Source organism: Maylandia zebra, linkage group LG9, assembly GCF_041146795.1.
Source record: "Maylandia zebra isolate NMK-2024a linkage group LG9, Mzebra_GT3a, whole genome shotgun sequence".
NCBI lineage: Eukaryota > Metazoa > Chordata > Actinopteri > Cichliformes > Cichlidae > Maylandia > Maylandia zebra.
In genome coordinates, this window is record NC_135175.1 from 13,685,708 (window position 1) to 13,746,655 (window position 60,948).

At 39.4% G+C, this 60,948-nt stretch overlaps 1 protein-coding gene across 4 annotated transcripts; it reads right to left on the bottom strand.

Annotated features, from left to right (window-relative positions):
* Positions 1–39,369: 39,369 nt before the first annotated feature.
* On the bottom strand, positions 39,370–60,625 carry rnpc3 (RNA-binding region (RNP1, RRM) containing 3). Of its 4 annotated transcripts, XM_076888052.1 has the most exons (17): positions 60,428–60,625; positions 59,845–59,889; positions 59,609–59,759; positions 59,462–59,509; positions 59,259–59,368; positions 59,031–59,120; positions 55,643–55,754; positions 54,931–54,999; positions 52,822–52,964; positions 51,799–51,924; positions 51,268–51,413; positions 46,929–47,126; positions 44,822–44,916; positions 44,103–44,161; positions 42,010–42,142; positions 39,843–39,920; positions 39,370–39,697 (listed from the first exon to the last, which is right to left on the bottom strand). In XM_076888052.1, exons 3-16 carry the CDS (start codon positions 59,753–59,755, stop codon positions 39,852–39,854), a joined length of 1,545 nt encoding a protein of 514 aa, XP_076744167.1. In that variant the 5' UTR covers positions 59,756–59,759; positions 59,845–59,889; positions 60,428–60,625; the 3' UTR covers positions 39,370–39,697; positions 39,843–39,851. The 4 variants fall into 4 exon arrangements, with proteins under 4 accessions (XP_076744167.1, XP_076744168.1, XP_004569574.1 ...); XM_076888053.1 differs by lacking the exon at positions 59,845–59,889; XM_004569517.6 differs by having other exon boundaries at positions 39,370–39,433; positions 59,845–60,625.
* Between the last annotated feature and the right edge of the window lie 323 nt (positions 60,626–60,948).

The window sequence follows — 60,948 nt, forward strand, 5'->3', positions numbered from 1 at the left end:
TACATATAGTAACTTGTTTCACCATTGAATGCAAATTAAAGTCTAAAGGTTTTATGAAATGTGTGACTGAATAATACATTTCAGGCAAAAACAGGAATTCTACAGATTTACAAGTGAATTCTCGGTTCTAGGTGTGCGAGCTAATCCTGCAGAAACAGACTGAGAAAACAGCCAGGGTCATGAATCTGAGCCTCACAGAGCAGGTGGACCAAAACACACCTATACACTGACCAGAATCAAACAGTAGCAGCAAACCTTGAAAATGTGATGGCATATGGACATTAACTTCATCAGGTATTCAATTTAATTCAATTTTATTTATATAGCACCAAGTTACAACAACAATTGCCTTAAGGTATTTTATGTCATAAGGTAAAGACCCCATAGAGAGAAAACCTCAGCAATTAGACAAATCCCTATCTACAAGCACTTGGTGACAGTGGGAAGGAAAAACTCCCTTTTAACAGAAAGAAGCCTCCAGCAGAACAGATGGTTGCCAGTGAGAGGCAACTATCTGTGATGGATGAGAGGAGGGAGACAGAACAAAAGGAAGAGAGCCAGAGTTAGCCATCATGGCACGCACCTAGCAGCCTAGACTTACTGCAGCATAACTAAGAGAGGGTTCAGCATCATTTGAACCAACCTTCAGCCTTATCAAAAAGGAAAATGATAAGCCTAGACTGAAAAGCAGGGATAGTGTCTGTCTACCAAATTCAAACTGCTAGCTGGTTCCTCAGAAGCAGGTTCTGGAAGCTGAAGGCTCTGCTTCCTACTCTACTTTTACAAACTCTAGAAACCACAAGCCTGCAGAAGCCTGCAGTCTGAGAGCAAAGTGCGCTATTAGAGTGATTTGCTACTATGAGGTCTTTAAGATAAGATGGGGCCTGATTATTCAAGACTTTTTATTTGAGGAGAAGGATTTTAAATTTGGTTTTGGATTTAACAGGAAGCTAGTGAAGAGATGCTAATAAGGAAAAATATTCTCTCTTTTCTAGTCCTCATCAGCCCTCTCACTGCAGCATTTTGGATTAACTGAAGGGTTTTCAAGGAGCTTTTAGAACAACCTGATAATAATAAATGACAATTTTCCAGTCTAGAAGCAATAAATGCATCAACCAGTTTTTCAGAGTGACTCTGAGACAGGATACCAGTTTTAGAGAAATGCAAGAAAGCAGTCCTATATTTTTTTATGCACGTTGAAGAACCTGCCCTGGTTAAAAGGACGTTAAGATACCTTGGGCATAAGGAGAACAGAAATACATGTTTTTCAGTACACATGCACTTGTGTCTTGACTTAAAGGTGGTATAGAGATGTTGGTTCATTTTATACCTTGCTCTCAAAATCAATGCCCTCTGCCTCCTTCTGTTTTTATCTTGTGGGGCTGAATAATGATGTTGAGCACACTTTTGACTTTGACAATGATGAGACGCATTATCATTTCTTGTAGGATGCACAGTCTTCATATAGTGGAATATAATTTTGCCAATCAGAGTAAAGTTTCTGTAGCAATGCATTTTCAGTCATCTCTATTATCGGATTAATTCACTGAATATCTCACAGTCTCATGTGGTGCTGTGAGAATATTAATCTATGTCCTGTTACTTAAATAAACAGAGAGGAAATGAATTCATAACAGACACACTGTCCAATTTATAATATCCAGTTCAGCTTTTTTGTATTTTTGTGGATATTTTTAATTCATTTTAACACTTTAAATTCTGTACATTTGTTAAGAAAAGTGTTTGTAGAGTTCATGTATTATTATAGTTCTCCTCACAGATCCAGGAACCTCGACTCTTCTAGCCAAAGGTGTCATTGACTTTCCAGTCCCTCCAGCATTACCTCAAAACAAGCTTTTGCAGAATACCACGCTAACCAGCCACTCTAAACGCAGGCTATGCTACTCATTACAGTACTGTGGACTTGTGCTGTGCATTGCATACCTGCATCGCCATTACCTTTGAGCATTGCTAGCCACAGAATTAATTAAATTCTAATATAGCCTTGTCTGGGGAAAGCAGCGGTCTGAGGGGTTGTTAAAAGCAAATCAAGACAGGAGTGCCTTCCTGGATCTGAGAAAATGACTCTTAAATGTAAGGCGCAATTAAGTGGGAGAGCAGTGTTACCTGGCATACAGGGTCTGCAGGGAAATCTTCAGTTAAGCTACACTTTTCTCTTTCATTCTATCAGCACCGTCTTTCACTGAACTCATAGTTCAGTGTTTGACACAGTAGTGACAGGCAGTTGTTCAGGTGAGATTTTCAGAGAGATTGCTTGTGAGTAAAGATACTGATGCTATTATGCAATACAAAAAACAGTAACTACTTTAGCACTCTGCCAGGTCGCAGTTTTATTTCATAAATTTTATTTTGATTCTGCATTTTTGGTCAAACATTTTACCGTAGGGGGTTTCACGACATTTAGGATAGAGTCAGTTTATCACAAGCCTTATCCTTTTTCTGTGGTATTTCATGAAAACTGATTTTATGCAGTCCTGGCTCAGCAATCAGATCTTCATCTGTAAATTCTAAACAAAAACTACTTCCTACTTTACTACTTCTTTGGTTCAAGAACATGTTTTCAAGGAAAGACAGACACTAGAGGACAATTAAATTTATGTATATCTGTAAAAGTGCATGGCAAATTTATACTGTACTTTTAATTAAGTTTACACTCCTAAATAGTATTCAATTAGCACCTGATTTCCTTAGACACCAGGTGATTATGCAGTCAATATTAGATCACCATTCGGTATGTGGCCGTCATTCATCCATCCATTTTAAAGAGAAAGGATATACTGGACAGATCCACCGCAGGGCTTGCATGGAAGAAATAAAATTCACACCTAAACCCAATGTAGAATCACCAGTTAACCTAACAAGCATGACTTTGTGTGGGAGGAAGCCAGTGGACCCTGGGAGAACCCATGACAACAGAAGGAGGTAGACTATACAGATGGCCAACCCACTATCATGGCAAAGCGTGTAATGGACATGCTAGTCCACTGTGTGAATGTCACGCTTTGCCTTTACTAAGCATGAAATGGATACACCTACAGGAGTTGCAGTACCAGTAAGGGAAGATAATATATGCAAAGCAAACAAGTCACTACTGACCAAGAAGGGTATGAAATACATTCCAAGCTCCTTCTATGCCTGGTACGATAACGCTAGGTGGCTGATATGTAAATGTTTCTTTAAGTGTTTGTTTTCATGATGGGTTGAAATAAAATATCTCCTGCTGCTAGTACTGCAGCTTACTGCAACGTATTGCAACTTCTGCATGTGTGTCCATTTCACGCTTTGGAGAGGCAAAGCGTGACATCTGCGCTTTGCCATGTTATTGAGACTGGTGTGGTATTTTCATGGTCAGTGGTTAATTGAGTTCACTTTATCTTCTTTTACAACTTTTCTTAAAATCTTATATTTTAAGTGACATTGATGCATAAAAACTCCAAAGGACTTACGAGTAGTTAAGCATACAATAAATGCCTAATATTACGCTGCAGACTATCGAAACTTCTTTAGTAATGAATAAGAACCAGTAAGTGGATCAATAAACAATATTAATTAGATTTTAGTCTTCTGCCTCCTTGTGCCATACTATACTAAATATTTTGTTTTGTATTTTGCTATGGGTTAAGGTTTTCACTGACATGAAATAGCTCTCAACTTGCTTAAACTACAGATTTTAATTTATAAATGTAACACCAACAAGCACAATATTTGTTGCACCAAATGTTTTTGGTATTTTATCACCTTTTTCTGTTATAAACACGCTACCTAATCCAAATCTGCCTAGAATAAGCATGTAGTGTGGGAAACAACATTGCCCTCATGCTAGCGACAAACCCCAAAAGGTCCATCCTATGACTATAACTGCTCTGTGCTGTCGATAAGTCATCATGGTTGATAATATGAAAAGCAGACACCCTGGACATCAGGTCATCAGTCCACTGCATGCCTACCGTGAGAGATGGAAAACTTCTGTTCACATTCAGATCTATAGCAAGTTTATCAGCAGTAGAAAGTACATGTATCTGGACTGTGCACTTACAGAGTTAGGATTGAAACTGCACATAGACAGGCCCAGTCAACCAGCCTCTACAAACCAGAAGCTTCATATTAACCACTCTATGGTACCACCATGCTCTAAAGAATTAAATCTAAATGAGCAATTTTCAAATAATAATTATAAATGGAAAAACCCAGAATCATAAAAATACTACTGAACGTGTAAATTTACCAGTCCAGAATGATTAACCTCATAATGACATGTCTTTACTTCCAATTAAGTATTAGAACCTGCCATTTTCAGATGATTCACAAGGATTAATATAAATTGGAGAGGCATCTATTATAATGAAAGGTAATACCACTTTCTTAATTTCTCAAAGAGGCAGGTGTCTTGAAATTAAAGCATCAAAAGCTAACCTGCTGGACCTCGTGTCATATGTAGAGATTTCATTCTTGAGTCAAAGACCTTCACTCAAACTATCGGAGCAAGTAAAGGCTACAGCCCAGTTGATCCATACAGAGGAGGAAATGGACTCATCAAAGCCCTCCGAACTCTTTGAAGATATTGTGTTCGGCCCATCCCAATCCCTTGCAAGATAAAGCGCTGACGACAAGATAAAAAGAAATAGTTTCCACAACCCCCACTCCGCAGTGAAAACAGTAGCAGTGGGTGTAGGCGCTATGTAGTGACAGAGGTATTCAGACTGAACAAACTAACAATATTTGATGTGATATATTTAAAAAGAATAATCAGAACAGATAATTCTTGACTATAATGTGTAACTATAGAGTGATTAGTACTGGTAGGTTTGATGGAAAGTGGAAAATTTGTGCAGCCTTCTTTAAGGATTATTGTGCAGAAAATGTCAAGAATTTAAATTTCACATTATGTCTCATGTTGAGGTGTTGAATACTTTGGCATTCACAAAGTTAACAAGGTTTTATAATCGTTTACCCCTATTGCTTCAGCCACTTGTATACCTACCTTCTATACCAACCTACATATTAAAATGACTGAAATCTCAGCTTGGATACTTTTGTCTCAGCCTGATCTATACTCAGATAATTCACTGATTATTTATTGCTTACAACATGAGGCACACCAAACATGCCCTCATCATGACTAGGCAGGGAGCTTAATATATTTTTCTGTTGCAATTTTTCCTATATGTCTAAAGAGGGGTGGGGGAATCTTTAGAATCAGGATCCATCCATGATGATGAGGAAAGAGTGATAAATAGCAAGCCATATATAGATGACGAATTAATTTCCCAGGGAAAAACAGCTTTTTGAATATTTAATGGGACAGACTTTCATTTCTCTGATGCAGAGAAAGAGGAGTTGCCTTCTTTCTTCAAGAAAAGTTTCGATATAGTTTAGTTAATCAATCTATCATCCTTGTAATGTGCATTCTATAGATCTAATAACTGAAATACAAACAGAGTGTGAGGAACCACAATGTTTTGGGGGGCGGGGGGTTAGGTAGTATGTCTGCATGTCCCTCAAGTAGATTCTTCATTTTGCAGGTTCTGTGGCAATTGCTGCGATGTGTGGCAAAACATCAAAAGTAAACAGGTGTTTATAAATCTGCTGCCTCTTGGCTCAGTGCCTAATTTCCATAAAATGATGCATTAACATTTTCACTGAATATTCAGCCCTTTCTACAAACACCCACTTGTTAGTCATTCAAATTAAATTATAAAAAATGCAAAATGGTGAGGCATCCAAGAGACAGTGCAGTGTCCTACACATATGCAGCATATGGTTTTGGGAATACCCCTCATTCCTGTGGTTGATTGATTGGCGCACTGTTGCCATCCTGGTGTCAATCAAACGTTTGCTCCATTGAATGAGACCACCAGCCTCAAAGCAACTGAAAATATAAATATTCTTAGCAGGCACGTGCTTTTTGGACATTTCTTTGCATTTGTATTGTACTGACTACCAGATTGCATGTGAATGTCACTATAACCGTGAACTACAAACCATTTCTTGTTGCTCCATTGCTAATTTTTACTGCAACACTGGCGACAACAGTTTCAAACAGTAAATTATGATCTTAGTCAAGATTTCTCTTTGTAATGTTGGTAGTATATTACAAAATATTGATACCCATGAACATATCAGATGAAAGATGCAATGAAAAGTGTTTTGCATGTTACCAAACAGTAATACATGCATAATGTGGCCTGTTAGAGGCCTCAAAGCTGAAGGCTCTTTCTCTCATTCTACTTGTAAATACTCTAGGAACCACAAGTAAGCCTGCAGTCTGAGACCAAAGAGCTCTAACGGGGTGATATGGTACTATAAGGTTATTAAGATGGGGCCTGATTATTCAAGACCTTGTATGTGAGAAGCAGGACTTTAAATTCTATTCTGGATTTGACAGGGAGCCAATGAAGAGAAGCCAGTATTGCAGAAATAAGCTCTCTCTGTCTAGTCCCTGTCAGTACTCTTCCTGCATCATTTTAGATCAGCTGAATGCTACACAGGTCCCATGATGATACAGTGCCACATTACTGCAACCCTATGTAGCCTTGTCACAATCCAGCACAACTGAAAGTTACAATAAAGGACAATTGGCATGCAAGGTCTTCTCTCATCTCCTGCCATGTTTTCTTGGTTGAACACACTGTGCATTTCACCTGGTGGGCAACAGCTGGAGGGCTGTTTGATTAAAAAAAAAAAAACCTCCCCGCTTACCAGCCCATCCTTTTGTGCTCACAGCACATGCAGGTGGAGAACATCTGAGCCACAGACTTGCTTTTATTATACAGCATGACATAACCTGTTAATGCTCACTCCCCAGTCATTCTGGAAAAATTAAAGTCACATCATATTTCACATTTTCTCTGTGTGAAATAAGATGACGGTGGAATATAAACTACGGTTTCATAAATAACGCCGAGGCCCACAAATGTGTGTGTTTCTCTGTGATTAATCGTCACTCAAGAGGCATTTATCATTATCAAAAGTAGGATTTATTGCGCCCATGGCAGCATGCAGAAACAAAACTTTAAAACGGAAGACGGTTTCTAAATGGTTAGTTTGCTATAAAAAATAAACAATATAGGTACTATACGAATAAAGGTATTTTCAGCGGATTCTTTCTCAAGGACTTTAGCATCATGCTTGTGATGCATCAAGGCCTATTTTTTTTGCCAAAAAGAGGCTATGGAACATAAAAAAAAGCTCAGCCCAACCATTCAGACACCTATTCTCTGTGTTCCAGGACACCAATTCCTTTCTTATACAGTTACATTAAAAAATGCTTTTGTAATCTTCTCAGATAACAGTGTATCGACACAAATACACCATACGTACATCTTTTTGTTCTGGAATATTTAAACTGTTGGAAAATAATGACTCGTGAATAAGCCACACAAATTTAGCCTCTCATTAATTGAAAGTAGACTGCTTGTTCAACTTGGCTGCATCACTCATCAAAGTCTTGGCTGTCTGCTTTCTGGCTGCGAATGAAAGTTGTTCATGTCTACAAATCTGAAAAGGCAAAATAACATGTAGCTCTTAAACCGAGGGTTGATAGGTCTTTAATGTCTCAAAGAGGCAGCACAATGGCATTGTTTTACAGTTCTATAAAAAAAAAGCAGGCTTTGAAATGTGCATTTTCGTTGTAGTCTGCTGCTCTGCCCCCTCGTGATGACAATGTCTGTATTTTTTTTGCTCTGCCTTTAGGTTCGGCTTTACTTATGACTTGCCAGCAGAAAAAAAAAATAGAACATTTGGATGGAAAAGTACTGTTGCCTTGAATGGTTAACATGGGAATTGCTGTGAGAGTTGTAAAGACAAATGTTATCCATCACATTGATTAAATTCCTCTTAGCTAGTGTCCTTGGCCAAGTAAGTTTGTGCGAGCGGCTGTGGTGCTAACAGCAGTCCCATGGAGAGTTAGTGGATTAATTAGAATTGTACCAAATGGCTGGTCCTGAAGTCAATCTGCTTCCAGTTATATCACTTGTCACATTTCTTCCTGTAATTGTGATGTTTTGCGACTAATGTAAAGTACATATTTGTGAACATTGTGGCGTGCTGCGCTTTCTATATTTAGGTGAATAGAATGTATGGGAAATATACCAATGGGAAATACATTGGTATATGTAAAACACATTTTGTTTTTAAATTGAAAATGAGTGCTGAAAATATCACAGAAAGATTGCTACTGGAAACTACTCTTTGGTGGTATGCAATCAGCGGCTGTGAATTCATCTTTTTCATACAGTATTCTCGAGAAAAGTTCAAAGAAAAGATTTCCTTCAAACGATTAGTCGTCTCTGGGTGTGCCAGCTGTGCACTAGTATTCTAAAGGCACATCTTATCGTAACCCCAATCTCCATCTTAAGTGCCCCTGGGTTATGTTCATATTGAATTAGCTCACTTCAAAGCCATTCCACATAACAAGCCTTTTAAGATTAAATGCACGTTTAATTCTCTGATTACAAACTATTTACTACATTGAGACACTCTTTCCTAGATAAAAATGATATCAGTCCTACAGTTTATAACTGCATTGATAACATGAACAATTTTTAAACAAAACTCACAATGCCTGCAAATCAAAGAACAAATTTTCAGTCAAATACACCATGTTTCACAGATTTAAAGCAAACACATAGTTTTGTATTCAGGACTGTGTGTAATGTACTTTACTTTAAACATCTCTGTGAAGTCAAATACAAGACAGGACACAAAGAAAGGATCAACATCAAAGAAGACACCAGCACTTGCTTCCACCCTCATTTTGATTCATTACTGTAACAAGGAATGACTTATAGAAAAACGTGGCTAAAAGCCCTTCTCAAAAGGCTAATGCCATTAACTGCTTACAAGAAACAAATGTAGATAGATACTAACATGAACGTCAGTGTCATCTTCAGTGGCTGGATCCCTTAGCTATTTAATCAGTAGTTTGATATAAGCCTTGAAAATCTGTCAGAGTTGGTTATACTATGAGTCACTTGGACAGTCAGCATCAGTTGTTGCAGGCATTCACTGAGATTGATTCATTTTAAAGGAGGATTGGGCTCCACCAGTCACCTAATCTTGATAGATGTGACCGATTTAGGAAAGCTGAAGAAAAGGGCCCAGACAGATTAAAATGGATGATTATTTTCATGATACAGCCTTTACTGCAGACTAGCAATTGAGGCACCTACAAACATATATTTTGAGAAAACTTACTTTGTATTTGCCACAAAATGCCCCGTCTCCTTTAGCTATTCTCCTCCCCTTTGTCATTAAGCTGCCAATCAGAGTTAGGGAGAGGCTTGGGATCCAATCAATCAAGCTGATTGGGAGTGTCAGGAAGTAGCTGCTCTAAGCAGCCAGAGGTTGTGCCTGTTGCAAACATCATTTACCGACACAGCATGTTTAGGCAGCATAATAATTAGGACAATGTCCTTGCTCATCTCCCCTCTTAAGCTCAGACCAAATGTAACTCAAACTGTTAAAAGAACAGACTATGCTGTTACTAAATGTGTTAAATAATTAAAGATACTGTGCTTTGATATTTTTATTAGAGCGCAAACTGAAGAGAAGTCTGGATCAGAAAATATTATTTTGGAGATTACATGCTGTGAACAGCATATGACCAAGGTTGTACATCATTGTGTTTCATTGCTTTTCCAAGTTCTTTATCAATACCCCAAAATACACAGCTATTTTCTAATTGGTGAGACTTTCTCTGCAAAAATATATCAAACTGCTCGTGCATAAGATGAATTTCTGGCTTCAATTAAACCCTTTCAAGATCACGCTTTAGTGGATGGACCAACAAACAAACTGTGTGTTTCAAATAAGCCTTCACAAACATCCTCAGGCAAAATTTAAAGATAGTATGTGTCACAACACAAAATAAATTTCCATATAAAATTTTACAATAAAGCACGCCAGCCATTACTAATAATGATTAGGATTGCCGTGAAGCTGTATGAATAAAAGATAGCTGACCACCTTAAATCTCAAGCAACACTTAATGTCAGGTCAATGTACACAAACTTTGTTTTTTATATAATGTAAAAAAAAGAATTAGGTAGTGGATTAGAAAGTAGTCCAATCCAACTACTCAGTATATTACTCAGTATAAGTCAGTATATTAAATTCAATAACAATCCAAAACTAAAATCTGTTTTACTGTAGTCCCAAGACCCAATTTGTCAATTACAGCCTTAGACCAACCAACTGGATCAGGAACAAAAACTAAATATTTAGACCAATAAAATACATATTTGATCAGAATATTTGATCAGCTGACTATAATTTAATTTTTGGTGATGCACATACATTTTACAAAATACACAATCAATGGGCTTATTCTTAACAATCTTTAAAGGAGTGGCTCTTTGCTCCTCTGAAGCTGAGTCCTTTGGTTGGGTAAATTAATGTTATTAAGCACAGGTTATACTGTTTATTTACAGAAAGCGTCAGTTCATTATCCATAACTATTTATACTTTTAGTGTTGCAGAAGGGCTAGAACCATCCCACCAATACGGAGAGCTCCCGCTGTCTCTTGCTCCTCTGTTTAGAATGAGTATATATCCATCCATTCTCTTCTGCTCATCCTTAAGCATGAGAAATAAGTTTGGTTTGAAAATCAGTCAGATAATATATTTATACGTGGATTTATTTATTTACTTATTTTAGATAAACTATCTAGAAACTTACCCACTAACATTCAAAATTGTGATTGCTGCCAAGTGGCAGCACCTCAATGTCTGTGGAGTTGATGTAGCAATGTGTCCAAGAGTCAATGATGCCATTTCTATGTGACACAACCACACAAAAGTCAGAGATGTCATTTGTATGTGACACAAACACATCTGTAAATGAAACAAACCTTGACACAACAGAGGACGTACCTGCTGCTCGGTCTACGGCTTTTTTTCAGGGGCCATGGTTTTGTTTTTTGTAGCCATTTTCCTCGATGCCAGGTTTCAAAAATGTTTAATTTTTGTGAAGGAGTTGCTCTCATGACTCGTCAAGTGACACCACTGACTGGCCAATCAGTGCCATGCAGTCTGCTGACGCCACGTTTTCAGATTGACTCAGATTGCTTGGAACCCCAGTGGAGTACTAAACAGTACCTGGTACCTGGTACTACCAGTTAATGGAAAACTAAGCAAAGCTGTGCTGAGTAGCTACTTGTGGAAAAGGCCTATCATTTTAAATACCACAGCCTACTTGAGTATTGTATGCATCCTTTTATAGTCTACCCATCTGATGGATACTTCCAGCAGGACACCATGCCATGTCAAAAAGCAAAAAAAACATCTCAAATTATTTCTTGAGCACAACAGTGAGTTCAGTTTACTTAAATTGCTGCATGATGATATAATGTCAGTATGGACAAAAATCTCACAGAAATGTTCCCAACTGTTATTGGCTAGAGGTATTATATTTTTATAATAATTAAGGCAGTTCTGAAGTCCTAGCTGTGGACCATCCCGGCTACCATAGTCACCTTGACACTGTCACGGACCGGCTCTGGGGACTCGGGGTCCGTGAGCAGTGGGGACTATGACGTTATTATTATTATTATTATTATTATTATTATTATTATCATCATCATTTGGTGTGTTGTCTGCACTGCCTCTGTTCACATCTGTATGTAGGCATGTGTGTGTGTTGCCTCTTTTCTGTGGCCAAGTTACAGGCACCTTCAGCCCTGGGGGCGTGGCCTGGCTTGAGGACTGGCCACACCCGAAGTCCTTGCCACACACCTGCTCCTCATCTGGGCTCGTCGGGGGAGCTATTTAGAAGAGCGATGGAGCTTCCACCGATGCTGGATTATTGCGTTTGACTTCACGTCAGTCTTATAGCATAGTCAGAAAGTCTGTGAGTGTATGCTTGCCGGGATAAGGTGTGTTAAAGGCTGCCTCTATTGTTTTCCCTCATGAGGAATGTGGGACGAGACGGTGAGCACGGGGAGTGCAGACACACTGGAGCAGAGGAGACACTGGAGCAGAGAGCACTACACTGGGACTTTTGGGAAGAAGACACGACACGGGAGTCTGGGACACTAGGGGATTTATTGTTGCTTGCTTTCACCACCTTGTAAATAAACGCACTGCTTATACACAGAGCACCGTGCCTGGATCCTCCTTTCCCCACCTCCCCACGGTCTGCCAGCCAGACCGTGACAGACAGGTCGCCATTCTCTCGCAGAGGTGCACTCACATTCACACGCATTGGCAATTTAGAATCATCAATTAAAGTTGCATGCCTTTTGACTGTATAAGGAAGCCAGAATCCCAGGAAGAACCCACGCAAACAGAGTGAAAACATGCAAACTCCACACAGAAAGGTTATTGGCAAATTTCACTTCACACCAGCCTTGGCATTGCTATGGGGGTTGCAGTTATCCTGTTATTGTACAATCTGCTCTTGAAATATCTATGTCTTTGAACAACTAGTATAGAATGCACAGAAATTAATGTACAGAGATTAACCAAACACAAATCCAAAAAATAGCTTTATAAAAATAACATCAGGATTAGCTTTGTTTTTAAACGCTGTGTCACCTGGCACTACAGGCTGAGGTCTCCTCTTATGCAGGTTAGGTTAGGGACTTGATAGTTTCATAATTTTAGAGCAGGTACTTCCAAAAATAATATCAAACTTATGAACAGAGCTTACAGCAAAAAATGGGCTTGCATGGATTACCACAGTGGCCAGCTTCAGTAGAGAATAAGACCCGAGCCCCAAAGCCATCTCTCCATCACTCCCCCCTCCCATCTCTGCTGAACCAGTGCTGTCTGTCTCCCTGAGCTGTCAATAGAGCTGATGGCCCTTTTAGACACTTATCAATATTTAACCAGCCTCCCCCATTGACTCAGCAATTACTGCCTAATTGATCCGGGATTGATTATCATTTGCACCATAACAGCAGTGCTAGTCAGAGGCAAGAGATGATAAAAATCCTTAGTGTAAAATTAATTAACCTTTTTATGCAACCAGTGTGTGTGTGTGTGTGTGTGTCTGTGTGTGCATGCGTGTGTGTAAAGAATGAAAAGGGACTGTACTATATGAAGGTGGGTGCAAACTTCCATAGCTTATCTCAGCTGCTTCCAGTGAGACATCCTCTTGTTGACAACAATGAAAAGATGGCTGCAGATATGTTTTCTCCCTCAGGCTTTCTTCACAACACTGAAGCAGAAATCCAAATTTAATGACAAAATCTTGTTAGCTTATTAAAAGAGAAATCCTGCTGTCACTGTGTAATAGAACGTCATAAGGCTTGAGCATTGTACAACAAAAGAAGTTCAGAGATATTTAACCAGAAACTACTAATTTCTTTGGTAACTTAAAGCTTCTTTTCCTATACAGATTCAACTGAAAAGGTTAAGATGTTGTGGTGTTTTTGGTCGACTAGTACAAGCCCAAACAGTATTGTTTTTAGTGCTTATGCTGTTGGCAAAGTGATGTACTTAATCACAGTGAGAAAAGTATAAATAGGGTTGGCAGATATCGTTTATTTGCTAAAACAAAAAGAGGGGTGGGGGGGGGGCTTCCACTATAAATCCACTTTTGTGGCTATAAATGAGATATTGTTATTGTGAAATTAAAACGACAGGATAGGATGCTTGGATCAGATATTTTCTTATGGTACTCTAGGTATATAAAGGTTTTAAGACAGATCACGTTAGCCTGCTGCTAGGTGACTGCCAAGGAACCTTATTGGGTCTAACATATTTCATGCATAACCTCAGTTTTGTAGATAGCAATTTGATGTTTTTGTTTCAAACTAAAAAACAGTAATGCAACACTGTGCGTTGCTAAAAACTGGTCATTTCAGCCTATTACTAGGTTGTTGCTAGGCAATGTGACAACTATATGTGACAATTATATCTGCTATAGATAAGAACCTTTAATGCCTAAGATTAACTCCTGGTGGTGTATGAGTTGGAAGTTGTAAATTGTATTATAGTAAGATGAGACAGGAACATTAATTTCTTTTTCAGCACTTTAAATAATGACAACCTGTTAGGTAACCATTTTTGTCTTTTAAATACATGCTACTCAAGGAATGCAGAAAAAAAATCAATCCAACTCATATAGAACCTAACATGTTACATTACCATGACCATAGTCAATTGTCTTCCAGGGGCCAGAGCAGAGCAGAGCAGGCGACATTGAAGGAAATTTAAAACTGCTGGCTAAGGGTAAACGTAAATTCAGTAAAATCATAATTCACGTCGGCAGTAATGACACCCGGTTACGCCAATCGGAGGTCATTAAAATCAATATTGAATCGGTGTGCAACTTTGCTAAAACAATGTCGGACTCTGTAGTTTTCTCTGGTCCCCTCCCCAATCAGACCAGGAGTGACATGTTTAGCCGCATGTTCTCCTTAAATTGCTGGCTGTCTGAGTGGTGTCCCAGAAACGATGTGGGCTTCATAGATAATTGGCAACCCTTCTGGAGGAAACCTGGTCTTGTTAGGAGAGACGGCATCCATCCCACTTTGGATGGAGCAGCTCTCATTTCTAGAAATATGGACAAATTTATTAAACCCCCCAAAATATGACTATCCAGAGTTGGGACCAGGAAGCAGAGTTGCAGTCTTACACGCCTCTCTGCAGCTTCTCTCCTCCTGCTACCCCCCCAAAAACCCATCTCCATAGAGACTGTGTCAGCTTCCAAAAAGACAAAAAACAAACTAAAAACCAGCAACAAACAACTTAAACATAAACAATTACAAAGAAAGAACAATAAAGTATCCACATCTGAACCAAAGAGTAAAACAGTGAAATGTGGATTATTAAATATTAGGTCTCTCTCCTCCAAGTTTCTGTTAGTACATGACTTAATAATTGATCAACAAATTGATTTACTCTGCCTTACAGAAACCTGGTTGCAGCAGGATGATTATGTTAGTTTAAATGAAGCAACACCCCCGAGTCATTCTAACTACCAGAAACCTCGAAGCACAGGCCGAGGGGGCGGTGTGGCAGCAATTTTTCACACCAGCCTGTTAATTAATGAAAGACCAAGACAGACTTTTAATTCATTTGAAAGCCTGATGCTTAACATTCTCCACCCCAGCTGTGAAACTCAGAAACCAGTCTTACTTGTTATCATCTATCGTCCACCTGGGCCTTACACAGAGTTTCTGTCTGATTTCTCAGACTTTATATCTAATTTAGTTCTGAGCTCAGATAAAATAATTATTGTGGGTGATTTTAACATCCATGTAGATGCTAAAAATGACAGCCTCAACATGGCATTTAATCTGTTATTAGACTCAATTGGTTTCTCTCAAAATGTAAAAGAACCCACCCACCACTTTAATCACACTCTAGATCTTGTTTTAACATATGGCATAGAAACTGAACATTTAACAGTGCTTCCTAAAAACCCTCTCCTGTCTGATCATTTCCTGATAACATTTACATTTACAATAATTGATTACACAGCGGTGGAGAGTAGACTTTATCAAAGTAGATGTCTTTCTGAAAGCGCTGTAACTAAGTTTAAGAATATAATCCACCCACTGTTATCATCTTCAATGCCCTGTACCAACACAGAGCAGAGCAGCTATCTGAACGCTACCCCAACAGAGGTCGATTATCTTGTTAATAATTTCACCTCCTCACTACGTACGACTCTGGATACTGTAGCTCCTGTGAAAACTAAGGTCTCTAATCAGAAGTACCTGACTCCGTGGTATAATTCTCAAACACGTAGCCTAAAGCAGGTAACTCGTAATCTGGAGAGGAAATGGCGTGTCACAAATTTAGAGGATCATCATTTAGCCTGGAGAAAAAGTTTGCTGCTTTATAAGAAAGCCCTCTGCAAAGCCAGAACATCTTACTATTCATCACTGATTGAAGAAAATAAGAACAACCCCAGGTTTCTCTTCAGCACTGTAGCCAGGCTGACAAAAAGTCAGAGCTCTTTTGAGCCAACCATCCCTTTAACGTTAACTAGTAATGACTTCATGAACTTCTTCACAAATAAAATTTTTATCATTAGAGAAAAAAATTACCAGTAATCATCCCACAGATGTAACATTATCTACAGCTACTCTTAGTACCATTGATGTTAAGTTAGACTCTTTTTCTCTAATTGATCTTTCTAAGTTAACTTCAATAATTACTTCCTCCAAACCATCAACGTGTCTTTTAGACCCCATTCCTACAAAACTGCTCAAAGAAGTCCTTAATTAATTCTTCGATCTTAAATATGATCAACCTATCTCTAATAATCGGCTATGTACCACAGGCCTTCAAGCTGGCTGTAGTTAAACCTTTACTCAAAAAGCCATCTCTAGACCCAGCAGTCTTAGCTAATTATAGGCCAATCTCCAACCTTCCTTTCATATCAAAAATCCTTGAAAGAGTAGTTGTCAAACAGCTAACAGATCATCTGCAGAGGAATGGTTTATTTGAAGAGTTTCAGTCAGGTTTCAGAGCTCATCACAGCACAGAAACAGCTTTAGTGAAGGTTACAAATGATCTTCTTATGGCCTCTGACAGTGGACTCATCTCTGTGCTTGTCCTGCTAGACCTCAGTGCAGCGTTCGATACTGTTGACCATAATATCCTATTAGAGCGATTAGAACATGCTGTAGGTATTACAGGTACTGCACTGCAGTGGTTTGTATCATATCTATCTAATAGACTCCAATTTGTGCATGTAAATGGAGAGTCCTCTTCACACACTGAGGTTAATTATGGAGTTCCACAGGGTTCAGTGCTAGGACCAATTCTGTTTACATTATACATGCTTCCCTTAGGCAGCATCATTAGAAGACATAGCATACATTTTCACTGTTATGCCGATGACACCCAGCTCTATCTGTCCATGAAGCCAGATAGCACACACCAATTAGTTAGACTGCAGGAATGTCTTAAAGACATAAAGACCTGGATGGCCGCTAACTTTCTGCTTCTTAATTTAGATAAAACTGAGGTTATTGTACTCGGCCCTGAAAATCTTAGAAATATGGTATCTAACCAGATTCTTACTCTGGATGGCATTACCTTGGCCTCCAGTAACACCGTGAGGAACCTTGGAGTCATTTTTGACCAGGACATGTCCTTCAACGCACATATTAAACAAATATGTAAGACTGCGTTCTTCCATTTGCGCAACATCTCTAAAATTAGAAATATCCTGTCTCAGAGTGACGCTGAAAAACTAGTTCATGCATTTATTACTTCCAGGCTGGACTACTGTAATTCATTATTATCAGATGTCCAAAAAACTCACTGAAAAGCCTTCAGCTAATCCAAAATGCTGCAGCAAGAGTCCTGACAGGGACTAGAAAGAGAGAGCATATTTCTCCTGTTTTGGCTTCCCTTCATTGGCTTCCTGTTAAATCCAGAATTGAATTCAAAATCCTGCTCCTCACATACAAGGTCTTAAATAATCAGGCCCCATCTTATCTTAATGACCTTGTAGTACCATATCACCCTATTAGAGCACTTCGCTCTCGCTCTGCAGGCCTACTTGTTGTTCCTAGAGTATTTAAAAGTAGAATGGGAGGGAGAGCCTTCAGTTTTCAGGCCCCTCTTCTGTGGAACCAGCTTCCAGTTTGGATTCAGGAGACAGACACTATCTCTACTTTCAAGATTAGGCTTAAAACTTTCCTTTTTGCTAAAGCATATAGTTAGGGCTGGACCAGGTGATCCTGAATCCTCCCTTAGTTATGCTGCAATAGACTTAGGCTGCCGGGGGATTCCCATGATGCATTGAGTTTTTCCTTTCCAGTCACCTTTCTCACTCAGTATGAGTTAATAGACCTCTCTGCATTGAATCATATCTGTTATTAACCTCTGTCTCTCTTCCACAGCATGTCTTTTATCCTGTCTTCCTTCTCTCACCCCAACCGGTCGCAGCAGATGGCCGCCCCTCCCTGAGCCTGGTTCTGCCGGAGGTTTCTTCCTGTTAAAAGGGAGTTTTTCCTTCCCACTGTCGCCAAAGTGCTTGCTCATAGGGGGTCATATGATTGTTGGGTTTTTCTCTGTATCTATGAAGCGCCTTGAGGCGACTTTTGTTGTGATTTGGCACTATATAAATAAAATTGAATTGAATTGAATTGAATTAATGCAAGCTGTTAAATTATTAGCATATCTGTAATTTAGTTCTCAGGTCATACCTACTCTTAAAGGTTGACAGAGCTCTTTGCTTTATCCTTAACTTGTCTTTTCAATGTAAACTGCCACTGCATACAATGAGCAACAACCCAAATGAAGCCTCTGATCACGTTTGCCCTAGCTAACCAGTGTCAACTATTAGCTTGAAAAAGACAGTCAACTGTTACACAAATGAAGAAACTTGACAAGAGAGGCAACTAACAATAAATCACCCTTCAATTACACTGCAGTTGTTCCAAGCTTAACTTGTAATCCTCTGACTACAATACTATATACAAAAAAAAAGCAACTGTATCACCCAATGAGCTAATTAGCCGTTAATAAGCACCAAATTAAAACGGAAGTGGCCATTGCTTATGTCAGGGCAGCACTTACACAACCAGGGGAAAATTGCTCATTTATTACTTACACATTTATAGAGCATAACATCTTGTTCACTCACTTTCACTGAGCAGGAAACATAAAGTAAAGTTCTCCTCAAACTTTACTGGCAGCTGGGCTCAGGATGAGGAGATGACTTGTTGAAGCTTTGCCTTCAGTAGACATTTTAACCTATCACAGCAAGAAAAGCACAGGAGGAAATAATCAAATTAATTATACCTCAAGTACAATTGGATGTGCAATAGCATGTGTAGCTAAATGCATTTGGTGTATTCTGCAAAAAAGGTGGGGGAAAGTATTTCATTTATTCAATTAATTTGGGGCACAGTTTTATTAAATTATCCCTTTTCAATCCTGATGAGCCATTGTTTTCATACCATATTCGTGAGTCTCCCGTGGGCATTGCACAACCATCACTCATGGGTGAAGTCCCTCACGGTGCCTCCTAACCTAACCACATGTAAAGGTGTCTGTGGAATGCCATCTTGTTATCTGGTGAAACCTCTTTTTGTGGTCTCAGTTTTGAGGGCAGTAGTAAAATGCTACTGTCTTATGCTGTCCTCAATTCCCCGATGCTCCAGTATATCTTAATTCACAGACTTTTCAATAGACTTCTTTTATTACACTGCTGTCCTAAGGCCAATTTGGGATTTTGCAGAATAGAGACTTGTTTAAGGTTTTCCCCACCTTGTGCCCCATGACAGCTGGGATCCAGCTCCTGTGACTCCAAATTGGCTAAATGCAAGGAAACGGATGTATGAATGGTTTATCTCCAACATAAGTGTCAATCCTAAATTAGCAATAGAGAAAATCACTTAAAAATTGTTTCACAAAAAGAACACTATTACCACTCATGAACTGGGCAGTTTTACAGAATAAGACAGTGCTTTACTAGTAAGTGTCCAAAAACTAACAAGAGGCAGCAGAGTGTCTTCAGTGCAAGCCCAGATGAAGTACAGGTATATATTTATCCACAGGACTCCACAAGGTTAGGAACAAAATGACTGCTATGTGTTGCCCCTCGTTGAACATGACAGCTTAGTAGAAGAGGGTGGTTGTGAGGACCAATACAGGTCATTAGCCTGCTGAAATACCTCTGGCTTAATTTATTTCTGAAGTGATTATGACTGCATGATAGGCTAATTACGAACTCTGCTTAACATTTTACAGAGACTGTTTGTAAAGCATTAGCTTCAACTGATTAAGTGGAATCCTTGATGAGCGCTCGCCTGTGTGTTTGACAGGAGAATTTGCACTACAGCTGCATGGAAATTCTGCATTTAGGAATTTCCTTGAAAGACGAACAGTCAAATGCGCATGATTCTGTTTACATGAAATTATTCTGCTGCATGAGGCAAATACAAACAGTTCTTCTTCACAAAATAATCAGCCATTTTGTCAAAAAACTGGAATCTGCTGTCAAAAAATGAAAGGATTTTCTTGATGTTATTTTGCTCTTTGTATCATACTTTGTCTTCAACCTTTTCTACTTAACCTATCTGCTTACACTGATTTGATTTTGTCCATTTTACCATCTCCCTCATCCTCCATCGCCGTCTTTTCCTTCCATCTTCCTACTGTCCACTTATCCGATTCTTAAAAGTCATCCCAGGTTAGGCGGAATGTCACATCACTCAAGTGTGGCCTCTGGGGCAGCTCTTGTTATTTTAAGGGGTCATGTACATTTATCCAAGCAATGAATAAAGAAGCACTCAGAGGCCCGAAGAGCCATGAATGAAAGGATGGAAAACATTTACCTTGGAGGAGCATACTTGGAGCCTTTCCAAAGGTCACAGGTCAAAGATCATTTGCCACGTGTCACTGGCTAACTTTAGGCCTGGCTTAGTAGCCCATGAACTCCTGGTCGTTGAGAGGAAATATGGCAGTATACTGCAAATTTCACTGTCCATGTATAAATGTTACCACCACAAAGAACCTCTGAAACATAAGTGAGCAGCACACTGAAAGTCACATTAATGAGGTTCCTTTAGGGTCAACAGCTCCTTAAGGTGGTCTGACACCTATTCAATTAATAACCATGACTTATAAATGCAGGGTGTTTGAGTCCTTGTGTTTGTTATATATTTTGATTTTTAAAAGTTAAAGTATGTAAACATGTTAATTAACTCAAGAGATATTCTTATGTGCACACAGGGGGGAAAAGTCTATTTTAGGCTTTTTTTCTATTAGCTGCTGCCTGGAATGCTTGCAGTGGGTGCAGTGCTCATTAAGCAGTGATATAAAGCACAATATCATAATGACTAAAGATCTGTTGTCTGGTAAGCACTAACAAAACGATTGATTCGTAAGCAGAGGAAGAGAGGAGGCCAGGAGGAAAGGGAGAAATTATAATGAGAGTGTGAGAGAGGGAGGGAGAAAGAGGCATTTAGTTGGCAGACAGTTTCCTGATTCAGCCAGGCTGGAGAGCAGGGGTAGCTGTCTTCTTCCATGTACCTCATCTATCACTGCCTACTTCTAGGAGACTCACCCATTTCCACTACCACACACAGATGGAAGGGAGGGAGAATTCAATCTTTCCCTGCCTCACAGTCATCTGCAGAAATGCATTCGTTCACCCTTCGCGGCAGGGCCACAAAACCTGCCAATAATCGTCCACCGGGGCGGGAAAGAATGACTGCAGGTAACTAAGCTTTTCTCACGTGATCTTTTTCCAATCTGTAAAGTCCCACCAGTAGATTAGGAACAAGTGGAAACCCGATTTGAAAATTGCACTGGCCTTTGAAAGCAGGGGTCCTGTGGCACTTGTGGAACACACATATGCACCATATCATTCAAGAGCTGAGAACCAAATTCAACAAGGAATTACTCCATTTCCTTTTCAGGAAAATTATTCGATAACATTTTCCCAGAATTTAGTGTGAGAGCAGGCTAAACCAGTGCCGACCACAATGCTTACCTGCAGTATGGTGACATGCCAAACCTGCCTCTTTAAACATGCAGCAGAAAGTAAGCAATATTATCATTCATTTGGAGTTGTGCTACTCTGCAGTTTTTATGGAAGACAAACTCCACAACAAAGTGGAAACAACACAATCTTACACAAAGTATAAGTACTGCTATAAAGGCGATATGACTAACACTAGTGAGAAATCATATCTGTGCACGTCTGGTGGAAAAGAGAAGCATCAAAAGTATTTATTTTTAGTCATTTATTTGTTCTTTGGAATGTTAAAGAATATTTTTTGTAAGAGATTCTGTTAAACTGCAAATTCTCCATTTTTATCACCAGCTACCTGCCATTCTCTCTGCCACTGAGCACTGAACAAGAAGCAAGACATTGTGGCGTAATATTATAATATGGTGTTTAGAGCACAAGTGCATCCTTTCAAACATCTGGGCATGGAAGGTCACATGTGTGCTAGAAACTGGGGAAAGCATTGTCCCAGAAGACGTGTTAATATCAGCTGTTTCATGGTAATTTAATGTCACGCTGAGAGACATTTATTATCTTAGTCTACCTAACTGTTGGTCTAAAATGCTATCTGTGGAAATATCATCAAGAGAAAAACGGAGCAGGCCCTCAGGGGACTGCCTCGATGGCAATAAACTGTTTTGTTCAGGATGTAATTTATTTATTTCATGTTTATGCGTACGTACATTTCCGATGTTGGTGCAAGCTGTTATGTCGACATCTGCTCCGCATCGGAATATTATTTATAAGGAAATTCCATATTAATATGCAGTCTGGCTCTCCCCTTGAATACAACAGGCTCATCATCAGACTGACGGGCTAAGAAATGCTTCCACGCTGAGCACCTTCAAACATAGAGACGACCTTTTCACCAGAACTATCTACATCAGGTCAGAACAAGGGGACGATGATCACAGCGTCTCAAATAAAACTATCTCCCTCTGGTGAATGCCAACACACGTTTGCTGACGTCCAGACTCTTCCTTTTCCCCCCTCTTGTTGCTCATCGCTCTTTCTTAGTTATTTGCATAATCCCTGTGACTCTCTGATTAATAACTCCTGATTTGCATATCTATGCTGAAATTTAGGACAGACATTCACACAGTAAATACAGTCCAGCAAAAAAAATAAAATAACATAATAAAGTAAAATATACTGCCAAATGTGAGGGTTTTTTTATGGGATCTTCAGGGAGATGGACAAATGTAGAATGCTCTCATCTTATAACATGCACAAATGTCCAGGCATGCATGCACAGACACACATATTTTAAAGTGTGCTTTCTAACTTCACCTGCATGTCTCCTCTCTGGTCCTTGTCCCAGACACATATAGGAGGGCAGACTTAACTACTCCAGCAGTTCCTTGCAGCAGAGGAAGATACAACACCCCAAACATGACCAAGGCATCCAAACAGACTCTGATTAAACCATTTTGACCACTGAAGGCAGATTAGGCGTTACACTTGTATTTGCTTCAACAGTGCCCCCCAGTGGGTGAAAAAAAACGGCTCATCATCATTTCTGCTTGATTTACCATCAGATCACTGCACTCTGCAGATATCATCAACAAGTTAAAAGTCCATTAACAGTGCACTTATTGCATCACAACAGCAAATAAACTGAATATTTCCATAAATCCAACATTTTCAAACAAGACATTTATCTTTGGTTGATTTATTTACTGAAATAGGCAAAAAAAATGTATTCACATTTAAAATGATTTGGCGTCTGTGTATTAAAAAAAGACATATCCCATGAGTTCTTCTGATTCATGCCATTATGTTCATGTTTATGTCACAGCCTGATGAATATTTTCTGAAAACTTTACTATTATTTCACTGCCATCTGAAAATACCCATCATTTAACACATTTAATTATATAAATACATTTGATGGAACTATAATTACTCCAGTTTTCATAATGAACATTTTAATAAGAGGTTTACAAGTCTCTACAGAAGTGGCTATAAACAACGAATGTATGACTGGGCGGGTCTAGTTTTCAACTATCTGAATCCTTCTATACTAAGATGTTTTAGGGATTTGTGATGAAAGCAAGAAACTTTTGAGATTTTGTTTTATGAGCAAAACACTGAGTGTCTCACCACATGTCTGGCGGATGAGTGAGTTGTGCACACACCTTTGCACGCAAGCAAATTCTCGCTGTCCCTGGGAGACCAAAGGCTGGAAATGACAAGCCTGCAATGAGGTAATGACATTTCCTCCTGCGTAATGTGGCCAAAGGCATCTCTTTCTCTCTTGGGCGACCCGACGGAGATATCTGGCCAGCTCCTGTGACAAGCCCTGCTCTAATCGGCAGGTACAGCTTTCACTGCAGCTCAGGACCGAGCCACAGAGTAGCAGCTAAATAATTGAACAGGTGCAATATGTTAAGGCAGGGCGGGGGGGGAGGGGAGGTTTGGTAGTGTGTGGGGTGTGGGAGGGGTCAACCAAAATGTCTGCAGTGTCCTATGCTTGGGGTAAAATTCATCAAGTGTTGGTTTGGGGAAAATGTCAGAGTACTTGCCTCATCCTGTTTGGTCCACAAACATGCTCCCGTCCACTTTATTCCCCCAAGGGCATTAGCTGTCAGCAGCTATTATTATTTATTTATTTTTTTTTAGCTTTCAATTCTCAGATTCTCCAACACATTGTCCCTTCATACCAGATGTTGGTAAAACACATGATTTATTATCACGTCTTTTTGCTTTCAGTTCTTATATCAGGTGTTCAGGTTGCCATGACAAAAAATTGGGATGTCATGCTAGCATTTCACCCTGATCTTGCCTCATGCGAGCAACGACTTCTTGGCCATACTGATTTCTGATTTCATGGAAAAGGTTGTCAGCGGTGGGAAGTGAGGGGGAATAAGTGTGGGGTTGTGTGTGTGTGTCAGGTTGACTGACCTTGGGAGACTGTCCCTGTGCAGGGTATAGGGAGAGGGAGGAATGGATTCAGCTGAAGCAGGTACATAGTCTCCCAGCCACACATGGCAAGTGCCACAGCTGCAGTCAGCTGAAACAGAAGTGGCCTCTTTGTGAAGGCAAGGCGCTGCCCTCTGACACAAACAACAACAGTCCAGTGTACAAGTTTGGGTACATGAGCAGACAGTATATTAGTTAAAAGGTTCAAATATAAAAGGCTCAGGAAACTTAAAAGAGGCTTAGTCAAAGGGAAGAATGATAAAATGACTAAAACTAAAAGAATTTAATAAGGTAAAATTTCATTTCCTATGGCCCACTTTATACTTGCCCTGCAACTGTTTCTAGCCTGTAACTATGTCATATTTAAAGATGTATGGCAAACTAACCTAGCAATTAATCTATGTACAGGCAGCTTTTGCTTTAGTCTGTCCTAATTTATTATCATTAATTACCATGACAAGCTGCTGTGTTTATATAAAACAAACCGGTGGCGGATGAGAGCTGCTAAAAAGTGAACTTTCATGTGTCTAATGGGTGGTTCGATAAAAGAGTTTTTCAACTCCACGTACACTAACAAGTGTCTAGTATTTCAACTACTAACAAAAAAGTCATATTACTCTTACCTTCATGTCTGCATTATCAAGCATATGGTTGAAAAAAAATGCGTAAGCTGAATTTGTTTGTAATACGTACTATATATTGTTCCTAAATACATTTTATAGTTTGCACACATCCAGCTGAACATGCATACAAAGGGAGTTTACATGCACTCATCGTGGGCATGAACGTCATGGTAATTTTGGGCTTTTAATCATTTCTTTCAACTGTTTGAACTTTTCCCAGTAATTTGAATGACTGTGAGTTTACATCTTATATGACTTGAAAAAAAGTGTGAATTTATGTTGGATTTTCTCAAATCTTCACATCAAAATTAAATATATAAGCTTAAATACAAACATACACCCCACCTTGATGTTAGCCTGTTCTATTCATTACAAAACCAGCTGTGATGTGTTGTGTGCTTGGGATCACTGCCCTGCATCCAATAGTTTCAATCCTCTAGCTGTTGATTTGAGGAAATGTTTAAGAATTTGAAGGTAGGCCTTATTCTTCATTATGCTATCCACATTGCGCAAAGTACACCATGATCTCAGAGCATCATGGTACCACCACCATGCTTTACAGTCGGTACGGTGTTTTTAGGTTTGAAACCCTCACATTCACTCCTCCAAACATACACATTGTCGTTGTGGTCAATTTTTGTTGACAAAGGCATTTGATTTGATTTGTCCATGTAGGGAGCTGAAATTTCAGTAAGCAGGGCCTTCTTTCTTGGTCAGCGCACTCTTTCTCCATGGTTACATAAACTCATTTCACTGTGAACAGGGGCTCTGGTGTTGCAGCAGTTTCCAGTTCATGCTGGGCTTGAGACCCGGTTGTTCCTGCGTTGTCCTCAAACATCCTAACCAATTTCCTCTCATCAGAGGGTGACAGGTCTTCTTTCAGATGCTGGCAAAGTGGGACACATGTGAATAACTTGTACTTATGTACAGTTGTTTGAATTGGAATCTGCAGTTATTTAGAAATGGATCAAAGATACTTTCCAACTTTTTGTATGTAAAACTTAATATTCAGGCATGTAGTTTAAAATTTGCCAAAAGCCTTTGACCATTATTTAAAGAATAAGCCTTTGCAAATGAATGATTCTTTTTTATACACCCTGAATTTTGGGCAGTATGACAGAGTCCATCATCTTTTGCTTCCTCTTCCTACACTCTTGATGTGTAATATGAATTGGTTAATGTAACGATTCAGACTTCATCACCTAAGTGTTGGGAATTAAGTTTTGGTGGGAGCAGCTTGAGTAAGGCTTTGAATCACACATTCAGCATTCATAAAGTTTCAGTGGGACTCCTTAAAAAATAATTATGTGTCAAAGTCTTCTATGGAAGCTTTCACTCTTATAAGTTTGACTGTGCCAATCAATCAAATTGGCGTTTTAGGAGAATAATATGTGTTTTCTCTCAAGAATGCCCGTCAAAGAGGTATTGTGGTTGAAACCTCTTCTGGACCCACAAAGGTGTCACAGTAAGCAAGGGTTGTCAGAGGCTTGTCACTGCTGGGTGGTTTGAAAGCATGAAAAATGCCCTCTCTGGGGATGGAAGGACAAGTGCTGAGGAAAGAGGGAATGTGTTGGTGTGTGTGTGCATGTGTGAAGACCTTAACTTGATTTAGCCTGTTGCATCAACCCTTGTCAATCCTCTAGACAATAGGTCTCCATCCATGCAGCGGACCTTTTTCACCTTCAAGGGTGATGGCTATATTATTCAGCTTGACAAGCACTGCCACAGAGAGATCAAAATCTTTGCCTAATTGAATGCTGACAGTTTAAGTTCACTCACACTCAGGGCTGTATGGAGACTGATTATTTGACTGAATTGGATTATTATGGGGTAAAGATTCCATCAAAAAGTAATTTTGGCATTCAGCATTACTTATCTCTGACAGCAAAGCACCTTTGACACAGCTGACAGCTATGTCCTAAAAACAATATCCATCTCACAGAAGATTTATCCTGGGTGCCATCTACATTTTTCAGTGGCTTCGCTTCAAATAGATGACTGGTAACAATTTCTGGGTTTTAAACATTTATATGTAAACACTGCCCAACAATCATTAAATGTACCGTGTACTCTTCCTGTGCCACATACTCTTGGAATACTGTTGAGTTCAGCTACACTCCAACAAATTCAGTTTCAATCAATTTTTGAACGTATTTTTGTCTATCAGCCGGTATTGATGCTTCTGAATTAGTACAATCTGTGTGACTATAATTGATTATTCTGACTCTGCTATGTTTGTTCGACAACGTCAGTGGATAAGCCGCTGTGTTTGTACATGCTGTAAAAGCTTCCACCCGCAAAATCTCATACGTCCAACTTGTAATTATGATACCATGACTGAATGCAGCAGTCCCAGGCAGCAAATCTTCAGCTAATACAGCTCAAAATAGCAAGTCTGCAGTCAGTACGTGGATGCATTATAGTATATGATAAAGAAAAAGTTGGTAACAGGTTTAGCTGCAAACTAAAGGTAACAGCATCATTGACGTAAGGGGTTTTATTAAAATAACAAATGACCTTAACAACCAGTCCTTTAGAACTGAGTCAGTTCTGTTAAATTTAAACTAGTCACATTAATGCAACTCCTCTGTATTTTCTTACATACTTACTCACAGTGGTTTTTAAACTACAATATCTCCCGAACCACAAAATATTTTTTTGGTTCAGTAAGGGTTATCTGTTATTAGTCTGGGTGCCGTGCTCCTCCTGATGACGCATTCTTAATTAATTTCTTTGCCCCCTGCAGACTTCATTTTAATCCATTATTTGTTATCACAAACAGCTGCTCCTTTTATAAGATATCTGAACTGGAGCCCAAACAATAAATCGGTCCACACTGGTCTATCACAGATATGACTGACAGCATGTAAGCATCTGATAAGTAGTGTATAAGATGTATGATATAAAAACTGTCAAAGAACAATATGGCTGGGGTAATTCATCCCAGTCTGTATTAGCATCGGCCCCAAACACTCGAGTATGTGTCAGGCTCTAGTGCAGCCACTTTCACTGCAACTTTTGAAACATAAATTTGGCCTTTTAGGATACATCTATATGCACCATCATTATGCAGCATAAGTATTATTTAGCTTATAAAAAACCCAGAGCAAACAATACAATCTGATTCTGAAATTCTGAGCAGAGAATGAAAGCTAATTAATTATAACATATATAGTTATTGTGTACCAAAAGACAATGTAATCTAAAAAGGAAATCATCGTCCTTGAGCTAAACGTCCTATTTTGGTGTGCTTCTTTTTTCATGTCAGTTGTGATAAGAGACAAGTAGAATGGATTATGCTTTTCCGGGGTCTCTGGGGATTGGCTTGGCTCTGGTTAGAATTCATTTAGTCAGATAGCCTCTGTGGATTATCCCTGTTTTTCAAAAGCTTGCATTTCTGACAGGTCATTATTGTACATCACACTGGGACCTACTGCAGAGAGCATCACACAGAAAGCCCCACCAAGCAGCTGAAGTTCTGTTCTGTACAGCAGGTTCTATGTGCCCACATATTTTAGAATATGCAAATAAATAAATAAAACTTGCTCATCTGATACTCTGAAAGTTTAGTGGTGGACCTCATAGATCCTGTGCTCTGGCTCTTTATCATCAGTAGTGTTAGTATACATAACCGGGGCCATGGAGAGGACTCATATGTACAAGCAATGAAGAGAATGCCTGGTGGGAAGACCTGAAGCCTTCATTTAAATAATGGAGATAGGAGTTGGTATTGACACCTCTGTATATCATGCATATGAAAGACAAAAGTGTCAATGTACTTGCATAAACATGCTTTCAGTACTTTAAGTCAAAGATAAGCAGGTAATTCTAGGGTTGCTGTCAATGAATCTAAATGAAATTGAAAGAAATGCACTATTAAGTGTCGATAGATGCTACAATCACACATTCTGCTTTCTGCAATGGTCACAGAAAACAGAAAAAAAAATCTTTGTGCTGCAGATACACCTATTTTATTTTATTTATTTTTTTTACTGTTTTTGATAATATGAGAAACCAGCTATGAAACATTTGTTTGTTTGTTTTACTGAAATGAAAAACATTAGATACACAGAAAACTATTTCTGGGCTAACATCTACCGAATAATCATGTCTGAGCAGTGTTTAGTCTATGATCCATTGAGTGCCCAGAAACATGAATATATTGGGCAATAAATAATATCTCATACTGAAACTTTATGAAATGGCGCCTCTGAGAATCAGCCAAATGGGAATGTGTTTACTTTTCTGCAAAATGAATCGCCATTACCCCTGGAGAGGCAGGCAAGAGGGGCTTGAAATTCAGCCAAACATGACTCCACTTGACCTCTAATAAACACAAATGATTGAGGCTCTGACAAAGACCTGACCTGGCTGTCTGACAGTTGACTGACAGTTGGACTTTGCTGGAGAGTATGCTTTATCTCCCCAAACTGAGGCAGGCTCAAGAACAAGAGCAGACGGCTCATCATATCCCCTAAGAAATATGCAACTGGTCCTCAACATACAGTGCCTTGGTTTGCTGGCTTAACTCCCAAATTTAAAAAAAATGTGCAAAAATAATAATAATAGGAATTTCTGTGCAGGTTCAATGGGATTTCATATGAATAAGGCCTTGCAATCTGCCATAGTAGTGTTAACAAGTGACCTGACAACCATTAATGAGAATTAGAAGAAAATTTCCAGTACCACACACAGCTAATATTCACAGCTAATTAGTGAGTGTTAGCTGCCTGTCTATCAAAACCGTGACAACAGAGAAGAATTACAAAGAGCTGCTATGGGAATGAGTGGATATCTAGATGGGATTAATGTAAACAAGTGAGAAATTGTTTATGATGAGGTTCCTGCCCGTCGAGGGACCGTTCCTGGAGTGTAGCTCAAAGAATTAAGCAGCGAGGAACTATACTGTCCCACTGAAAATGTGTCACTGAGTACACATCCAGGAACCAGGGCGCCTGTTGAATGCTAAAACGAGTAAAGACAGTCAACCAGCAACTCGGCAAGGTCACTGTTTCTGAATCTTCCTTGTAATTATTCTTGATACAAGGATTAATATCTAATTCCAAGCGAAGGCCTGGATGACTCTTTTGTTATTAACTTTGGTACAGTGGGGGAACCTTACAGGATTATTTCAATTCAGTGATTACTTTGGGCCTAGCAGCTGATTGCAGACTGTGCTGGTAGGTTTACTCACCACATTGATTTCCTTGCCAATATTGAGGGTAGAGCTCCCAAGACATATCACCCTGGTCTCTCTACTATACTTTCTGTAAATCTTATTAGAGATGGAAGCTGATAGAAGCGCCTTCCCTGCACGATACTGAGAAGAGTACAAGGTTAAAGAAAGAGACAAGTTTGACTGAGGTTGAAAAGATGTTGTCTCCAACTTACAGTGCTTCTGTCATAAAAGAGATTAACACACGTGTGTTTACTGCGGGAATGCCTGCCTGCCTTTCTTCTGCTGAATGATAGTGAATTTCTGTACTGCTTATGTAGCCCAGGATGTATGTTATAGTGAGTGTCACTGAAAAATATTTAAAAGTTACATTAACAGCAAATTTGTTCCCCCTGCATCGGCCATCATTTATGCAAATTTTGAAAGGTACTATAATTTGTTGCACACGTTATTATCGATAATACCTATTTTTGTTCCCTTTGTTTGAGTCCTTTGTTCCACACTGTTTGGATGTTTACAGGAATAATACCCATATCTCCACCAATATCCATTACCGTTTACAAAGGGACAGGAAAACAATCCCGCCAATCCAACATGGCTAATTAAAAAAAAAGACTCAATATGACAAATGCATTTATACGCTTTTTTTCTGGAAGTCAAACAAACATGCTAACACAGAGAAAAGACCCATTACTGTAGGTCATAAATGTAAATATAGCTATGTCAAGTCAGTGAGAAGGCAGGAAACCATGCAGTCATAAACATTTTTACAAGCCAATGATATGCAGCAACTGTTTATGTCAGCTTATTCTGCTGTTGTCCTGTAGCTGTTAGCAGTTAAGACAAGTGCAGAACAATTATGTGCATAAATAACTACAAATATCTGGAAACGGCTACCGATAACCAGAAATTCTTAGAATAGTGAGATGCATTAATGTAGACAGGATCTTGATGGTATTGCCCTATAAATCCTGCATCGATGTCAGGAAATGAATCAGTGTGTTTCTCCATAATCTGATGGTTTGGTAATCTCAGTGTTGCAATCAAATTTCCTGTAAGGGATCATAATAAAGATTGAGCTTTAGTCCCACTTACTGTGAAAGTAACTGGCTTCTACATACTGCACATACTATGCTTGTTACACTTTTTTTTCATAACGAGCTATAGCTTTCACTATAACTACTCCCTCCCAAGGACGGAGTACGTGATACACAAATAAACCCCACACACATGCATACACACACACACACACACACACACACACCCCTACGAAAAGTTGCTGAGTCAGACCCCTGTTGGGTGTTAGCTAATGATACCAGCTCACGGTAGATGGATAGCCAGGCGGCGTTTCACTTTAGAGGCGAAGGCCAGCTTAGCCGCATTAAAAGCACAACAGTGTCGCCATAGCACTGTTTGGCATGCTGCTCGGCCTCTGTGTGTTACTCACATAGAGTCACCCGGGGAATACTTTCCACCTCTACTGATCACCGGCCCGCACCTCCTGGCCCTGAGAAATCAACAGCCAGGATTTATAGATTTACCTTAGATTGGCTGTCCCGCATTTGTACCCCCATAAATACTTTTACAGCTTTGCTAATGCCACTGTTGGGAATAAACAAGGTTACAGCGGACAAGATGAGGCTGAGATTTAGTTGGCAACTCGGACAGCGCAGGGCAGAGCAATGAGGAAAGAGGTGTTATGTCAGAAAAAAAAGGAGGCAGCTCACATTGGGGATGAGCAGTTTATAGCATGCAGTCTGCACTTTTACATACCGACAGAGGCTTTATAGGGCTATGCAATAACCAGCCGAGAGCTTACGTTCACTGCATAACTTCGGAATGAAGTTCTTGCGTTCTTTGGAAAAGCTGAGCCATTATTAGCTATTTTTTTCTGTCACTCATCATATAAAAAAGAAGAAGTCCATCCATAAGGTTCCGAACATAAACAAGCTAAATATGCAATTAAGATGAATAAATAAGCTTCTTGGCATAAATAAAACTGATGACCTTGGTTGTACTTCTCATCAAAGACATTATAGATTAATTATTCAAGCACATTACTTCACTTCAGTTTTAAATGCTACTCATTCGGACAACTTCATGAAATTTGCAAGGATTAAAAGCATGAAATATGAATGGTCAAGCCATCGCTCTCTTCATAATGAATTAGCATACCTTAGAATTGACACGTTCACTCTTGGAAAGACTTGTAAGACTGATGACATACATAGACTCTTGAGTTGACTAAGCAGTGCGTGCCTTCCTGCTATTTGCTCCGTCAAAGTCAGCAAAAGCTCACGGTTAAGTTGATCGAGGCAGGAAGAAAATTCAATGATGGACATCAATTGTTTATAATGGTTTCGGTTCAAAAAGAGGTCAAGAGGGACAAAGTGATTAATGCAGCTCGGCAGACAGCTTGTTCTGTCTGCATAGATTTAATTTAGTCTCCTGAAAATATAAACATGATAGACTAAAAAATAAGCAGTTAGAAAACATTAAAGGTCAAACAAACCTGCTGTGAAATAGAAATACAATGACAAAATGATGGAAACACATAAAACCCATGACCCTTTCAGTAAGGGCATTTGGTGGCTGTGTTATGCTGTCAGGAGCATTTCACTGGAATTTTTTGGGCCCACTTGTCTTCTTGAACAGAAGGGCCATTGCAAACCAAGACATGTGTGCTCTGAACAACTATTTCTATCTTTCAGAGCCACATTTTTACCCTGATGAGAAAGTGACCTCTTCAAGACTGACAATGCCTTCATTCACAGGGCATCAGGGGTCACTGATGGTGCTGATGGTTTGATGAGCAACTACGAAGCTACTGCAGTTAGCACAGCTCAGCATGAAGATTAGGTACGGTAAAGAGCTAGCTTGGTTATACTGAAAACTTGTAATGTTTTAAAGCCCAATAATTAGCATAATTGCCATTATAGTGTTAGCATTATATAGTGTGTATACACTTGTTTTGCACTTTATTTGAATATATGTCGTCGTCTCTGGATTGAGTGCTAGCAGTTTAACGTTTTTCTGCTAAGCATCACTTTCATCACTTCAGGACTGACAATGCCCTCATTCATCATGAGCATGAAAATGATCTGAATCAAACACTGTGGTCTTTATAATCCTTACACAAAGGCAAGTTGTTCTGTTTTGTCCCTTTAATTTGTCACCATCTTGTATGTAAAATTCCTTTTAGTGCAACATCTTGTCAGTCACCTCAAAATGAACCCTTGTGGTGCGCCAATGTAACCAGTGACTGACAGTCTGTTAGAAATGTTCTTCATGTTAAGTGAACATTCACAATGATGTTCTTTTTATTGATATGTCAGTTTATAAAGCTGGAAGCTTTCAGGGTCAAAGAAGCAGTTTTTTCTTTTAAAGAGAATACACTTTGAATGTTTTTCCACCTACACTGAATGGGTGTATATAAATCTACTGCAGAAGGCTACTTCACTTTCAAGGCAGCTGAAGGTAATACAGTCATTAAACACTGAGACCATGACGATCATAATCTCGGGGGAAGAAGCCCAGTTTAGGTAATCCCTGCTAAAGAATACAAACAAACAAACAAAAAAAAAAAACCCCACTAGCAATTAGTGAAATAGGATTCAGCTGCTACATCTATACATTAACTATGAAGCCACTGCAGTTAGCACAGCTTAGCATGAAGATTAGGCACAGCAAAGAGCTAGCTTGGTTATACTGAAAAATAATATTGTTTTAAAGGCCAATAATTAGCATAATTACCATTATGGTGTTAGCATTATATAGTGTTATTTAATCTACAACACTGGTTTTGCACTTTATTTGATATTTGTAGTCATCTTTAGATGGCGCGCTAGCAGTTTAACATTTTCCTGGTAAGCATCACTTTCAAATAAATATTCTGAACTTTTATTTATTTTTATTTATTATGAGCCTTATTTATTATTGCCCTTGCTGAGTCAACGCAACTGTAGATATGATTTATTGTCTGATCCTCTGTTGTGTTTGCCTGTTTCCAGAAGTGAGTAAGGGTTTGATGGGTTAACAATTCTGTCTGATATCAAGTTTCTTTTATGTCTTGTAACCTTTTGAAATGTGCATGTGTTACCTGTATCTGTATCGAGGCATGTAACACTTCTTTGGTAACACTGATGTGGAATTAAATGTAGGTTTCATCTCAACTTTATGTAAGATTACTTAGCAAACTAGAAAAAAACAGCTTAGAAACCCAAAAATTGTACTGTCAAGATTTACTTTAACAATCTTTTTATGGTTATTAAGCAGTCTGTTTTTTTCACAGTGCCAGAGAACCTGCAGACTGAGATCGCTGTGTATATTGGAGATGATTACAGTACTTGTGTGGACTCATAATTTCTGAAATCTACAATTTTTGCCACATAGGTGTACAGGTAAACATCTGAAACTTGACATAAAGGAAGAAGAGTGAAAACTGGAAGAGGAACAACAGAACCAAGAACAACAAGAGATGAAGTAAAACCAGAAGAGGAATGAGCAACAGTATAACTGATGAAATTACGCTTGTTACAGCATTAGGAGGCTGGGAAAGTGGTTTGACCAATTGTGAACCAATGCATCCAATATGAGAGGGTATTTCCTACTTCAGTTTAATTTATTGAATTGGATTTATTCAATTTGTTTGCTGGAATTTGGGCTGCTCAAATTTATGATTTAGATGATTTAATATAAGCTTTTTGGTCAGTGTTGTGAGGTTTGCAAAGGTAGTCTCTAAGCAGTCAGAAAAACATGTAAGTCATATTCTAAATTAGCAACATCGTGTGAAGAAAAGATGATAAACTAAGAACGAGACATCGAAATCAAAATTGCTGATGCATACCTTAGCATTTTTAAGTGTGCATACTGAGTGCAGGTTTCATGTATTTTCTATACACATCAGTTGGTGTGTGTGATGAGAGCCGCAATGAATACTGTGGGGGAAGAGGAAGGCAGAAACCTTAGGGCTGTTACACACTGTTGAAAAAGAAGATGTAAAGAAAAGATGACACAGAGTATGCACCACACAAGGAGAGACAGCTGAGAGTTAACATCTATAAGAAACTTTAAATCAAGAATTTGCAAGTACATGCTGTAGGTGTTAGTTTTGTCTCTGCTTTGCCGTCAGCTCAGAGAAGTATCGACAACAACAGCTCATTATGTGTATCCCTGCTGCTCTTTTACCTCGTGTTTTTATTTTTGAAAATCTCAAAAAAGGATAGCACGGAGGTATAATTTTCACCAGACTGAAATGCTGCGGGTGATGTGTATTAAGGAATATTGAAGTAACTTTGATCAAGATACAGTACATCTCTATTAGAGTGTGTCGTTCGCCATTTAATTGGTTAAAACCCGACAAGTTTAACTCCCCGCATTTACTCAGATATGTATGCAAATGAAGCTGTGGCCGATGAGAGGCCCGTGCACCCCAACAGCTCCAGGCTATGACTCGTTGGCTGTGAATTCTACAGTTATTCGCTAACATCAATTCACTCAGGGAAGGCAATGCCTCATAATGTTGGTTCACTGTCAGGTTGAATGTTATCCAACAGCTGGTTTCCCAGTACCGATATACTGACAGAAAAATGCATGTATTCTCTTTGAACCATGCCTTTCTAAAAGTTTCCATTTAAATGCCAGCACAAATAAATCAAACTATTTTAAAATATTCTGTCTGTCCTTTTTTGTTTTTATACATATTAATTCTAAATCGAAAATGACATTTCAGTGTCACTGGTGGCAACGCCTTATTTAATACCCCCTCCTTTGGTCCACGGTTCTTTACAGTATTGCTTCAGTTCATTAAGGTTTGGGTATTTTCATTTATGGACACATTTCAATCAGGTTTACTAAATTAAATAACGCACACTACAACATTACAAAATAGCTCTAATAAATACAAATAGCTCTAACTGTGAATATCCCAGTATATTAAACAAAATTACATATCTCTGGTTGACATTGAGGTGCATACTGTCGTACTGTAATAGATAGTAATGTTGTGCAACTATTGCATTGTGTACGTGTGCGTTAGATGGAGGAGTTGTCCAGGAATGATTTCCTGTGTCATTCAATGTTGCATTTAGGTAATCTCAGTCTATCACAGAGCATCCTCCTATGACTGGCCAGCACGTTATGGAGTGGATAGGAAGTTTTGTCCAGCATTGTCCTTATCTTGGACAACAAGGCGCCCAGGTCCTATGGCTTGATAGGCTGTCTTTGTTTTTCATTAAAACATGGAACACATGTGTACTATGCCCAAACACCTCGATTTTGGTCTCCTCTGTCCAAAGGACATTGTTCCAGAAGTTTTGTGGTTTGTTGAGATGCAATTCTGAAAACCTAAGATGTGTTGCCATGTTCATTTTAGAGACAAGGGGCTTTCTCCTGGAAACCCTCCCAAAAAGCTACACATGCTTTGTCTTTATCTAATTGTACTGCTGTGAACTTTAACATTTAACATGCTAACTGAGGCCTGTTGCTCCTGGGTTTTTTGCAATGTCTCTATGCACTGCAGTCTGACCTTGAGGCCAGTTTTCTGTGACATTCATTCCTGAGAAGTTTTATGACATTTTGTTAAAACATGCTTGAACGGCTGAATCCAGACTAGCAAACTGCAAAAACGTGTAGATTATATCCACAATAGAGTGCATGCTGTATCTACTCAATAAACAATAAATCTAATTTTGTGTTAATGCCCAATTGCATTAAAACTATTTTACTAAATATGGTTAAAACACTGACAGACAATATAAATATATTTTTGGGATAAATTCCACCCTGTAAAATTGTTGATGAATTACATAGTTTTTTCATAGACTTCATACAATTTCTCCACCATGAAGTACAAAACTAATTGATGAGCAAAATGCTTTTTGGCTTCACTTTAAGCCAGCAAAGTGCTGATTGTGGACATTTCTTTAATTTTCCTCTGTCATTAATTCCCCTTGACACATAATTTTTTGATAAACTGCATTCAAGCACAGGACCTTACCTTAATCATCTGATTAACATCAGCTGTTTTATTCGCGCTTCACAATCACTGTGTCATTCACAGCTGACACCCAACACTCAGTTATATTGATTCAGGTATAGGTATTATAATCTGACAGCACAAATGGATCCCTTACATGCCAACAGCTCTTAATGTATTACCTCCTCCCACCACCCCAACGTTGTAGTTTCATTCAGTTTTAGCCTGAACGGAACATTTAAGAAGTGCTTATAAAGCCAAATCTTCTCTGCTGCTTTGGTTCCGTCAAAGAGCATCGCCTCCCTCCAAATCTATCAGTTTAACTCTTAGCTTTTGTGTCTGATTAAACCTTCATGTAGCAAACCAGTTCTTTACTGGTATTAATAATTTTATGAGCACTGCATTCAGACTGTACTGGGGATATCCAGTACACAACCACAAAGGCTGAAAGCCTGTTGATTCATACAACTGTGATCAGTGACCAGAACATGTACTTGCAGGCATCCAACTTAGCAACATATAATGCCCACTTGTGGACACACATTCAGCAATCCAAAGGCTTGGCTAGACTCAGTAAGTAGATTGCACACCTGGTTGAACCCAAAATATGAAACATTATCACGATATTACTTCTGGGTAGTTGCAGTAGGTATTAAACAAAGACAGAGCCCGTTTAGAGGAAAGGAAGAACATACATCTTTATCAGCGTCCACTTACAAAAGGTTATCTTCCCTATTGCTCAAATGTTACCTGATAAATGTCCTGGTAACTCTCAATATTTTCACTGCGGGTGGCACATTTGTCATCGTTGAGGTGGCGGGCTGAGTAGGGCACAGATGGGAACTACTCCTACACACTGGCGTTGACATATGAGCAGCGGGTCGGACCAGATAAGCACGTGTTTGATTGATAACCCCTCGTGCGTACATCTTAACTACCGAGAAGCTGAACTCATGTGCAACGCTGGAATGTAATGAACTACAAGAAGCTTCATAGGTAAAGTTATACAAAAAGTAAGATTACCCCGCATTACTTGGGTAAAACTGTTGCAACGGCAACCACTCTCTCTGCCAACTTTAAATCATACCTCCAAGCTGGTATATGAAGCCTTTTGTGCTTACACGCGGGGGGGGGGGAATAACTCAATGAAACAGCATTGTGTGATGTAGCAGATAGCACATTCCTGATTTGTGATTGGTGGTAGAGTATCAGCTACTTGAAGGTAGTATGCCCACTTTAAAATCAACTTGTCAAATGTGACAAGGAAGATCCAGTAATTAGTACATATTGTCATTCCCTGAAAATAGATGTATTCAGACAACTCGTACCTATACTGATCTGCACATTCATCACGACCCATTTAAATCTATTCTTTGTTGTATGCTTTTTTTATTGCCGTTTTGGAACCCTTCCACAGGCTGCACTGTACACTTGTCATGTGTGCATTCAAATTTATTAAAAACCTGTAAGATAGAACAGTAGGTGTATGTGAAGGGTACATCCACCACCAGTTTACGGGAGGCTCGCATGTTACTGTGTGTGGGCAAGCTGAGAAGAACGGCTCGAGCGAATACAAGAAAAGATACAATGCAACCCTTGTATGGATCTGACGCATTGTAAAAAGGTGTCCCTCGGCTGCTCTGCATCTACTTTTAAAGCGCTCCAAGTTGGGGAAAGCTTAACATAAGGACAATCTTCTCACATCATCAGATTAACGTTTTCTCTTCTTTTGATGCCTAAATATCAGCGACATCACAAACTTTACTTTGTGATTGACGTGAGCCAAAGCACACTTCCAGTATTGCTCATACCTAGAGGACAAAAAACAATTTTATTTCCAAATCTTTAGATATGATGGCTGCTGAGGGGAGAAGTTCACCCTCCAAGGTTTACTCTCTATAATCACACAGATGGAGCCAGCCAGGGATTGTAAAGGTAAGCTAACCCAGTCCCAGCAATTTTTCCACACACAGCAGTCTGTTTGGTTTGTTTGCTGTCTCTTCAGGACTGTGGGTTTTTTTCCCCCCCCACTGTTTTGACAGCCTACCATCTGCTTCAGAGCCAATCTCGATCTCATATACCTTCCCCAGTCTGTATTTACTCGGCTGACAGGACTTCAAGTTTGGGACTAAAGATAATCAGTAATGATAGTTTGACTGAAGTGTACGCGCAAATGCTGACACGTGTTTGAGGCGATGATTGGAATAAACCACGACAAAAATAATTTTAATAAAATATTGTATTTAATGGCAGAAAGGAAGAAAACATGCTCTGATGACCTCCACCTGAAATTCAGTCAAAAAGGGCAGAAATCAATGAAGAAGTTTAAGATTCAAAAATAGCTTATGGTTACAAAGTCAGTGCTAAAAAAAGACATAAGATACAATAGGCTAGAAAAAGAAAAGAAACCAAAAAAAGCTATACTATAATAATATATTTGTGCTACAATATCTGCAGTTAAACCGCTCCACCCTCATTTTTTCCCCAAAGGATATGACACAATAAGGATACAAATGGTTCTGCTGGGCCACAATATCAAGCCTTGGTATCTTGAATAGATAAAGTGTAAACATAATTGTGAAGCGAAAACACCATTGCAATAAACATAAGGCTTGTTCTATATATGCACAGTGGCATCATGAGAAAAGGCAAATCATTTCCATATTCTCATTTCATCACCATATCATCGCTCACCTGCTGACTTCACCTCTGTTTTGGCCCTCTCTTGGTAGCTGTGTTGTCTTGTTTCGGTCTTGCAGATCGAGCAAATTGCTGAGAATTGTAGAGTTAAGGTCTGGGGCAGCAAATATTTTCAATTCTATGTACTACTGCAATCTATAATTCATTAATTATCTCACAGCCATGGAGTGTCATTTATTTCTGAACTTGCACAGAGCAGCTTTAGGCCACATCGGCCTTCTTCCTTGTGACACTCACTGCCTCATGAATTTAATCTGAGTAAAGGTCTCAGCTATTTGTTCATAAATGCCAGAAGACTTCTGGCCAAAATTGACCTTATAAGAGTTTGGGTCTCTTGGTTTCCTGAGGTTGCCTCACTTACTCAGTGACATAACCATAATCATACAGACTGATAAACAGTTCACCTCACGTAGCAGGTTAAATAAAGAGAAGAGATCCAAATGTGTGGAAGACTGTGACCGGAGTGTTTTTGCTAACAAACCTCAGACTAAAACATATGAGGATTTTATGCCGGGTTTTCTTCAAGCTTACTAATTTTTGCAGCTCTTGGTAAGTGCCATACTGCAGTCTCAGGCAAACTGAAAAAAATCATGACAGGGAATTCAAACTGGGACTGGCTGTCCTCTGCCTAAAGATATCTGTACCTGAATGAACCTTTGTTCACTTTCTGATACTGCAAACAGACTAGAAAAATATCACATTTAAGCTATGAGTACATGCTTATTTCATTTTACAACAAACGTACGCAAACAAGCCAATCCAGGAAACATTTCTCAGAATAAAGGACTAATTATACAATAATAATTGTAGCGTATAACTTAATATCCAGAGCAAAATTTGGGATTAAAAATCTTAACATTTTTACAGTAGCAGTAATTATATAAATAATTTTTGGGAAAACTTAATTTTTTGCTCAGAGTTGGATGAGAACGTTGACACCAAGCTTATCAGTGTAGCCAGCAGCCACTGTGAATGGTGCAATAGCAAGTGGCACAGCTGTTTGTTATTACCTGGTTGGCCCTTGCTTTATGCTAAGCTAATCTTACTGTCAGCCTCCATCAAATTAGTTTTTAATCAAACAGACTTGAAAAGGCACAGCATTACACACAAGAGGAACCAATAAATGCAATCTCAAAGAGTCAAGCAGCTGAGATTGACACAGAGATCAGAAATGAAGGTGAAAGGTAACAAAGTTAACATGTCAACGTCAGGTCAGCCTGCCAAGTGAGCTTCTCCCAACACTGCTGTTGCTGCTTGGACTGCTCCATCAACTGAGAAGACTTCTTTTAATCTTTTATTGCATTATATTCAGATTTTAATTTATTTAGATTGAATTTTTTTTAATTTCCTATTTATTTAGCTCCCACTGAATGTTTTTTTTAAGTTTTCTGAGCTACTTTGTATTTGGATATGTAGCAAGGTCAGTTCTCCTGCTTTGGAATAACGTCCAAACTTTTGGAATAAATAAAGTGCATTCCCATACTGATATCTTCTGACATAAAAAATACCGGCAACCAAAAAAAAAAGACCATCCCACATTTTACTAATCACATAGTGGCTAAAATATTATAAATATGAATAAAACTGAATTGATACTGAGAGACAAATTTTATCCTCTTTTTTTATTTTTCCTGCAACACAGCTGAATGCAGGACAACACCTGAAGTAAATTATGCTGCAGACATCTCTGTTCACTCTTTGAGCTGAAAGACTAATATGCTGTCGACAAGCTAATTGGGTGCAGGATGCACATTAAAACACTATCAAAGTCAATAGCCTTGTTCCATTAAACAAGTTTAAATGTTGATGCATGGTTATCTCTGGAAAGAGGAAGAAAAACAGGTGGTGGTTCAGAGCTGCCAGATATTAGACCATATCCTCCTGAAGGTACCGAGGACCAAAGCCAAAAGCACATCTGTGAAAGCAAGTGCCCACTTGATAAATCATCTCTCAACTACCCCTTGATGTCTGTACCATTTTCTGCACGTTCACTTACATGTCATAGCCACTTAGATCACTTCCTTCTGTTTACCATGTTTTTACCTGCACTGTATTGTTATGCTAAATAATGCACACTAATGGTTACGTTTTTAAATCCAAACAAATATCAGTGCAACCTGAATTCACACGTTGTCTTTGTTTCATCTGACAGAAAGGATACAACAACCAGAGGTTTGTCATAAAGTACGTAGCCGTTGGTTTCCTTCAGGGCTTTCTCTGCACTCTGCACACTGGGGAGTCCGACGAAGGCCTGCCCTTTCATCCGCCCCTCCTTCATTAACACAATGTCAAACCTATGGAACAGGAATAAAGACACATCATTATCATTCAAAGCTTGTGGCCTGGTCGACTCAACGTTAAGCTCTGGCTTTTCAGCGTTACAAAAGGAAAATGTTATCTGCTCCTGCGAGCTCATAAAACAGCGGCTGTCGGTCATGCGTTAGTGAGACCCAGCAACCTGCAGGTTTTTATTCCAATTAATTGATTCAACTGAGTCGATATTTAGCTGGTAGAATAATTGAAACTCTGTATTAAAGTGCAGTCTACTACCAAAACATTAGGCATGTCTAACTACACTGAACACAACATGTCTATCCAGCACACAGTGAAACCTGAAACACTGAATCTCTCTTCTTCATTTCTAATCATTTGGCAACATCAGGTAAGCAGATGGACAGAAAAAGGTAGCTGACTAAATCATTATTTTAAGGTTGACTTCATCAATATAAGTACATGTTAATGACAAACAGCTGTGTAATCACACACATTAACAATTTAAAACTGTGATGACAAAGAAATTTAGAGACGACAGAAAGCTGTCTTTAATTTTGCTGCTGCACAGCTGACTGTGAGTGAGCAGTTGCAGACAGCTGGTTAAGTTATCAAGTGACAACATTCACTCACGTTCACCTTAGTTCTCTTAGGACCAGCTTTTCTGTGCTACAGTTTATTTGAATTCACTAAAGACAAGCTGTCATTTGCATAAATCATCAATTCCCCAAAAACCTGAGATGCTGTTGAAAATACAATTAAAAACAAAAATCTCCCAATTTTCAAAACCCCCATAGTTAACTTAAAACAGGATATTAAAAAATCATATATAATATTTGAAGGTAAAAAATGTACCATTTTAAGAAAAACATTAGCTCATTTTGAATCTCCCCCCATTTATGAACGAGACCCAGAGACACTTGAACTTGACCCAGAGTGGGCACTTCACCCTCTTCTGGAACCATGGCCACAGACTTGGAGGTGCTAATTGTTATTCCCACCACTTTGCACTCAGCTGTGAATGTCTCCAGCGCAAGCTGCAGGTCACCATTTTTGGAAAACATGCACCCTGCATACCCCATATATGCATATATAAAGGTTTTAGAGCAACAGAGCTCTCATACAGACAACAACATATTTTGCATATTTCAGCAATACGATGCTAAACTGCATCCTGCACAAACATCTTTGTAGATTACTTCAGACCTTTCCCCAACTGGAAACATTTTGCAGATCATAAAATTAAAAAACATGAAAGCCAACAGGAAAATATGAAAGTTCAGGACTGTTGAGCAGCTAGAATTCTAAATCAGACAATAATGGGGCAACATTCCTCTCCCAGCAGACCAACAGCTGGTCTCCTCAGTTCCCAGATGTTTGCAGATTGTTGTTAAAGAAGAGTGAATGCGACACCATGTTAAACATGGCCCCACAACAACTTTCTTATACATGTTGCTGCCTTCAAATTCCAAATGACTCATTTTTTTCCCCTTGAAATTGAACATTTTCGCAGTTTAAACACTCAAAATGTTTTCACTGTTGCAAAAAAAGCTGGTGTTCAGAACTCTTTTTCAAAAGTGTTGAGGTCACTAATTGTTGTAAACGCCAAAGAAAAAAGCCAAGCAGGTCACTAAAGTGAGAAACTGATTGGCTCGCAGAGTTGCAGTTTCCTTTTTATCACCTGAATCTGTGTTCAGAGTCCGTCCTCAACATAAGCTCGGTTTGATGACTCAGGTGGAATATTCATTTGAAGTAGTGCTGATGCACAAACATAAAAACATCCCTCATGATCTCTACATCAGTTTAGGTACTTATTAATAACACAAGACAGTGTCAGCATGAATAACTAAAAACTCTCAAGAGAAAGTGACAAATTGCTAGAGTCAAAAAATAGCTCATGAAGAGAAACTTGGGGGGGGAGTGAATCACAAGTTGTGTTAATATGAAGTAAAGACATGATACGGAGGATTGATGTTAACATACATGTTTCTCTCCTCTTCTGACGAGAGGTTAATGTATCTCCCGTAGATGTACTTCAGCTCCTGAAGACAAATAATAAACATTAGCAGCAAAAATGATTAGGATTTTATTTATTTTTTGTGATGCATCATTACAAAATTGAATAAATATTAACCCAAAATGTTGATGACACATTTGCTTCGCACTTAATTGAGTCTCTCTGCGAACTAGAAGGCAACAAAGTAGCTTATTGGATAAATCAGCTCGACACAGCCGGGAGGTTAACGGTGGAGATTAAGGCAGCCTGACCTTCAGGTGAGCCCAGAGACGCCCACACAGAGAACACTTTCGCTGCCACCTTTTTTCTCACCTTCACCAGGGCCGTTACTCACAGCTGTGAGCTACGGCTAAGAAGGCCTGCGAATTCACTGAACAGCTTCCGTATCAAATGTAAGGGAAGAAATATCACCATTTTCCCAGGAAGCATAGGGTCAAACAGTAGTAATGTATGACATCATCCTGATATAATGCATTGCAAGAACACCTTTTATGAGGTAGTGGCACCTGTTATATGCTTTATGCAATAGCAGTTATCATCAAGCTTCTAAAACAAGACATTTTTAAAGATAACTGATGCTATGCCAATTTAATATATAGGACGATGATCCCAGACTCTCACGAAACAACTCCAGTGAACCAAACAACCGCATAAAAGTGGATCAAAGAGCTAAAATTGGACCTACCTTCTCTTCCACTTGCTTTGCAATGTTCTTCACGTATAGTCTGCAGGTCGGCTCGCCAGGTTCATAATTTTTAAACACAGACATCCTTTTTATCTCTGTTTTAAAAGAGAGAAGGAGGGGGTGCCTTGATGCAAGGTGAATTTCAAAAAAAACAGGTACAAAGGATCACAGGGCTGCCTATACCAAAAAATTTAAATAAATTCAAAGTCGTTGCAACTCAATACCATCCGCTCAATGTTTTATTTAAGACAGGATTGAGAAAGAACTAGGCTTAGAAGCTCCATGACTTTAAAGCAATGATTACATGTATGAACTTGTTTTTCAGTGTAATTGGGCATATCGTGTGTTAGCTGGTGTATACGTGCTTCTAAAAACACGGCGTCAGAGAACGTGAGACAAAGTATTGGTTGGATAGCCCAACTATTTAATAAAGGTCTACCTTTCTGTCAAATTTGCTCTCATGCCAGGGAGAAACAAAACAAGTTGTATAAAATGGTTTAAATATACATGAAAATGTGCATTTTTCCACATTTAAACCTATGTAAATGGACAGCAGAGCCAGAGGAATGTCAGTGTTTATTTGGAGGTGTGTTTTCACCTATTCAACTAAACAGCAGGATTTGAAAGCAGCTCTGCCCTGAAGCTGAATTTAAGCTAACCTGCCCTGCAAAGCCGAGTAGACCTGTAAATGATAATTCTGTCTGTGAGTCACTGGATAAATTGTAAATAATTATGATAACGGAATCTTAAAATCACAACCTCATTAGAGAAAATGACTTGTAATCATCATCATCCCTACAATCCTGCTAATGTCAGTAATGTTGATCATTTTTGGCCTTCCTGAGTAATGGAAGTTTCAAAGTTTTATATAACACACCCCAACAGCTAGACAGACAAAAGCACTGGGCCACCTACCAGATCAGTCTTTGAGCTGATGTCTTATGAGTCAGAGCGTTGGTGACTTTTAGCCACTATACGCCTCAGCACGCAGCGCCACCGTTCTGTAAATTTATGTGGCTGCCACTTTGTTGCCGACACGCTGTGGTTCCTAACCGCTTCCACTTTGCAATAATACCACTTACAGCTGATTGTAGAGTATCTAGGAAGGAACTGATCGGCGGCAACAAGTATTACAGTCAAGCTACTTTCGACTGCTCGCTTGTCACAAGGGGCTGCCGCAGTGGGAAGCTCTGCATGTTTGATGTGGCAGCTTTACGGCAGACGCTCTTCCCAACGCAACCCACAAAGGGTCTGGAATTACCTTCTGGTGGTAAACTCGGGCTGGAATTGAACCAGTGACCTTTTGCCTGCCAATCAAACATGTGAACCACTAAAGGTAGACTGCACGGCTAGGTTGTTGATTCTACACAGGGAGAACGATGTTACTTTACTCCCTTATCTCGTCTTAAAATGTTTCAGATTAACAATATGCTGACGCTGAATGCTTTGATATTTTGCACTCAAAAAAAGGTGAGTGTAATATTAGACAGTCACAGTCAGTAGAAGCTAATTAGAAGCAGGGTTTTGCAATGCCAAAAGAAAATTCTGTTCCATATTTACCACCAACTCCTGTTTCTGTGAAGGATTTCTTTCAAGGCAGATTTTCCACAATTTGCACTTCTTTTTTGTTTTAGCCATGATGCCTCTCAGCTAACTGGCAGTTTACGCCAATATGCATTTCAAAGTATCTACTGCTTCTACTCTACTCGCATCTAAACAAAGGAGGGAATCAGAATATATTACAGCTCCTTGAAATGGAAAGCAAGGACTTTTGGAAACTGACACAGCAGCTGATGCACAATAAACTGGACCAACAGAACAACAGTTCCATGAAAAAGTGACTACTGTAATCACATAGCTAACCTAAAACTGCATTTTTGGATCGTTTCTTACTGATTGATTAATCTGGTAAGCATGAAAATGATGTGACTCAGATCCTGTGGCCTTTGCAGTGACTAGATCACACCCTGCATCACACTATGCATTTTATCCTTACAAAGACTTTGAATCGATGACATGCTGATAGCACGAGGTGGCCCAACCCCTTTACTAAGAGACTTTGTTGCCTTTTCCTTTAATCTGTCACATTTCTGTGCGTTACATTTACCATCTCTTGACAGCCGTCCTTTCTCCAGCTCCTTCCTTGAGATGACATCTGAGACGAGATCCTGCTCGTTGTCGCTGCGCTCCTCCTGCTGCTTTGATGCCTGCGTGCTGAAGTAAAGCTTCCCAAAACCTTTAGCCTCTGCTTCCTCCTCATTGCTGCTGGGCTTGATCTCGCTCTGATCCACTTGAATGGACGATGCTAAGGGAGAAAAGTTTAAGCGTGCTAAAACCTGTGTATCACATTGTTACATTAATTATGCACGTATTTCTCATGTGCCACTAGGTTAGATCTGCTCAACCGCTTTATGGTATCAAAAACAGGAGGATGACACTCTCCCTCTAGCACAGTTGAGGTTTTCAAAGTGTTTACCAGTAGCAGATGGTGAAATAATCACTTCCAAAATGTTTATCCTCTTCAGTAAACAACACCAGCTCTGGATGGGGATGGGAGGGTGGAAGCAAATCCTCTTGGTCACAATTAGTTTAACATATTGATATTTAAATTTCTAACTGTGGCATCAGTATAATCCGAGTTGGAAATAATGATTTCTTTGTCGGGATTAATACAACAGGGTTTCATAAGGCAAAGAAATAATGAAAAAGGTGGAAGGTTAAACTTGGTGGCGCTGACTACTGGAAGACGAGCAAACATAAGCACATTCAGTCTCTGTGAAATAAAGAATTGTAATCAAAATTCCCTCCTGTTTTGCAAACATGAGTTTGAAAGGCGGTGGAAGGATAACTCTTTTGAGGAGCACATGAATGCACACACACACACACACACACACACACACACACACACACACACACACACACACACACACACACACACACACACACACACACACACACACACACACACACACACACACACACACACACACACACACACACACGTTGTAGATGGAATTACTAAGAGCAGTGAGCCTCTACAAATCCGAGGAGGGTGGGGGGAGTTGTCACCCACGCAAGGTGTATGTGTGTGTGCACTGGAGCAAGCAGCGTTGGGGAGCTTTTCTGATACACTCTCTGCAGAGAACTAGATCGCTGCTTTCAAAATTATCCTTCTCCTTATCTACCCCCACCTCCCCTTTTCATTTAAATAGCTTGTTTATCGGATCCCACACCTCCACTTCCCCAAAACAAGACTAATCCAAAAAGCCACCTGTCATAGTTTATCTTTCCCGTGCCTTTAGGAAATCTTTTGTGTTTGACTTTGAGATCTATTTTACTTCGCAGGGACTTGCCAGAGAGTGAAGTTGTAGCTAGAGAGCAGGGAGATAAGGCAAACAGGGAACTGCACAGCTGACAAGTAACACAGACTGTGCCCTCAATGACATTTGCTCATACAGATAATGGTTAAACCTTTTTGGTGGCAGTTTCTACCGTGATATACTGCTGTGTAACACTTGGCTGCGACTTCGTCCATGGTGCGGGCTTTAACTTATGTCAATAGGAACATCAAAACACCTCCTGCATCAATGTGATAATAAACATGATGTATAGTAATAACTAAATCCCTACACTGCCTCAGCTGCACAGAAGGACATAAGCAAACCCATCTTTAAACTTTTGCGATATATTTGGAGACTGCAGCATTGGTCTGATTTATCTTAACGGTAACTATAAAAGTAGCTTTTTGCATGTCTTAATACAACTTAGCCTTTGTTTCTCACATGCTAGAGATTTAACAATTTTCCACATCTGTCGCTCAGTACACATGTGGATTTTTTTTTTTTTTTTTTTTTTTTTCTTTTTATAAATAGAGGGGGAAAAGCAAACTTCGGGTGGGTCATCCACATAAAGAACGCCGGTGGGTTGATCCCTGACTTCTCCAATCCACATGCTGAAATATCCGTGGCCAGGACATGGACAATACATCCATCAGCATGTGTCAATGACAGAAAGTGCTTGAAAGCTATGTGTGATCATGGTTAACTAGCACAATCAACATTGGAAACTGACTAATTAACATTGCATCATTACATAGTTGTCATGGCTGCCACTTCTCATTTCTTAATGATGTCATATTTTAACACTGCTTATGCTAATTTAAAACACGCGGTAAATGTCTGGAGCTTTTCTACTCTACCTGAACACTCAAAGCACTTTACACAACTTTCATCATTCACTTTTATTCATGCACGTGCTCTCTGTCGAACATGCACACACATTCATTGGTGCACTGGAGAGCAGCTCTGGGTTAGGATCTTGATCAGAGGTATTTGACATGCAGACTGGAAGCAGCCTGGGATCAAAGAATCAACCTTCCGATTAGTAGATGACCTGTCCTACCTCCTTCTACAGTTTCTGCTCTTCACCTTTACCACATTTCTACATCCTCATAAAGTTTATTAGTAACTCACTGAGAGCTCTATAGCTCTGGCAGCAGGTTGGAAGAAGCAAATTATAGAGATCATATTTTATTGTTGGAAGTAGGGCTGCTCAATTAATCGAATTTTAATCACGATTACGATCTGGGCTTTCAACGATCATTAAAAATGACTGAGCCGATTATTAGCCCCTCCCTCATTTATCCGCGACACCTTAAAGGCCGGTCCGTGAAAATATTGTCGGGCATAAACCGGTCCGTGGCGCAAAAAAGGTTGGAGACCGCTGATTAAGAGGACCCGAGGGAAGCTCGGAAAGCTAAGCAGAAGTTATTTGGAGAGTGACTGCCGTTGGTTGAAAAGAGTTTAAAAAAAAAAAACTTCAGTGGTGTTGCACACTATTTTATATTATTTTTTTAAAGTCATTGTTAACCCTTTAAAGCCGGTCAGAGCAGCACGCTCCGTTTTGCGTAACTATTTTTAAATCCCTGTAGAACCTGAACCGTGTAAGCTAGCGCAATAATTTGTTTTGCATATGAAACCGGAGGAGTTGTACTTACATCTGATGCCATCAGCTTGTCCTCGGTCACGGTTTCGTTCCACATATAGCTTTGCAAAAATTGCATAAAAAGCGCTTGCAGGAACAAAAACATAATATTCCAGAAACACGCTTTGCCGTTCCTATCAGCTGTTCGTAACACTTCCCACAGTGAAATGATGCACATGCTGTTTTCTTTGCAAATTTGCATCATAGGATTGTTTTTTGTTTTTCCTGCAGTATATAAAAATTGCTGTATCTCCAAAATAAAACTATGAAGACACTCAAAATAAATTTCCTGTGGTGGGAAACTATTTTTTGCAACTTTTTTTGTATTTAAAGTTTTGAGGGATAAACCTCTTAAACTTCTCCAAGTAGAAATATATGTAAACAAAACAAAAGCAATTTTCAATTTTTTTTTGTAGTTTATTGCACTTTTTTGCAATTTATGTAATTACTATGCACTTAATGCATACATATTATTAAAATATGGGCTATAACAGTTGTATTGATGTATAGCAACTTGAAATGCTCCCACAAATGGCACTACAGCATGTAAAAAAAATAATATAAGCTCTGGTGGACTTGGTTCTATAGTAGGTCTTAAAGGGTTAAATAAATATCGTCAAATAATCGTGATCTCAATTTCAGTGAAAATAATCGTGATTATCATTTTTGCCATAATCGAGCAGCCCTAGTTGGAAGTATTAAATCCACCTTTAGCAAAGGTCTGTATATCCCTCTTTGGAATCGCACTAAAAGTTAAGCAGCGATTAAAAGTAAAAATAAATAAATATCTTGTGATAATTAAGCACAAGCATTTGGATGGTACCTTAAAATGTAAATAAATTAAAAACAGATAATTTACTGTGAAATGATCCTTGTCATTCTGTAATCCTTTAATCATATTATGTTACATTGATCATCGTCTGTGCCTCAAGCTTTCATGTCTTGTGCATAACTAAACACAAACAAATTACGGTCTTGCAAAGCCACCTGTGGTTGATGGACGACTTCTTCTATCTCAATTTCCTTTTCAAACAGTAACTCTGGCTGAACTGTATCTTTCCAGCGTCATCAGTACAACTTAAATAAGTTCAGTCAAGAGAAGGACCAACAATAACTTTGATAACTGGGACAAAAAGTCTCAATTTCATTTTTGTACCTTTTTTGTTACCATTTCTGTGAAACAGTTATTTTTACCCTTCAACAATGGCAGGCTCCTTTATCTCAGCTCTGTTTGTCCTTTTCAAAAAAAACAAAACAAAAAAAACCCATCATGAATTTCTACAACTGATTAACTACTCTAAACTTCCTCCTGCTTTCCTCTTTATATTACTCGAAACTGAATATCTCTCGATCTTCAGTTTCAGAGGCATCAGCTTGGAAACTGTCATGACTCAACAAAAAAGCTCAATCCAGTAAAACTAGCCAACATAATTGACAGCAGAAATTGTGGGAGGGAGGATTACCTTTGCCTTCGTCGTCTTCAGGCTGAGCTGGCCTACTTCCTTCAACAGCAGCTGCTACATCCGGAGCTGAAATGCGGAACTCAATTTTCCTCGGACCGGCGGCGTGGGGCTGCTCAAACACATCCGAGGGCTGCAGAGTCGCAGCACTGAGGACAACAAAGACAATCACTGCTACCCTCTACTGCAATCTCTAAAAATAACCTACAATAAAACTGAGCTCCTGAGCCCCTTACGGTTCAGGATATTTTGTTCTGGTCAACCTGAGATATTTCCCAGTCCACAAACATGTGGCCAGGAGACTGTGTGTTTGTGTATATTTATAGTTTAGTAACAGAGTTTGTGGCCTGTCATTAAGGGAGTGTGTGAGTGTGTGATGCTGAAACAACAAGTCTCCGAGCCGCACGAGGCTGTGTTTATGAGGAAGACTTATTATCTGGAGGTTTTTGCCCTCTCTCTTTAGCTGCCTGTGAATACTGTCCTGAGATGAGCTATGCGTGAGGACTGTGACATGCATGAGTGCCTTTGGTCTACCTCTGAGAGTCTGGCTTGGGAGCATAGAGTAGATCCTTGATCCTGGGCTTCTTTCGTTTTGAAGCTGTTTTTGGTCTCAAGGGTCGCTTGCATGCTTGGTTGACCAGGCCCATCAGACGAACAATCCTGAAATAAACCAAGCATAGGGAATAAGGGGGAAATCGTCCAACTTGGTCCAAAAAATAAAAAATAAAAAAATCTATGAAGCTAGTACTGTAATCACACATTTGCAAATGTATATGGATAGTTAAATATCTGCTGTAATCAGATTTAGAAATGTATAAAAAAAAAAAAAAAGTCTCTAAATTTATATTCTGATTTGTAAATGTGCAGAAGGATCATTGATTTTCCAGGTCTCTGGAGCTCAGCTGGAGGGCTGGGACATCACTTTGGTGATTATCTTCTATAACACGTCAGTCTAAAATCATCCATAGGTGGTCAACTAGGGAGGAGACCTGGTGACCGCAAAGACAATAGTATATGATTCACACTAGTTTTTTTTTTACTCATCAGACCATTCAGCATCCTCAGACCCTAACACTGGAGGCACAGCCGTTCTGGAAGATACCACTCCCATCAGGACAGGAATGTTTCATCACACCATAAAGGTGATCACTCAGAGCAACTTCATATCGATTGGCAGTGACCCAAACCATGCCAGTATCATTCCACTGACAGCCAGCCAACGCCGTCGATGTAAGGTTCAAAGATTCATATTTGCCCTTTAGTTTGTCACCTGCTGCTAAAGTGGAGCAAAAGTCAGACACGAAAATCTTTGCATTTACACAATTGTGGATCTACACGAGCTTTCTGCATATTTAGAAAATATGACAGGGAGTGAGATACAGATGTGAAAGTCTCCACACACGTTTGCAACTAATCTTTTCTCTAGAAAGATTAATACTGATGAATAATATGTTAATACGCCGGCATGACCGTTAGCTATGATGAGGTGCAAAACTATCTGAAAGCCAGTCTGACTGTCTCAAACAGTGTTTGTGCTGCACTCTGTCGTCGCCTCACCTCTCTTTGTCTTCGTCGTCTCCACTCTCATACTCGGATTCTTCCTCGCTGCTCATTTCCATCTCCTCCTCTGGTAAAGGGGGATAATCGGGAGGGAAGGGAGGAGGCATGGGGATGGGTGGAGCAGGAGGCAGGAGTTCAAACTGCGGGAAAGAAAATTACATGGCTTAGCATACAAATGGGAGAAGCGATGGCTGATTTTGATTTTAAATTAAATACAGATATTTTAAATTCGACAACAGTCAAAGGAGACGACTTTACGGTACTAAAAACAACAATTATTTTTGCAGTTGAGCAACCTGACGACCAGCTTCTAATAACTAATAAAATGTAAGAAAATGAGCGCACAATAGAACCAACGTGTCAGAGGAAAAAAGGAAACTCCTAGCACAGCTGGACACAGCATTCCCGGACATTTTGCATGAGAGAGGATCTCTCCCTTCACATCCTATCAATTGTTTTTTTTGTCTATGACTTTGACATTTTGAACATTGGAATTTCCTTGAATATTGAGCATCATTGCTCTGCTTCTGAACCACCATGTCAGTTACATACAGTTAAATGTAAAGTTTCTGTTGTATTCTCTGTCTCTGCTGTTTTTGCTGCTTGCATGTGTACAGTATATGAACCCTTTTGTAATCACTAAGGCTGGAAAAGACGAGTGAAAGCCTGACTTTAATAATTAACGGACCCTCTAATAGCAGCAGCCTCCATCAGACCTTGGCTGTAGCTGCTTCTGACACTTCCAAATGGTTTTTGGCATCTTTTTGGACCGCTCCTCTTTACAAAGCTGTTTCAGTCCATCAATATTTCTGGGATGTTTTGATTAAACACAATTCCTCAGGTCATGCCACAGAATGAAAACCGAGTTAAGGTCAGGTCTCTGTCTTGCGAGTTTCATCCTTTTAACCATCCTTCTGTTGATCTACTCGTGTGCTTTTTGTCACTGCCCTGTTGCATCACCCAACCTCCCCTGAACTTCAGGGCATGGACTTCTTGCCTGCATTTCTCCTGTAAAATTCATTATTCCTTCAATGATAGCAAAGGAAAGTGTTTTGGGACAGGCGGTTGATTTTCTTTTCTCTTTTCCTATTTTGCAAACCTTTTTTGTGGACTGTAGCGCTTTGGGGTGTCCTTCCATTAACACAATTCTTTCTCAGCGCTTTTCTAACAGTTGAGACATCAAAAAGGATTTCACAAGTTTACCAAGAGATTTCTGCAGGTACTTTTATGTTACCCTCGGGTTGTTTTTTCACTTCTTGCAGGACTGCACACTGTGTTCTTGTGTGATCTTTGCCCACTCCACTTCAGCTAAAGTAGCAACCTGTCCTGAATTTGTCCTATTTGTATGCACTTTGCAGACTGATGAGCACTCAGGTCTTTAGAACGGCCGTTGCAGCCTTCTCCAGCTTTGGGTATAAAGCCTGCTGTGATTTTGTTGAGGTATGGTTCATGCCAACCAATCATTTGAGGGAAGAGCAGCACCTGCATCTGCTTTACTGAAACACCAAACTCAAAGTAGTTTTTGGAGAAGTTCTGAATGTGAATATTTACTCATTAGTTTTCCCTGTTTGTGTATTATTAGTTTACTCAGACTGTGTCTGAATAAAGTACTCATAAAATACCTTTTATGAGTACTCAGTGTAGAAATACTGATCATACCAAAGTGTTCCTGCATCTGAAAGTGTGACGTGAACACATGAAAGTTCTGATGATTAATAAACAAGCTAACTAGTACATTTGTATATTTATATGTGCATTTTGACAAAAAAAAGAATATGAACTATGAATGGAGAGAGTAGGAATATTTTGGCTGATCTGGGAAAAGTGCTCACATTTACTGCTCAAACATGTTCTTTTTACATTTAAGAACTTTCAGTCTCCGTATTTGGGAGAGTCAAAAAGTTAAGGAAAGGTAGGGATCTATAGTTCTGCTCATCAACCTAAAGACACACAGCTGAGTGTTACTGCCTTAACAAGCTGTCTAACTCTCAGAAGTACATTTTGTGAAACATAACACCTGCTTTTATAAAAGAAAAAAAAAAAAAATCTTCACATTTACACACTTGGAAAGAGCTTTACATTCAGTGATGGTGTACAGAAGCTTACCATGGGTGGTCTGGCTGTGATTGGGCCAAAAGGACATGGCAAATTCATCTTGTTCATCAGATGAAGTACCTGTATAGTTTGAGATACGAGTTTGAGAACAGTGAAAATTCATAGCACAGGCTGGGGGGAGAGAGCAGGTAATATAAATATATATTGCCGCTCTCAAACAGGCAGCCGGAAACTCGGGCTCCATATGTAAAACAGATTTCCAGGCTTTCGCATACAAATACGAGGATCAAGGTGAGATTGAGGCTCGAGTGAGATGCCTACAATGAGGCAGAGCACCGGGAGAGCTTCTCCGAAACACACTAGCACCACCAAGCTGCTGACACGGGGAACAGCAGCAATTAAAATCCAGGCAGCGCGGCTCCCAGGGAAATGTTAAACCCATAACTCATGCCGCCCACTTATGGTTTATTATTAATACTTGCTTCCCAAATTGAGATTTAAAAGGCAAATGTTTGCTGTTTGATCTTTAAGAGCCTGGATGCAGTTCAAAAACCTCTGGGACACTTATTCCAGAATCATATTCCTATTTTACAATATAAATGTAGGGACTTGAAATGCTGTCACATTAGCTTGAGTTTTTTCTTTCCTGCACTAATTCCCACTTACCAAAAATGAACACAGGGACATCATTATTATGGCCAGCATCTGCGCATCAAGGTAAAATAACAAATAAAACCACACAAAGGAAGCTGTGTTTACTCACTTGAACATAAAACTTTGGCACGCTCATGAGGGCGTGTGTTATATTTGTCAGAATGCCATTAGAGGGTGGTGGATATAAATATTTCAAAGTGGGATTTGATTGAAACTTCAACCTGTAGGAGACAAAGAGAGGGGGGGAAAAAAAGAGTGTTAGTTTAAACCTGCAACTCTCTGCCTTAAACACAATAAAGCCTTCACTGAAAAACAGTCACGAGAAAAAAAAAAAAAAGTATGGAAATTAGCGTGGAAACAACTGACGTTTTGAATACATCTGAAGGAGCAAACACTCGATCCATTTCAAATGAGTGCATACAGATGAAGGTGATGTACTCTAAACAAATTCAGTCATTTTCTCAATTTCTATACACAAAGCAGTCAAACGGGAACGAAGCATGTACACTTCTATATTTATCTCCTTCACCTTCAAATCTAAAATTGGAATCCAGATTAAAGCACAAGTGATCCGAGTCTGCTCTGGGGAACGACAGGAAGAAAAAGGTCTGAAGCCAAGAAATCCTAGAAAGGACTAAACCACGCTTGGCCGGTGACCAGACAGGAAAACACCCAACCTTTAGGAATAATGTGCTCTGTACTAGCAAATCAAAAACAGTGTTTTGGGGTTACGCTGTTAGTTTATGGCTTTACGGAGCATGTCCCTTGCAGTCTCTGATTCAACTGTAAAGTCTGCATCACACCAAGGACTGCTTGAAGATCATTTTAGGCCATCTGCTCCAAGAATTAATGCTGAACCAGAAGTGACTTTTGAAGAGGATAATGATCCTAAGAACAGCAGCAAATCCACCAAAAAATGGTTTCGGCATGAGAAACGGAGAGGTAGAGGAGAAGGAACGGTCTCGTCAAAGCTCAGATTTAATCCCACTGAAATCATGGGATTAAATCATGCAAGAAAACCCTCAAACATCCTGAGAATGAATGAATATTGCATATAAATTGGTCAAAAGTTAAAGCAAGATGATGTCAGAGACTGGCAGACAATTATGTAACACGTCCCTGTTTTGTTTTTTGTTCTTTTTATAAGCACTGTTCAAAGATAATCACGCGTTTGCTTTCTCAAATACTTTTTATGGGATAAACTTCTTCACATGACTATATGTCAAAACAGTCACACATCAGTGTGTGGCCCAGGCAGTGGCCCTACCTCTTGCTAGGAGGCCTGTCATTAAGATTAAAAGCACAAGCCATGCCGTGTCAGCACAGCAAGGTTGGTCCTCGGGAAATAGATTTCTTAAGGTGCCAATCTACACAGCATGGGACAACAAATTCACCTACACTCAAGACTAATGAGCAAAGACTGAAGGTAGGAGAGAGTTATTTAATTTGCCACTAGAAACAGCAGTTAAAGGTGCGGAGGCCTGGTAAATGGTGCCTTAACAGCACTCCAACTCACCTTCGTCATCATTTGATTTAGTGAATGTAGATTCTGTTGTGTTGCGGCTTGAAGCCACGTCATCAGCAAGATGTTTTTCCCCACAAACATTTCTCCTTTGTTCCAGCGCTCAACCACAACTTCTCCAATTAGAATGAAAGCAAGCTGAAGTTAAGGACTTAACCACAGAGCCCGACCGATACTGATATGTACTGTACTGTAACACCGTGTAAAATCGTGTACTGTATTTATTCTTATTGTATTCTAATTTTTGCGTCATAACTTTTGCACTGTCCACTTCCTGCTGTGACAAAACAAATTTCCCACGTGTGGGACTAATAAAGGTTATCTTATCTTATCTTATCTTATATTTAAGGATTTTAAAAAGTCATTCTGATCTTTTGAACCACTGTTTTTTTTTTTTTTAGATTTTCCAAACATTTGCAACATGTAGTCATTTATTTACCCGACTTGACTGGATCAGCTGGTTGTTGTGCTTGTGGTTCCAAACACGTGCTTCTTGTGTTTAAAATTGAAAAACAGGGATGTTGCAAAGCGCCCTCTGGTGGGCAAACTATGAAACATCAACACTCATAATATAGTTGAAGGGTGTTTCTCCCATTTCCTCTTTACTTTTAAAACGTTCCCTTACCGACCATTATGAATGCAGCTAATATTATTGGTCGCTAGCAGCAAACAGCTAGTAGGGGTCGCCGATAAAGTCGGACTGTGGTTGTATGCCTCTCCCAGCTCAGTTTTTTCCAGTTTGCATCAATGTGAAATTTGCAAGATGATTAAAATCTCCCCTTCTGCTCTTTAATTATTAATGGCCAGGAAAAAAAATACATGTTTTGCAACGCATCAGCATATGAGTCTGTCTGATTTGCACCTACTCAAACAGACTTTACTTATTTCTTCTAAAGAAAACAACGTAAAATTGTTTTCTTAATTATTAGCATATAATTTGCCACAGAACAAATTGCAAAAATGTAAATGTGTACAAAATGCAGTTCTAGCCTTTCTGCTTATACAATGATTGAATTAAGAAAATGAGCATAGCTGACCACTATTTTAGAGTCCCCCTTTTTTAAAAGCACAGATTAATGTATTTTAAATTCACTTAATATCCCTCAATGTATTATTTAGTCCATAAAAGGAACCAAAGACTAGTGAAAAACAGTGAAAAACATCAGAGTTCTCCTTCTGCAATCACATTTTTGCTGTACAGGAGATTTAAAATACGCCGTCATTGGTGAACTCAAGCTCAAAATAACCAGCAAGTGCAGCTAGCAGGACATCTCAATTTGTCCCTAATCCAACCTTTCTACAAGCTCTAACACACCTAAATGCAATATACCCGTCTAACCAGACAGCACATTCTCTCAGTTTGTGCAGACTAGTATTAGAATATGGAGCTCTTAAGTCTGGGTTGCTGTAGCAGCAGCAGCAAGACAAACTGTCAGAAATGGAGTGAAAGGTATCAAAGACCACCTGGTCCCACCAACTGGCAGGACAGACGGCCTGTCAGGCGCTCAGTGGCGGCCTGGCTATCTAATTGGACACAAGGCGTTTGACAGCTCCCAACTACAGCTCTCAGATTCTCATCCAGGTTTACTGTCAGCCAGCCTCCAGGCAGTTTCTGCATAGCCAAACTGGCAACACTCTGACCGCAGTTTGGAGAACATGTGTCACACATACATATTTAATCGAATAAGACAGAGTTTGGGCAGGTAATGACTCACAAACTCTGGGTAATGGGAGACAGGGCCTGTCACCAAAAGGCAGAATGCAATATAGTGTTTTTGTTTTCTTTTTTTAACCCCACAAAATGGCAAAAAGAACAAAGACTAGAAATCTACAAGGTATCTAATGAATAATGCACTAGAGAATAACATCAGCCAAAAAAATAAAAATAAAATAAAAAACAAAACAAGTGATAAAAATAAAATGTTTCCTTCCCTCATGTCACACCAGCTTCATGATGACATGCTTTCATTCTTACCCGAGACTCGGTGCAACGCCCGTCTCTATGATGGGAATATTTGGCTTTTTACTCTCCTGCTTCTTCTGCTCTTGTTTGACATTTTCACCGCTACAGAAAGGCAGAGGGGAGGTTCAGACCACTACAAGGGATGCAATCATCTGCTGTTAACTGACAGAGGCATTAACAGTCCATCAATTTACATAAGAATGAAGGTCTGTGCAGCCCGGGGTTATTCAGATAGCTCACCTTTCTGACACAGGCGGGTCCTTTAGCACTGTTATGTGATCTTGGCCTTTTGCAAACTCCACAATGAGTGTCTGATCAAGAACCTCTAACTGATGGAGTCTGCTTAGAGCCTATAAAAAAAAAAAGATGTTAAGGGGACTGAAAAAGACCATACAGGACAAAGTGAGAGAAAAACCAGAGGAAGTCTCAAACAAAACGCTTACCCTTGCCGCTGACTTTTCACTCCTAAACGTTGCAAAGGCTGCATGTTTCTGTGGAAATGGACAAACATGTTCAGACTGCCTGGCAACTCAAATGAATGTCAGGATGTGAGATACAGCTCATGGGATAATCGGTGAGGAGAAACGTACCAAGCGGCCCCTGTTTGAGAAGACTCTGACTGACTCAGCTCCGAAATACTTCAGGAGGTCTTCCTTCTCTTCCTCGCTGAGCTCAGCTGGTAAGTGGTGGACAAGCAGTGTTTTACTGCAGTTTGTTTGGACTGGGTCTTCATTCATTTTGCTGCAGGACAGCAGTAAGAGAAATGGCAGCAAGAGAAATGGCAGCAAGTTAAGCTCACAAACCTCCAACAGTGAGCAGCACTCACCTCCTGTGTCCAGTGATAACCACTACCTAATAAGCAACCTTTCACCTAAAAGAGCAATTTCACAGGCTAACTGGTGGTGCAATGCCTCTTGATACTGTCTGCCCCACTGATGCTTTTGACCGGCCCTATGTTCAATATCTAAATCGTTTAATTTGGTGCCAGCCTTCGCATACAATCATATATAATAGTCCTGTGACCATACGAGTAGTGAAGATTTAGGTTACACCAGATGCAGCACATCAGTCTGATACTAACGCTGATGTATTAGACTGGACATCTGACACGTGCTTCTAACAGGCTGAGCAAGCCTCTGTTCAACCCCTAGCAATCGTTAAAGACAATGAGAAATGTGCGTGACTGCAGGCTGAGGTACTAGGTTTAAGCTCATTTATAGAAAAACGTTGGTATTTATTTAAATAAATGATGCCGAATTAATTAATTAATTAATTATGGTCATTTAAAAAAAAAAAAAAAAAGCTGAAGTGAAGCGATATAAGACGTGCTGCTTTTTCCACTAGCAAAGCCAAGTTTAATATGCCTTTCCTCCAATAGCTGCTCTACTCCACGATGACTAAGTCCTTACCGTAATGTGCCGCTAACGCTGGTGCTACACGGAGCTAACGTTAAGCTAATTTATCTCAGCCTTTATATGTTCTGGACACTTTCGAGAACCAAAGTAAAGATTTTAAAACATAAAACAGAGTTCCGAACCGCAATAAACCTTTCTGATCAGAAACTTGCCTCCAAAACCAGCCAGTAAACAAACCCACTTCAGTATTCTCTTCTTCTTATAACATTTGACAGCATCAGGAATGTACATTAGCGCCACCCTGTGGACTGGAGTATAAAATGCCTAACTTCTTTTTGCGAGTCCCCCTTCCTCCGGGACTCTCGTACAGAACACGCATATATGTAAATATAATTTTAAAATGTACTAATATGTAATATTTGATAGTAATACATAGCTCACTGAAGCTTCTTTCATCACTTATTTGAAAGCTAAAGCTCTAGTGTTTATTATGAAGGAAATACCGGAAGTAGTTGGTGTAGTCATTCAGTTAGACCACTATAGAACATACACGGTAACAATAAATGGTTAGTTTT

Bases quoted from the DNA above. Each gene is read 5' to 3' on its own strand.
- rnpc3 (XM_076888053.1), bottom strand. From the start codon at position 59,755: ATGAATGAAGACCCAGTCCAAACAAACTGCAGTAAAACACTGCTTGTC. The intron at 55,755-59,030 runs GTAAGAATGAAA...TGTCTCCTACAG, and splicing joins GGCGTTGCACCGAGTCTCGG to GTTGAAGTTTCAATCAAATC. The intron at 47,127-51,267 runs GTAATCCTCCCT...TTTCTCCCTTAG, and splicing joins TGAAGACGACGAAGGCAAAG to CATCGTCCATTCAAGTGGAT.